The 72,089-nt window shown below is 36.3% G+C and overlaps 4 protein-coding genes and 1 pseudogene across 9 annotated transcripts; 1 reads left to right on the plus strand and 4 right to left on the minus strand.

Annotated features, from left to right (window-relative positions):
- Positions 1 to 13,458: 13,458 nt before the first annotated feature.
- LOC147487841 (histone deacetylase 5-like) lies at positions 13,459 to 14,504 on the minus strand (annotated as a pseudogene).
- A 1,874-nt stretch (positions 14,505 to 16,378) lies between these two features.
- SIZ1 (DNA-binding protein with MIZ/SP-RING zinc finger, PHD-finger and SAP domain-containing protein) lies at positions 16,379 to 49,197 on the plus strand. The gene is made up of 17 exons (XM_086572208.1): positions 16,379 to 16,582; positions 16,671 to 16,718; positions 18,292 to 18,372; positions 22,568 to 22,610; positions 23,074 to 23,152; positions 23,430 to 23,592; positions 23,832 to 23,962; positions 32,614 to 32,682; positions 34,832 to 34,919; positions 35,032 to 35,107; positions 35,658 to 35,731; positions 36,068 to 36,175; positions 39,490 to 39,651; positions 44,098 to 44,202; positions 44,280 to 44,360; positions 44,474 to 45,662; positions 48,723 to 49,197. Exons 2-17 carry the CDS (start codon positions 16,695 to 16,697, stop codon positions 48,866 to 48,868), a joined length of 2,619 nt encoding a protein of 872 aa, XP_086428334.1. The 5' UTR covers positions 16,379 to 16,582; positions 16,671 to 16,694; the 3' UTR covers positions 48,869 to 49,197.
- LOC147487843 (uncharacterized) lies at positions 48,851 to 56,180 on the minus strand. Of its 6 annotated transcripts, none has more exons than XM_086572215.1 (5): positions 53,804 to 54,258; positions 52,357 to 52,706; positions 52,148 to 52,280; positions 52,015 to 52,062; positions 48,851 to 51,481 (listed from the first exon to the last, which is right to left on the minus strand). In XM_086572215.1, exons 2-5 carry the CDS (start codon positions 52,516 to 52,518, stop codon positions 51,402 to 51,404), a joined length of 423 nt encoding a protein of 140 aa, XP_086428341.1. In that variant the 5' UTR covers positions 52,519 to 52,706; positions 53,804 to 54,258; the 3' UTR covers positions 48,851 to 51,401. The 6 variants fall into 6 exon arrangements, with proteins under 6 accessions (XP_086428341.1, XP_086428338.1, XP_086428336.1 ...); XM_086572212.1 differs by lacking the exon at positions 48,851 to 51,481 and adding an exon at positions 56,046 to 56,180 and having other exon boundaries at positions 51,522 to 52,062; positions 53,804 to 53,873; XM_086572210.1 differs by lacking the exon at positions 48,851 to 51,481 and adding an exon at positions 55,889 to 55,970 and having other exon boundaries at positions 51,522 to 52,062; positions 53,804 to 53,873.
- Positions 52,895 to 59,582, minus strand: LOC147487844 (uncharacterized). Its single transcript, XM_086574154.1, has 7 exons — positions 59,235 to 59,582; positions 59,121 to 59,142; positions 58,804 to 58,846; positions 58,208 to 58,259; positions 56,404 to 56,425; positions 53,271 to 53,505; positions 52,895 to 53,177 (listed from the first exon to the last, which is right to left on the minus strand). Exons 1-7 carry the CDS (start codon positions 59,580 to 59,582, stop codon positions 52,895 to 52,897), a joined length of 1,005 nt encoding a protein of 334 aa, XP_086430280.1.
- An 11,928-nt stretch (positions 59,583 to 71,510) lies between these two features.
- On the minus strand, positions 71,511 to 71,930 carry LOC147487845 (uncharacterized). The gene has a single exon (XM_086574155.1). The coding sequence runs from the start codon at positions 71,928 to 71,930 to the stop codon at positions 71,511 to 71,513; it is 420 nt and encodes a 139-aa protein (XP_086430281.1).
- Positions 71,931 to 72,089: the final 159 nt, after the last annotated feature.

The raw sequence follows: 72,089 nt of genomic DNA on the forward strand, positions 1-72,089 counted from the left end.
AACAAAGAAAGGCCATCCAAAACTCAACCAAATAATTAATGGATACACATAGTGTTCAGAGAAAATCGCAAGACGCTACAAGGTACACATAACACTTGTCACACACACAGCTCCATTATTCTATCCATATTCTATTACCGAAGTTATGATCATCATTTCTGAAATTACGTAAGTCTAACTACCCCGTGGAAACTTTCCTCCAGATTTTCTAAACATTAAACCATCTCATTAATTGTATTTGGATATCCGACATGACAAAGACTTCATGTGGATCCCCTATGATGCCGTTTCATAATCACATGGGTCATTAAATACACTTGACTCCAGATTGGTATAGCCTCATAGATTGCCTATAAATCTCTTCTTTTTAAGCCATTCTTATTCATACAATTTTCACTATCCTTCCTCAAAGAATGGCTCAACCAAGAAAAAAATAACGGCAGAGAAAGACTACCTAAAAACTTTTCAAGAAGGCCGGTTTTCTCCTTATTTTGACAATGAAATCATACGCCGAGGATGGACGCCTCTTCTATATCATTCAAGCCTAGTTATTCCCAGAGAATTGGTTTTGATGTTCTACCAATTTAGCGGTTATGAAGATGGAAAATTCTACTTCAATGCCTATGGACAACGATTGAATTGAATAAGGAAATGATCTCCACATACTTCAAATCCCAATAAAACCAGAGTCCCTTTGTTCAAGAGTCATCATTCGATTCCAAGAAAAACTTTATCATGAGCTACCAGATCTCATGGCGACGTCGAACATACACATCACATGGTTCTTCAACGCTCTTTGAAATGTAATCAACGGTTGTGCTCCATCGGGTTAGGACATAATGTGGTAGGTACATCACACCAAACTGAAGTCACAAAGCCTCAACTTCACCTACTTTGATTTTGCAAACTCAAAGAGATGATTTTGTCCGATCCAACACCTCCGAACGTGAATCACCAAGAAAACAAGAAGGTCGCCAGCTTCTACCCACTTTGGTTACGCAGATTATGATGCGTTGGGTTATCCAATAATATCTCCAAGAGACACCCCTTCAAAGAGCATATATAAAGGTACTTCAAACAGACTACTCCGTTGGTTTTGGACCCCGATGCTCGATAGATGAGCGTAACACCTCAAGCTCAAATTCGACAATTTATTTGATGAAAATGCCATGTCAATATTATTAATCCCATGGAAGGCATTAAACTTCTTCATGGGTTTGAGGGAACTACACGCTCGTCGTAATATCATCATCACAACTCTTCAGATTTCCAAGATCGCCAAGCAACGATGATGTTGAACAGAGGAGATCTTGGAAAATCATTCTCAATTCTTGCAAAATCATGCTCTCCTAATGGAAAATCAAAACTGTACTCTCTCGACAAGGGGACATTCAGATGCAACTCGCCAACAAATAGATGACCTAAACAAAGCCCGGGTGCAAAATATGCATCTCCTAGATCAATATCAGAATCCATGATATTACTAAGTCAATAAGTATATAATCATATATGTTATTACGCTTTTTCCGTCATACTATGTATTTTATCTTATCTTTTGTTTTATTTTGTATGAAATGCTTAGTAGGATTGTCATCATTTCCATTGTGACTAATATAATTTTAACATGTGCTGTGAGGGTCTATTTTCTTACATACTCATTTTTCCATCCAGTTGCCATATCTAGTTTATTACTTCATCCACTATGGCATCTTCATCAAACACAAGCATCTTCATCATCCATGGTCCCTCCCAAAATCATTCCCGAAAGCAATCCTTTTCAATCTATGATGGATTCCAATGCCTATGGCCATCTCTTCCATGATTACATCACAAACATTGGGTGGTCTTCCCTAATTCTTCAACCCGACCAAACTTATTCTCCTAGTTTGGCTGCATACTTTTATGCTAATATGGATGACACACCAAAGATTCAACCATGCGCATGGTTTCTACTTAGACGGATTCACAATCCGAAGTTGGTGACACACCTCATATCTTTTCAACAACAACAACTTGCTCTAACTTTGGACCTTCCATATCACTTAACCCGCCGTGATCTTGGCATTACATCTATCATAATTTTACCGTTTCTTTTTCAGTGGCAAGCATTTCGCGACTCTTATGGTGATGGTCTTGAGATCAAACGAGAAGGAGATGGCCATGTGCCATGGCTAACATCACCATTCCATTAGCAAGCATGACCATGAACATGGGGATCGCCATGTTATTTGTACTCTAAACATTATGGGAGATTGGCATTTTTTATCGCCAATGAGGTCGCTTGAGTCGTCAGATTCAATGCACTAGCTCGTGGTCATGCTTTATTTAACATTTTAGGTTGTTGTCTCCTCGCCAAAACGAGCTCTCGACTTTTCGTGATAAGTATATACTTTTACTACCACCGCTTGTTTAATCATGAAGACACATTTCCCACAGCTTTTGCCTACTTTTCATGATCGGGTCAAGGTGGATTCCATGTGCCCAAAGAAACGTAATCATTCGCCATTAAGGTTTTCATCAATGGAAGCATCCCCGCCGATACCGAGGCATGTTCGATGTTACCCAAAGGACTAAAAAAGATGAAGACCAATTTGAGGGAATCCGGAGACAAAGAATGGGCGAAATTTGGCGTGACTATTATCTATTGGCGTGATGCTAAGGAAATGCATTTCCTTAAAGAGGACTTTGCACCTTCACGCCCCTTTGGATGGTAAACTTGAGTTTGCCATTGTACATATATCTAGCTAAACCTTTTGTTTGGTGTGCTATTGTTTTTCATGTTTCAGTATGTCGTGGTTTATTATATCGCGGTGCTATGTTTAGTGTGCTATTGAACATTTTCTTGTTCTTTCTCAATAATATATTATGATCTCCAACCTCTCGGTTCCAAAGAATCTAGCCCTAATTTTGCTCACGGTTCTCGTGTACTTTCTCTCTTTAATTATTGATCCTTCGAGGACTAAGCATCATTCTGTTTTGGGGGTGCTTTAAACCTATAGCAAAAATTAGGCATCTTGTAGCCTATATATAGTTTTTATTTTCATATTAATAATTGTACTTAGTGACAAAGTCTTGTTTCCTTTTCAATGATGAAAATTGTCTAGAAATCTCACATTAGTATCCTAATTAGGATTTGTTTTAAGAATTTTTTAGATAATACGACGCAATAGTTTTATACATCTTTTCATGAATATTCATGTATCGAGTATCATTGATTGTACATAGCAAGAAGTTTTCGAAACAACGGTTAGTTACTTAAACTATAAACCCCTGTGAGAATCTAACCAAAAGCCTTGATATGAGTGATTTGTGTGTGATGACACAGAGGAGTAGTTTTTCCGATTAGAGGAAATTATGCATCTACTTACTTGATCACCACCAACCCTAAAGCGTAGAATTTAGGCCTTCTTTGGATCGACATAGCTAAAAATTCTTACTGTTACAAATATTACCGCTTAGTCACTCCATCGAACCTTTCATCAAACCTTTCACTTTCACCACAAAAAATTCCTTACCCATCTATTAAACCAAATAAAAGAACCTACCTAAGTGATGAGTATGAGAAATAGGATGAAATGTGGAAAGAATAAAGAGAAAGACTTGTCCCAAATATAAGTCGGTTATTTGCTTCAAAAAAGGAAAATAGAATCATGTTCTTAAGCCTTAAAAAAAAAAAAAAAAAAAAAAAAAAAAAAAAAAAAAAAATCCTTAGTATCCAGAGGCTTAAGAACAAGGTTGAAAAACTCGTTAGAAGAAGGGAAAGGAAAAAAGGATTTCTCTAGTATAAATATATGAAGACCCTATTCTCTCATACTCAGAATTTTGATTATCCATTTCCATTTTCTTTGTACATTATCACCTAAGCCCCACAATACCTAATAAAGACTCTAGCTCAATTAGGAGTAGGGTGGTGTGATAATAAGTAGTAGACGTGATTGATCGACATCGCTCCTCCGACCGTCATTGAGATGTAAGGGAAACGTGCCCACCGCATTAACCGGAGTTAACAAAACCCGAGTGGAAAAATTTTGAGTGAATATGTGTTTCAACACATACCGTGGAGAACCCATTTAGGTATGCTCTCCAAGGATCCGTAAACAACCCCGCTAGTATATTTCAATGAAAAGTTCATCGCATGAATAATCATATGTAGATGTTTTAATTATTGAATACATATTAACTTGAGTTTCAAAGAAATAAATCCTCGCTCCCCGCTAAGGAGATGTATGGATATCCGAGATTAATTTAGGAAACAAGTTTCACACCGAAGTCGCCAGAAGTATAAATAAAGTTTGTGAGTATCTTTTTCGAAAACTCTCTCACGAGGTTATAACTCGGCCCACTAGGGAATTCCTAGTGGTTTAAGGCCTTGTTGCATATGGTCAATGCAATGCAATCGACTCGCTAAACGAGAATTAGTTTAGGACTACACATTTTTTGCCACTTATCTATTTTAGTGTCTCTTCTTTGCTTCGAGGACAAGCAAAGTGTCGTTGTTTGGGGGTAGTGTGATAAGCACCCAAAAGTGTATTATGAAACCCCATTGAGACATATAAATTTGGTTCATTATGTGTTTAATAATCATGAAATAAATATGTTTTCATACTTTTGCGTGTATTTGCAAAGAAACATGGAAATATTGGTTAAACCTCGCAATAAAGCACGAGGAACGGCGATATATGAATTCTCCCAAATCCACGTTGAAGCATCAAACTTCCAAAGCTCCTACCTCTCGAACCGGGACTCTAATGCGACAAGAGAGCTGCTCGCATAATCGTATGATGAACTCTACGATAAAGGGAAGTTGTAAAACCGCCAAAATACCGGATCGCCATCGGACTACATATGGACCCACTACGGGGGCCACAAGATTGGATGAGTCATCAATCATGGAGCATGTCAAGACAAAGATAACAAATTATTGGTGCAAAGTTGACACCTTGCATGTAATAAATTAGATTAGGTGTTAATAGTGAAAAAAAAAAGGCAAGGTGTCACTTTGTTTTAATGTGGTAGATAAAAATGAATCAATGTGGTTTGATAATTCACGTGGGAGGAAATGAGATTTCTCTCAAATGGAGAAGAAATTAGACAAATGTGGGGACACTCCAATTACTCCCCTTGACTTATTTTCCTCACATGACATTATTTTAGTTCCTTAGTGAAAAGGAGTTTTTAGTTTTTGATTTTATTGAAAAAAGCTTGTAATAGTTTTAATGGAGGAACACTTGTTCTTCTAAGAAATAATAGAAGTGAGTTGGTTGTGGATTTTCTTCTCTCTCTCTCTCTTTCTCTTTTGAGTTTTTATTAGTTCACAAGTCCTTGTCCCAAGGATCATGAGCTAACTTCCCTTTTGGGGAGTTAATCCAACTCATGTGAGGGAAAAACATTGGTTGTAAGTTTGGTAGGTTTTTAGGATGAACAACTAACACTACATCCTATCCCAAAATGATAGTTGGTGTAGTGTCTAGTTAGGAATCAAACAATGAGCTTAGAGATAAGTCATTGTTTGGTTTCACTTGCTAGCATGTATGAGCTCTTAAGTGAGCCATGCATGCTAGGGATCAAATCTATTTTTCCGTTAGGGACTTGTCTATGAGTTTAGGAATAATCAAAACCTATTTCAAATCAACACTAATGGTAGTTCACATGAGGAGGATTAACTCTCCAATTTCTCTTTCAAATTTCCATTTCGGTATTAAGTGCATGTTTTCATTTTAATGTTTTTATTAATAGGAAGGAAAAATCTAGCATTAATAATTACTCCTTACTCTTTAGTTCCCTTATTGTAAATTCCAATTTGTAGTTGTTCTAAGCTTTAGTTTAGTTCGAATCTTTATTCCAACTCTACGAAACGAAGATCGTGAGTAAGGAACCTTGATTGCTTTTTCACCAATTTAGAGAGTTCAAAACTCTAAGTAGTGTTCTCCAAGCAAATATCACTACATATGCCATTTGAAGATCCTGGCAGGGGTCATCTTGCTGTAGGAGCTCATCATTGTCTTGAGCTGGTTCTCCACGCTTTTTAAAAGAAAGGCTACGTAGTGTAGATGCCAGCTTCTTCGATGCAGATCGTGGTGATGGAGTCGAAGATAATCGAGAACCTGTCAAACAGTTACAAAAGAAAAGTGAAGAGTGAAGGTTGGCTATCAAAGAGTTCAAGTTGGGTCGCTAGAATACCGTTCCCAACATCGGAACCGACAAAAAGACTGTCAACTATTCGATTCAATCAAGTAAAAGAATCGGGCATAGTATGAAACACAAAAGCTTGTGGCAAAATTGATGATCGTCATCCGTGCCACCACCCGATTGGTTGATATCATACATAGCAATGATTAGCACGATCCTAAGTTCAAAAGATATATTTTTTCTATCTTCAATACTTGATGAAGTAAAGCACCATCAGAAAATCCATTAATTAAGTAATCGAGAACCCTTTTGGTAACATCAACCAGTTTTTGCCAAGCTTGATTAAGCGACCAATACTTACCCGCCATGTGCTATTGAAAATGAACCAGTCATCCATAACGTAAACCTGAACAACTCTTCCTCTCTTTGGCTAAAGCTTTAACTCTTCTTATAGTTGCTGCTCTTATTCACTGCAAGGAAGTGCATTTGCATCGGAATTGGGAACAATGCAAGTTTTGGAGCAGACTGATACATTGAGAGTTCTTGGTACTGACCTAGTGGATTGCCTTGTCATGTCGAGAGTGATTGCTTGTTGTGTTGCTTTGCCGATTTTGACACTGATTTGTTTCACGTTTGGGTTGGATTCCAGTGCCCTTCTTGCTGATGGGTTTTATGGTTTTAGTATAAATATTATACTGGAAGCCTTAGGATATAATCAGTGCTAGGATTACGTTGCAGGTGTTTGGGGGAATTATTTATATTGTCAGCTGTGCTTGGGGTGTTAAAACTGTTGGAGGTGCTAAGGGCGTTTGGGAGTTTACTACTTCGGCATATATGTGACACTATAGGATTTGTAATTGTGTAAGAACTGAGTTAGCTTTAGAGTTTTAATTGTATAAGACTTCTTAAATTTATCCTTGGACATTTGAGTTGAATTTCTATGCAAGTAAGATAACGTTATTTAATTTGTGTGTATTCCTATTCCTAGATCCTATATAATAGCTATGTTCATGTTTGTGCTTGCTCGTGTTAAGATTTCACTACAAAATAAGCCTCTCCGATGATATAGGTGCTGCAAGATAATGTCTAGCTAATTATGGGGTGCAAGTATACATTTCTAGCCCTATCGGTTATTTGTGGATAATATATAGGTGTTGCAAGACAACGTTTAGACAGTTTTGGGGCGTTAAGTATTGAGTTCGGCAAATCAGTTGTGAATATCTTTTGCTCCAATTTCAGAAGTTTTAGAGTTCCTAAGATTCATTTCATCTTGAAAATCATCATCAGTTTCACTTTCTATTTAAGAGTGAACCTAACCAACTAACATCATAATAGAAATTACTGAGCCACGTATAGTTCGAACTGAAAAAGGATAACAAATTAAGAAACGCACATCAAATAATTCGTATTAAGCATAACTATTACCAAAGTTTAGTACCACTTCAGAGAGGGAATCCAGTCATAGAGCTAGCAGACCCTCAATAACGTCATTTCATTTTTACAATAAAGCTTATTAATATATAGTAAGAAAGATTTAAAAGATATTAATCACTTGTCTAGAAACCAATTCAATTCCTGACTGCATCGGGAGTTGCGGGTATTGTTTACGAAAGTATGAGACACTAAAGTGACCAAGAAGTGGAGCTCCTTCAGCATCGGTTTATTCTGACGATTAAAGTCGCAAACATCCATTGGCATACCAAGAAGATTAAATTCCCACTTGAGCTGCGTGGTGTTGATATTTCTCTCCGTTCTATAGTTTTTATCAAGTCCATTCCTTTTGTAGAACGCTGCCACATCTTGATGTAATTTCAATGCAAGTTCGAAGTAACCATATTGCTTGATCCCTGAGTATACAACATGACCACCTTTTCTCCGTGGTTCCCAGTCTTGTGAACCTTCATTCTCTAACTCAGAAACATCCTGAGGCCTCATTCTAGGAACACCGGTTCCTCGGACTCGATTACGTGTTTCGTCTTTACTCTCAATGGATTGTCTCCTTTGTCCCACTCTTTATGTGGGGTTAAACCTAGGGTCGTCTATAGGAGGATAGGGGGGCTTTCTCATGACTGGACGGAGTGTCCTTTTGTTCACCCAGGTGAAAATGCAAGAAGAAGAGACCCAAGGAAGTTTCACAACAGTTGTGTTCCTTGACCAGAGTTCCGGAAGGGAGCGCGTAGGAGGGGTGATTTATGTGAATATGCTCATGGAGTTTTTGAGTGTTGGCTTCACCCTACACAGTATAGGACACGCCTCTGCAAGGATGGTACGGGCTGCATGCAAAGAGTGTGTTGGTTTGCGCACACAACTGAAGAGATTCGTCCTCTCTATGTGTCCACAGGCTCCGTTGTTCCTTCTCCCCATTCTGCTGCATCTGCTGCTATGGAAATGGCTGCTGACTTGAGTCTACTGCCAGCTTCCCCATCCTCGGCTTCTGTCATGTCACCTAATCCTTTCACACTGCGATGTCTCTCGTCGGCCCGGTGGCATTTCACAAAACTTCAACAAAGACGGTTTTTACTTGGGGTAAAGTAATGAAGATATAGCTCCCACGGATATAGAATCACATCAGCCCTTCATTACGAAGATCTTGAACAACCTTTGATCGTAACTCGGAGGAATGCTTAACAGGCCGGTAGTTTTTGTCAAGGAAGATTCCTATTGCCTTAGCTTCCGAATGGGCGAAAGAAACAAAGAAACAGAGTGATCCCTGCAGGTGTCTTCAAGTCATTCAAACATGTAAGGAAAAGTTCATATATTGAAGCACCTCTTGATTTGGTAGCTTGAAAACTAAATGTTCAAAGAATATCCTAGCAGCTGAGGATACCGAGATCCTTACCTTCATTACAAATCTATCACCACTCTGGTAGAGTACAAAACAATGTCAGAGAGACAGTTAGCATCAATAATTACGATGCTAACAAAGATGGTATGATGTTTAAAGCATTACTCTTAAGGGTCCAAGAAAACCGGTGACATTTTCGATAATGCCAAAGCTTTCGCCATTACGGGCAATTGCATCCGCTGTGATGCCCATCCTTTCAAAACGACTCATGACGACGATCAACATCTTGAACAAACTATCATTACGATGAAAAGGCCAAATGAGCTCGATTGATATTAAATTACATCGATGCGTAGTCTCTGAACTAATGATCAGTCCGGCATCAGGAATGTTAAAATTAGTCCAAAGCATTAAAATATCTGTCAAGTAGAAACTTACCACCATGTTTGGATGATTTATAAGTTCTGCCAATGCCTATTGGATTGAAGTAGAAGTCGAGTATGTACCTGCTACGAAAAGCTCCTCAAAAAGGATATAGTAATCGACTAATAGCAAATTAGATTCCGAATGTAAGGATGTTCAAGTCGTAATAGTGAAAAACATAACAAAATAGGGTGGCAATTCAACAAAAAACTGCTAAGTTATGAATGATGCTAGTCGTAGTGTTTCTCTTTCATGTCTCATCCATTTGATTCTGTTTTCGTGAAGATGCCAATAAACTTCAAGGTTTAACAGGCTACCTCGGGTCAGATTTCTTTTCTAGTATTGGTCTGCAGAATATAGAAAAACTCCTTATAGCCATGTAATGGTCTCATCTTAAAAAAAAAATTAAGCATATTTGCTTCTAGCCATTGGTCAGGGACTCAAGCGTATGTATGCGACAGCACTACATACAACAGCACTGCAACAGTAGTGTCTTTTATGTAAAAGTTCACCCTGTATGCTCAGAGCACAATTTAAATTCAGAATAGGCTGATTGTGTTCCACATCTGCGTCGCAAACAAGAGAGCCAGTTATGGGAGATTAGTTTATTCGTTAGTAACATTAGCATATAATCTCTAATCAATTACTGCAAAATGAGCATACCTCGTGTTGCAATGGCATGATGATGAATGGTTGGATCAGACCACGCAAGTGGACCAAGGAAACCTTAACACAATTCACCTGGGTCGGCCGGATATATTCTTCAACGGACGTTCCACATTCTCATAATGGATATGTCAAAGATCTTCTGGTCTAGTCCCATGCTTCCAATGAATTTAACCATTGGGATCCAATCCATCTATACCCCCTAGTTCAGAGACACTACATATTGCTGGGATGCCTCCTCCTAAAGTAAGATTTTTCACATCTAAAGAAGTAGGAGTCGACCTTGTAACCTTCTAATATATAAAAGTCGACTCTATGCCTCTACTCTGCTTACTTTCAATTTGAAATGGGCTATTCTCTGCTTAATTTCAATATCTATTCCAGCTAATATACCTGGTTGTGTAACTTGTGTATGTAAAACTACAAACAAAACAAAGGAGTAATCAAAAGAGATGGAATTTATTAATAAACATTATTAGGATGTTAATAACAAAATTCGCTATGTAAACTAAGAACATGAATATTAAGAATCACATTGTTTTCATAACACTGGATCTTCCAATGGTTGTGAATATTTACTCGGGAATTCTTAGGTCGTCAATTTCCATATTTGGACAGCCTATAAGCAAGTATTCGTTTATTCCCTTTAAATAAGCATTATCTTTTTTCAATGCTTTAATTTGCATATGAAGTTCTTCTACTTGAATATTTGCTTCGTAGAGCTCTTCACGTCTAGTCAAGAGTTCGTTGTAGTTCACATCTAGTACTTCAAACTTGTATATCTGTTGTAGATAGCGTATGGCATTTCCTGCAGCAATATTTTCTGAGTCGACTTTCTTGGTTTGATATGTTCCAAATGATAATGTTTGTATGATAGGATAATTTGGATCTTTATGGTATTCTCTTAGTATAGGCACATTGATTGCGACATCCGCTGCGTACTGATAGTTCTCAAATATTTAACTGTAAATTGGTTCTTCATAAATCTTTTCTTTTTTGAGAATTTCTGTAAGTGCACTCTTCAATGAAACATTGTGTTTTGTTTCGTACTCCACAATCTTCTTGTTGTATGTTTGATTCTCCATGACCTGCGTTTTTTAATTATAGTAGTTTAAAAAAAAACATATAGTGTTTGGTATATATATATTTCATAGGATGAAGAGTCCATTTTGTTTTGTAATTTGACTGTAATTAGAAGTCTTTTTAATTACATATGGAAAGTACGACTATTAGATAATGATACTATCCTAAAATATATAGTTATATGAATTTTATACGATTTTATTGCAAGGATTTTCTATGAAGATGATTGTTCACAGGACTGTACTTTTTGAAAATAGCGTTTTTTCCCCCAATAAGCTATCTCAGAAAGAGCTTCCGTTGTCCTGCCTTCAAATTGGTGATTGTGAAGACGCGGAAATTTATCTTGACACTGTAGGATTGATGTATTGCAAAAATAAAAGAGGCTTACTAATAAAAAAAGAAACATTGAGGCATATTGCAATGCTGCAATCACAGTTTACAATTATATTTAGAAGAAATAACCAACAATCTAGATGCAAAACGTTGATTCCATTACATTTAATTAATTGCGGAAGTTAAGTTCATACTAAAACAGTTGAAGATTTTCAGAGGAACTCTCTCTACTTCACTTCACTATTAACACTTGTGACTCATCTACCGAAACAAAAAATGTATAAACGAACTAAGATACATTCTCTGGCATCTTGCCTGGCCAATTCATTACAGCACCCCTTCATTTTCCTTTGCAATTTTTCTGTCCAAGCTGCGTCGCTAATCAACATTATATGACAATGCTAGCAAATGCCCTCATCTAAGGGCATTCACAAAAGCCAAAAGGGAATCTACATCTCTGTTCTCTGATGGGTACTTGATGGCTTGGGAGGAATGTTTAGGGAAGAAGAATAAATATGCACGACGACAAAAACTTATCTCTAAAGAAGTTCATGATCTTCCCATTGCTCTGTTGTAATATACCGAGGGTAAGCCTTCTTGGCCTCTTCAAGCTTAGCCAAGACTTGTGATGCATCAGTGCATCCGAACATGGGGAGCTTCCACATAGTCCAGTATCGGCCATCATAGTACCTTGGTGTGTCTCATGTCTGAGAAACTTCACTGTCCAGCAAAAATTGATTATGTGTTGGACCATCACAAACATCTAATTGGAAGATGAAATTAAAATGAAGAAAGAAAGCACAAAAACAATGAGAACCAATACCGGTGGAGAAAGCTGAGGAAGCTTATTTGGTTGGGTATGCATCCACCCCAACGGCTCAAGATCATTTAAGAACTCATGCTCAGGAAGAGCAGATGGAAGATGGACTTGCTGGCGAGTTCCCCACTGCGGCGGCATAGCAATGCAGCGGATTTCCTTGACTTGAGGGTTCCTCACTAACATATAGCAAGTTAATAGGAAGTTACCTCAAACAGGTGCAATGAGCTGATGTTTGATCATTTGCCTTGTAATGTGGCGTTGCGCAAAACAAAATTGAAAGAACTGAAAATAAGAAGGAAAAGAATCAACAAAACATATATATTGCTACTATCACCAAAAAAAGGGCAACAAAAGAAAGCAAGAACAACTAATAATGTGTCACTTGGATGACTTGGTAAACAATCTTGGAAAATAACCAAAGAACAAAAAAACAAAGACAATGTTGTGGGTGGATGGGCGAGTTCACGAACATATAAATGCATAACCCTTTAGACACAGCAAAAAACAGACAATTGAAGACCATACTACGGGAACAAAAAATGGACTTTCATACAGTGTTTATCTTCAAGAGTACAAAGTTTATACTCATCATAAATATAAACATTGAGAAGAAAACAAATACCAGATGTATTCATGAAATGTAGTAACAACCTTTATATTGAACAACAGTAACAAATTTTTATACCATCTAAATCTCTGCAAATGTAAAATTACATAAGGAGAAGAAAACTTTAATAGGAAATTATACATATTCATATTGGCGCGCTGGAAGCAAACATATGATGGGGATGGAATTTGATTGATAGGTAAAATTTTATGTATTTGCTCAGATTTGATTTTCTCAATATAAAGTTCACAATTCTAGTTCTCTGAGGGTAGGGAATGGAGACGAATATAAAATCACAATGTTCATGGCAGGAGATGGAAGCTATCAGACAAAAAAGAAGAGTTTCCTTTTCGATATGTGGATGCTTCAAAAAAAATATGTATAATACCTAATGAAAAATATTGCTTACTTCTATCTTTCCTCTTCCCATGGTAGCAACGGCGTGAGAAGCAGCGACATCTTTAGCTGGCGATAGAAGCGGTGCGGCAATCCTCTTCGCCTCATCACTGGTTCCATTGGGTCCATCATACGGTCTCCTTTGTGGCGGTTCACGTCGATCTTGCTCGAGCCATTATTTTCAGAGAGATTTTGAGAGATGGTTTGGAAATACCAAAATCTAAGATGAAAAGAGCATCAACAACATAAAAAATGCGTGTCAACATTACCTGCATACAGTATCTTGCATCGAAACCATAAAAAACACAATAACATTAACCTGCATCAAACCCTCCGGAAATAAGAATCATGTCAGGTTTGAATGACCTTGCAACAGGAATAAGTATGTGTTCCCAAACTGCAAGGTAGTTTGCATCACCAACCCTCCCATGTTCCCAAGGAACATTAATATTGTACCCTGCACCCAAGCCTTGTCCAACCATGGTATGCGAACCATCATCTCCACTTGGATAAAAAGTTCCAAAATGGAACCTACATGAGCAGGCATATACCCATAATAGTCAGCTCCCTCAAACAACACATGAAAGTACATAACCACCTTATATATGAAATGAAGAAACACTTTATGAATCCCCAAAAACCACATTATATATGAAATGAAGGATAGCATTTGCAAAAGAGTTTTACCGAGTCATACTTATATACCTATGAACAGAGAAGTACAACACCCGAGGATCCCTTCCAAAACATCTTTTGGGTCCCATTCCCGTGATGCACATCCCAATCGACAATCAATATCCTAACTCTAGCTGGAAAAAAATAGATACATAACATTACAAAACTATATAGTATACTTAAACGAATAAAATATGGCGTACCCTTTGGTTTAAAAGATAACTGGCAGCAATAACAACATTGTTAGATAAACAAAACCCCATTGCTTCATCCGGCTCCGCATGGCGTCCAGGAGGTCTAACAATAGCAACCGCATAACTCAATTCTCCTGTGGCAACTTCTCGGAAGCCTGTCAAAATATACATTCAATCTTATTCTAAACGTGGCAAAATTATAGTACATTATTATTATAAAACATATAATAATAGAAACATTATTACCTAAACAACTGAGCCTACAGCTACATAAGCCGCTTCAGATGAACCCTCGTTTAAATAAATGGAATTCAAGTAGGCTGCAATTTTGTTCCTTGTAGAATTACTATGTACTAATTCTATATGTTTGTCTTCCACTTCTTTTCCACTCATAACGTACAACACACCTGTCATAAAACAACAATAAGGTGTGTGAACTGGGGGCCTACTTATTATTAGGAATTTAAGGAAACCAAACAAACCTTTGTGTGACTCCGGTGATTCGAAGTTTTGCCAAATGGGTATATGGTTGAATAATAAGAAGCTCAAAAGATTAAATAGAAAACATACTCCATAACTATGTAGACGTAATCGCTATTTTCAAATGCATTATAAAATTGAACAACATTCTCATGGCCCGTTAGAGCTCTCAATATCCTGGCCTTTCGCTTAACATCTTCGACCGCAATAGGAACTATCATCTGCCACCAAATATTATCAGTGATACCAAAATCTAAGATGAAGAGAGCATCAACAACATAAATAACTCATTGACTTGTACAATTACAAAGCCGACCAAATATACAGTGATAGAAATGAGCATAGAAAGGAAAAAGCATTACGAACCATTTTGACAATGGCTTTACTTATTTCTTACCAAAAATCATGAGTTATGAGCCTTGTGATGCTCCTATCCCCAGCCATGCCCCATGAAACCCCATCAACAGCACGGGTTCTAGCAAAAACTTTGGTGATCGAGTGATTAATGAACATGAAAACAAAACAACATAAGTTGAAGTTGCTTATCTAGAATTTCTCAAATAAAAAACATAACATCTTTTGGCATTACAATCCAAAACCACAAACCAAGAATTATTCAAGTTGAAGCCTTCATACCGATTCCAGTGATACCGTCTCTGGTACATGTCCACTGGTTTTAAAGAGCTTGAAAAGATCATTAACTGGCCATGGATGTCACCATAAAACGAATCGCATCTTGTGGGCCGGGTTGCACATTTGACTCTTCAATGAGAATCTCTTTCACTTGAGAAATTAGGGTTTCCACAGTACAAAGAAGCCATAAATGAAAATAAATATGTGGTGGGGGGCACTTACATGGTAATTTTTCTTCCATTGATATCCAATAAAACCCATTTTCATTATGAGTTTAGATTCTTGGCTGCAACTGTGCATATCTATAAGCACCACCGCTATACCTCTATTACACTCTTCACTGCAAAAAAATAATATATTAACAGATAAAGTTTGAAGCTTTATTTTAAGGAGAAGAAAGATTATTACCATCGGGTGAAAGCACTTTCATCTTTGGCACGTTTGAGAGAGTTATTGGTACTGTTGGTGTTGGTTTCAGCTTCAACCCTCTTTCTTGTTCTTGGAGGATTCGTCGATCTTGCTCGAGCCATTATTTTTGAGAGATTTTTTGAGAGATGGTTTGGAATTTGGAAGTGAGAAAGGGTGGCGGTTTGTTTAATAAGTTGGGTGAAATGTTTTGGATTTTGAGTAGCCCAAACAAATGCAAAGACCCGGCTAGGGAGAAAGCGATTGCTAGTTCCATTAATGAGCTCTTCTTTGAATATTTCATGGTAATGGCGGTGAATAAGAAGTGGTAGGTTTTTTTTTTTTTTTTAAATGCGGTGAAGAGTTTTGTTTTATTATTTTGTTTGGGTTACGAATAATTGAAATGTGCAAAAAAAATTATATTTACTTTTTTTTTAAGAAAAATCGATGATGTGTCGGTCTCGAGGAAAAAAGGGACGACATTAGTCATTTGGGAGCATTCTCAACTACTCAGTATTAATGGTCTTTGATGTGCAAAAAAGGGCATATATTTACTTTTTTAAGAAAAATCTGATATGTCAGTCTCAGAAAAAAAAAAAGGAACTGACGACCTGACGTGGGTCACTGGGAGCATTCTCAACTACTCAGTATTAATGGTCTTTGATATAATCCCAATGCATGTTGCCACATATTAATTGGATTTGGCGGGTGAATTAATCGAAATTAATAAAAAGACGTACGTCCGGACAACACAGAGAGGCGGGCGCCTTTTTGGGCCCTGAGCCCCTGACTGAAATAATCAGTGCAGTGAGTTACGACTGGGTCAACGCAAAGAGAAAATTGTCGAGTGATAAAAAAAAAAAAAGTAAAAAAGCAACTCGTCTTCGAATCGAACCAAACTCCAAACCAAAACCCGCTTCTCAGTCCAATTATCCTTTTTATACTTCTATTTGGTACGTAAAACTAATTTCGAATTTGCTGATTGATTAAAAGCTGTAAACTGAGGTAATTAATTATACAATTATTTGGATTGATAAATAGATCGGTTGGGCGAAAAGTTGTTAGATGGATTTGGTGTCAGCTTGCAAGGTAATATATCATTAACCTTATTAGCTGGTATCGATTGGTTTACAAAAAATTATAGATTTTTTATTACAACTGCACATTTTGGCATGACTCATGTCTGTCTTTTAGAACCATATTCAAGTATGCATTAGTTTAAACTAGATTACCGCTGTGAATTTGAGGGAGATGATCAGAGGAGTTTTTTTTTTTTTTTGCCTCCCCTGTAGCCCAAGAAGACCTCCCTCCGGTTGGTCTGATTAGTAGAACTTTTCAGTGGTCTACTATAATACAGCTAACGGTGTGGACCGAGAGGAAGTTGATGATAATTACCCAGAATCAGGAAATATAAAATTGGGGTGGCAAAGATAAAATAGATATGAATGTTCAGTTGAGAAGACAAGGATTTGAGTCAGTTTTGGTTGAAATTTGAGTGGGGTAGAAGGAAGAAATTTGAGGTTAAAAGTGAATAGAGGAGGAATTTGAAGAAAAACTGAAGACAGACATGTACTGTATATCTGTATACATGACAAAATCTATTTTTTTGTTACCCGACCCAAGAAGACCTCCTACAGTTGGTCTGATTAGTTAAGATTAAGACTATTGGGTAGTATGAATATAATCGAATTTTAGAAAAAATGAAAGGAGAAAGAAAAGGAAAGCAAATAGAAAAAAATGTATTTAGTAAAAGAAATCTAAAACTTAAGTTGTATAGAGAAAGAGGAAGATGAAACTCAATTCATCAACCCCATATGTTGAGACATGTAGTGAATGTATATGGCATATTGGTGTTATTGCTAAACACCATATTCATTGTAGAATTTAAGGGTCGTAACTTTTCATTCTCATATCTAAAGTCGGACAGGAGAGTTAAGAGAGGAAGGCATAGGATAAGGCTGACAAAATGGTAGAATATAAGCCATAGAGAAATGGGGACATCTTTTTGGGTCTTTTGCTACAACTAATGAAATATGGACTATGAAGATTACATTTGGTGTTCTCCTATGTGATATGCACTTCTGATGTGATTGTATAGTGATAAAATGAAGTACTAGATGTACATGTTATTGGAAGCCTTGTGAATAGATTGACATTTCATTGATAGTAGTGAATTACCATTAGTAATTTAGTAAGAATATAAACTGAGCACAGTAAGAATGTTTTATTCATTATTTTACTGTAATGTTCTTGTTGTACCAGTCTCCTAGTTTATCAAGATTCGCTGTATCGTTGTGTTTGTGTCTGTGCTTCCCAAGTATTAACTAATGAAATGCTCATAAGCTATGTTGAATTTTGATAGAGTTATTTTATATGAAATCAAGATGTGTAAACAATGGAACTTCCTACTTTTAAAAAGATTCACTGGAAGGAAAAGAAAAAGAAAAAGAAAAAGAAAAACAAAGGTTGCTGCATTAAGGATCAATCGTTATGTTTTGTTTTATTTATATTTTTCGGTTTGTATAATGAATGATTGTATTATGGTACAATGTTATTTCCGTTAGTATAATGATGATAGTCTAAAATTCTATACAATAATTTGTTTAGCTGGAGTACCAATTCTTGCTATCCTTCTAATATGATATCAATGCTAATGCCACAGGATAAGTTGGCGTATTTCCGGATAAAAGAGCTTAAGGATGTTCTCAATCAGTTAGGTCTTCCAAAGCAAGGAAAGAAGCAGGTATTATAATCATCTCATAACCGTGTCCAATGCCACAAGGAGCTTTATCTAATTCATGATGCTACTGATTGCCTCAACTTTTGATTATTGGAAATAAATTCTCAAAGAGATCTCCTCTTGGAAATAGTTTCTGGCTAATTTCAAACGACTTTATGGTATCAATTTTTTGTGAGATCTTTTTGAAAGTTGTTTTTGGGCGAATTTCTAAATCTTTAGGGTACATTTGGTTCACATAATTCTCTTTCAACAAGAAATTGCATTCCTGGAATCTGCTTGACCTAAATTTGATTTCCGAAAATTTGTTTTCCAACTGTTTGTTTTGTTTTATAAACCCTCTTATGCGAAGCACACACCGTATCAAATTCTAATTGGTTTGATAAAACCACTTGATCACCTTTCAACAATTTGAAATCCAGTAAAACTCTTTCGAAATCACATTAATGGTGGAAGAGAGACCTTGTGCTCGAGATTAGAGATTTGGATAATGTTTAGGGAGAATGAAGAATTAGTTTAGACAAGGCGAGAAGACAAGAAACGGAAGAAAAGAAAACAACTTCCTTTCTATTTTTTAGGAAGTTGTTTTTGTTGTAAAACCTTCGTCTGAAATTGAATTCCCAAAGACCATATCGCCCACTGTGCAAGATAACAAAGTAAAGAAAACTAAAGCAATAAGAAAACAATCACACAGAACACAAAGATTTTAAATGGTTAAGCAATATGCCTAGTCCACTGGTGATAGATCTTGATTAGCAATAGATGGTGAAGAAGAAACTATTACAATCTCTCAAACTACTCTCTGTATATGTTTACGCCTATGTCTTGGTTACATATATATAGACACAGAAACTTGAGAAACTTCTAATATAAAACAAACTCAGTTTCTAAAACGAATTATGAGTCCGTGAGCAGCAAGCTTTCCTATTCAGAACTTGATACTGTGCACCTACGAACCATACAACAACAATCTCCACCTTGGCGAGTAACTCGGTCATGGCTGTTCTTGGTCATGACTATTCTTGTTGGTACTATTCTCGGTTACTGTTCATCCCCAAAAAAAAGAGAAAAAAATGCCACCTAGAAAGACTAAGAAAAGGGGACAAATGGAGTGGAGGTTTATGGAAGCTTAATGAAGGTTTGTTTAAAAGTAGAGAGCTCATGTTCCAAAACTCCATGTTGATTGAAGAAATCTTGTGTTGTCTCCAGATGGCAAAAAGTTACTTCTATCAACGATTAAAAGCGGGCATGTTGAGGTTACTTTTTGTGGTGCGTCTCCAGATTTTGATGAGACAGATGACTTCTTTGATGCTACTACTCCTCCTGTTTATGATGATTATCTAGAGGAGGATGATATTTATGTTAAGTTCAATTATCTGTCTCTAGTTGATGAATTTCTGTTGAATGATAGTATGGTTTTTGGCATTAGTTCTCCCATTTATGATTGAGTATCCCGAGGGCCATAATGTTTTTGTTGATCTAGATTCTCAGCCTATTTTTGATACATATGTGGTGGATCAAATTGATGAGATTGATTTGAGTTTTTCTCCTATTTTTGACAAACTCAATGAGGTGACTTTATCTGGTGAATCAAAAGGTGAAGGAATTCTTGCAAATGTAGTACTTGATGTTGTGCCCCAAGAAACGAAGCATATGTGGATCCGATTTGGGATTGTTTTCTTCTTAGTGTTGCTCTACTAGGTTACAAGTTATATTTGCAACTTTTGTTTCTTGCTGATTTCTATCATCAGAATTATTGGTTACTTGTTTATTTTATGGAAGTTGCCACAAGATAAGTTATCGATGCAAGATACATGGTCAACTTGAAAGTCGGAGAGATGTTTCATCAGTCACTAATTTCCTGGGCGGTTTCTTTGTTGATCTATAATCTCGAGTAGAGGTGACTTTGGATCGGATCCGATCCGATCAAGGGCTTTCAAAAAAAATTCCAATTTTTTTTGGATGGCAATATCCGTTCCAATTCCGATCCATTTTTTTCAGATGTGCAATTTCTTTTTTGAATTTGGAAATTTTGGAAGATTGGAAAAATTCGGAAACAGCTTAGACCTTTCAACACGTTCATTCAACAAGCCTTTTTCAATATCTGATTGAGAGCTTTTGAAAAAAATTCCAATTTTTTTCGGATGGCAATATCCTTTCCAGTTCCGATCCAAATTTTTTCGGATGTGCAATTTCTTTTCTGAATTTGGAAATTTTGGAAGATCTGAAAATATTCGAAAACAACGTAGACCTTTCAACACGTTCTTTCAACAAACCTTTTTCAATATGTTAATGCATGAATTAAGTAAATAGAGATGAGAGAGTGAGAAAGACATACAAAAATGACGGTCTATATTTCTTACAGATGTGTGAGGGAGACAAGGTTCTACTTGGTTAGGTTTGTAACCTATTTAGTAACTATATGTGAAAATGATGGGTAATATATGTTAAAAATTTGGAAAATAATTGGAAATCGGATCGGATCGGCTTTTGAAAACACATCCAATTCCTATCAAATTAGGGTTTACGAATATTACCCCCCCTCCCCCCTAGATGAGCCAATTAGGATTCCCCCCCCCTAAATGGGAAATTAGGGTCTCTCCCAAGTTGATTTTTTTTTGTGTACTTAGGGGGGAGACCCTAATTTTCCCATCTAGTAAGGGGGAAATCCTAATTGGCTCATCTAGTGGGGGGTAATACTAGTTAACCACAAATTATTTTTCAGAAAATTTGGAAATCGAAACGCAAATATCCTTGCCAAATTTGGAAAAATATTGGATCAGATTTCGAAAAAATCGGATTATCTGAAAAATTGGCACTCATCGAGGACGAGATTTTCAAAGACGTAAATCATGTGGTGGACTTGTCCAAGTTCAAGCTCAAGTCTTTATTTATACTATTGGTTGCTTTGTTGTCAAACAAACATTAGTTTATAAATAAGGGTTTGTAATAGATTAGGAGGTTGTTTTTGGATCAATGAAAAAGTGTTAAAAATGAAAAAGTGTTAAAGTCGAGGCTTTTAGGGTTTTATCCATGTTTCCCCTAATTGTAATTTAGGGTTCTATCCTGTGTTGCATGGGTACGGGACGGAGTGTCTGGTTTGGACACGGGTACGACGATTTGGACACGGCGAGATCTGAGAATTAGGTACTGTTTTGCTTGTGTCCGGGTGTCCGTGTCCGTATCCGTGTCCGCATGACATAGGTACGCGATACAGAGGAAAGTAGGGCATACCCATGCAACAGAGGTTCCATCTATTCTAATTATGGAAGGGAATCGGGTCGAATTCGGATCAAGAAACATCCGTTTTCATATTTGCAGGTACCCGGGTTCGGGTTCATAGAAATAATAAATTATCCAATTAATTTGATTTAAATACAAATTTCTAGTTATACCCACTGGTTCGGGTTCGGATTAGGTAGAAATATTTTTAAAAATTCGGGTGCGAAAGGAATAAGAGACTTTTTGAGGGAGTTGAGGCGATTATGGAGGTAAGTGATGTCCAAGGGACTTCTCTTCTTCTGGATAAAAGTTGATGATGACATGCAAAATATTCCTGCATTTTGTGTGTAGATGGGAGTCTCATGTTTTGAGTGGATCTTTGTAATCGTTTAGAGCTTTCTTTTTCAATTATTTCTCAGAGGAGACATCTTGTATTGGTTTGGATACCTCATCCTAACCTAAATATATTATTTTTTATTTCATATATATAATATATCTATTTACTGATAAAAAAAAAAAAAAAAAAAAAAAAGTCGGGTTTGGATTAGGATACTATGAAAAAATCTAGATGGGCAAACCCGACCCGTTCCTGGCCCTAATTCTAATGTTGTTGGATCAATGAATCAAAGCTTTTGCGGATTAGATCATATCAATAACCAACTGACTTTACTTCCCTAAGTTATATAGCTAAGAGAGGAGCTGTCATTGCACTGCATGGTTGAGTTGTATTGTTTTATAAGTATGACAAATTCTAGGTATTATGATTTTTTTTGAGAACATTTTAGTGTATTGTCTATTTATAGTTTAGTTATATTTGAGCTTGTGGAATGATCTCTCCATAGGCCTATCAGCTCCTTAAGCTTCATTATTTTGACAAATGTCATATGTATGCATTTATGTGCACACTTTTGTTGCAAATTACTGTTGTTGTTTTCGTGTTAGAAGTTTCTGATACCACTTGTTCTGGTTTTATCTACAGGACCTTGTGGACAGAATTTTAGCCATTGTTTCCAGTGACCAAGGTAATTGGATATGATTTTTATCTTTCCACTTTGTTGGGCGACCAAACTCAATTTGTTATTTACTGTTTAGTTATGTTCTAGAGAAATTGCATATTCTTTAAATTAAGAAAAATATCATACTTTTTTTGTGTTTCTAGTAAAAATTATATTTCATTCACATTGTGAAATTACAAAATATAATGAGTAGATTCCTCTTAGCAATTGACTAAGAGTCATTTCTATTATACACCAATTAACAATTATACAAAGTTAGGTATATATACCATACCATAGCATCATATCTACCTGGTTTTTGCTTTCATAGAAATACGTCCGTTTCTCAACAGTCAAAGTTTGAACTCACGTATGTGTCACTGTGTTGACAGGATAGTGGGATAGCGCATTTCCTGTGTTGCTTTGATTTTTCTGTTATTTGTTTTTTGTTAACTAGGAAATACTTTAATGTGTTCAATTGTTTTTGCAGCTTTGAAAATCCAGGGTTGGGCAAAGAGAAATTCTGTTGGGAAGGAAGCTGTTGCAAAAATAATTGATGATACTTATAGGTAGGTAACTCCTTGTTTTTGAATCTTAAATAAGCTGTAGAAAAGCAAAACCCAATAGTTACCCATTATTTATGCACTTTCATAAGTGCATTTGTGAACTAGGCCTGCTTGGTTTTTATTTTTTTCTCTTAATTTACTTTGCTCTTTAAGCTCTAATTTAGTCCTCCCTGGACTGTGTTTATACATCTATGTTAATTTTAGTATTTTTTTATATCCCCCCCTCCTCCATTATGTGCTTGTTCTCGAAAGTTAAACTTAGTGGCCATTCCTTCGCCAGAAAAATGCAGATACCCGGGGCGACTGAGTTAGCATCAACCGCTCAAAGAGGTTCAAATATCAATACTCTGAAGCTTAAAGAGGAAGTTGAAGATTCTTTTCAATTGGATATGAGGGTTCGTTGTCCATGTGGAAATTCATTGCCTAGTGAATCGATGATTCAGGTATCACTTATACTTTTTTTTCCCCCTCATGTGTCAGACGCATTCTGCATACATATTGAAATATCTGTAGCATAACATCCGTGACATATTGACGTCGCATTCTTCAATTACGTGCTGATTCCAGCTTATTCACTTTAGGTCTGTTGTAGTATTCTGGCATTAGATTTTGCTCTGGTTTCTTTATTGTCTTTCTTTTTGACATGTTTTCGTTGTAATTGAAATTAATTTTATATTTGCAGTGTGAGGATCCACGATGTCGTGTCTGGCAACATATGAATTGCGTTTTAATTTTGGAGAAATCCGTGGATGGCGCCCCCCCAGTTCCACCCCAATTTTATTGTGAAATTTGTCGTATTACTCGTGCTGATCCGTATGTCCCTACATTTATATTTTATATTTTTCTATTTATTCTGTTCTTATATGTATTTTTTGCTTTTCACACAACTTGTAAAAAGATGTGTTACTATGCTAGCGTTGATTTTCCTGTCTGTTTACGCTTGTTTGTTTACCTTTTTAAGTGTTTTGGTTTAGATTGTATTGTTTGGATGCCTTGATTTATTGTTTAAAGCTCTTTAGGCTGAGTCCAATGGCCCCATATCCTCATAAAAGTGGAGTGGGAAGTGGTGGTTTTTTCTCCTCATCCGGATTTCACTCTCTATATTCCCACTCCACTTTTATGAGGATATATAGAGAGTGATTTTGAGGAATGCATAGTGCATTCTACGCGAGATCAATTGGAGTGGTTTGGAAAAATACAAATGGAAGTGGCGTAGAAAAACAACATGTCATTTTGCGCCATTTGAAGTGGAGTACTATTGTTTGTGTCCCCACTAAATTTGAAAGGTATCAAACTACTCTAGTTGGAGTGGTGTAGTATGTTTCACACCATTGGTTGAACAATTACTACTTTGTATCCTCATAACACTATTTTTTAGAGGAATATGGATAGGGAGTTCTCAACCATTGGACTCAGCCTGAGAAAATAAGTCGTAGCCACATCCGGGATAGCTGGAGGTATTATCTCTTCAAAAGGTAAGGAGTTGGTGGAAGTGGAGGATGTGAGAGCAGGGAGACACTCTGTTTCTCTTAAATGCCGAATGAAGGGAAAGGAGGAATGGGTTTTGGTGACAAATGTGTGGTTCGGTTGACTGTGCACTAAATATTTTTTGTGTGAAATGAGCTAGGAAGATCTATGAGGTGCTTTGGAAATCTTCCGTGTATGCTCTACAAAGGTCAGTATCCAACCATTTCCCAATTTTGCTAGATTGTGAAATGGTCGAGCGAGGCCCAAGACCATTAAAGTTTGAACTCATGTGATTGAGGATGTGTCACTTTTACCCAAGGTAAATAGTGGGAGGGTTTTGAAGTGGAGGGAAAAGCAGGCTGTGTTTTGGAAAAAACTAATCACCTTAAATCTTGGAGTGGAATAAGGAATGTTTTGGATACTTGGAGGGTTAAAATCAAGACGGTGTTAGAGTTTTTTGCTTTACGTGATAGAAAAGAGGAAGAAGGATTAACGAAAGAGGAGTTAAAAAAAAAGGTGGGAAGGAGAGACTATAGGTGTTGCTTAGTATGGAAGAGATCAAATGGAGACAAAAATTCAGGGAGGTTGAAGTAAAGGAGGGGAAATGAAAGTATTTTCATGGGACGGTTAATGCTAACCGGGCTGATTCGATGAATAAAATGTATGTCAACGGGGTCTTGGTGGAAGAAAATGAAGCAATTGCATCATGTGGTGGGTTACCATGAGAAGTTTTATGAAGAACCACACAAGTGGTTGCCAAGATTGAAGGGACATAATACCTATGGAGGAGAAAGAGATCCTGGAAGACAGTATTAATGACGAAGAGGTGAAAGAAGCCATTCCCAAGCTAATTGGGGACAAAGCGCCAGGGCCCGACGGTTATCCATTGGCATTCTTAAAAAGCTGTGCCATATTTAAAGGAAAAACAATCTATGTCAGGCACGTCAGACACACACAAGCACATTGCATGTGATATACTTCAGTTTTTTATACTTCCCCTCGCCAGACTCTTCATATCACTCTTCGTATCCGTGTTTGATAGGGATACATGTGTCCGTGTCAATGTAACTTATTCAGAAAGTGTTTGAAATTTTCTTGAGACAGTACGATGGTGGTAAATAATTTTTTACGAAGGGATTCGCGGATTGGGCTGATAACGTTGTGTTGTCAACCAACTAGCTTATTGGGAGCTATACATAAAATCATTGCCAAGGTACTTGCTATGAGAATGAAGAAAGTGATGGGCGGGATGTTTTTCACAATACCAAAATGCTTTTGTTAAGTGGAGACAAATTTTTGATGGCAGTCTTATAGCAAATGAGATAATAGAATTCAAGATGAAGGAAAGTAGTGGAAGTCTGGTGGTAAAAGTGGAAATGATGAACGTGTATTCTTGATTGTAGTGTTATAAGTTATAACAAATGAGATAATAGATTCTAAGATGAAGGAAGGCGGTGTAGGTGTGGTAAAAGTGGAAATGATGAAAGTGTGATCATGTATTCTGAAGCTTCCTTGATTATGTTAATGGACTGAATGGACTTTGGTTCTAAATGGAGGAGGTGGATTAGGGCATGTGTTGCGAATGCCCGCTATTCTATACTTGTAAATGAGGCTCCTAAAGTGTTGGAAAACATGGAGAAAAAGTTCATATTATTATGGTGGACATCAAAGTGCTTTATACGATTTGTCAAGGGGCGTCACGGAACTTAGACATCAAGATTTCATGTGTAATTGGGGTTCTCTTGTCTTGTAAGTCATTCTTGTAATTGAGTTATCTAGTGGGGATTGTAATTTTCCATCATTAGCTCTTGCTAAGGTTAAGCTACTATGTAACACTTTTGGAGTGAATATGTTTTTTTTATTGATAAAAAAAAAAAAAAAATCTATGAACTTTGGTCGTAGTTTTATCCTTCTTTTCTTCCTTATTTACATAAAAACGTTTTGGAGTCCCAACTGTCATAGGCCCTTGATATAAGTTTCGTAACCAAAGCTTCTTTCTTAGGCTCTCACATAATCCCAAATTTGAACCCAAATTCTGGTGTTGTTGAAGAAACTATGTCCACCAAATCAAAGAAAAACCTCGAAGTCTAATAGCAAACCCGATCTTCTGACATGTGATGATAAGCAAGAACAATCTCAGTAGCGGCAATCCACTCAAGCGACACCTCGGGTTCCAGTTTACCAGTGAATATCAATCTTAGGTTTGAATTCACGCTCTTTTTGTGGAGGAAGATGGATATGATTAGGAGAGGTAGATCTACAAGGTTCATTCCTATTTACCAACAAATATCGTAGTTGGCAAAGTGTAAGCATGTACAAAGAGAAGTTGTCAATTCCATAGTTGTCAAATCGTATATCGTATCATATATTGTTTTCCATTTTTTGCATATCGTATCGTGTATCGTAAGATACGGTATTTTTAAAATTAATTATAAAAAATATGTATATATGAGTTATTTGAATATATATATGCAATAAATTCATACTTTGCAGGAAAGGGTATTAAGGATTGAAGAGTGAAGACTCATGGTTATAGTTTTATATGTGTTTGTGTATGTGTATGTAAGTTTTGTACAAAAATAGTCTTATCACACACTACTACTAGTGTATAGTACAAAATGTTATCATTTTCAACCACTAGGCCTAAATTAGTATTAGACATAAAGGGATAGGCTATATGTTAGATGAGTAAGCTAGCTGTTGCTTTTGCATTACAGTTGTTGTTTATCATATCCAGATGCCTTTCGAAGGAAAGGAGAAGGAAAAACTAAATAAATCTTAAAAACTCATTTCGGATATTTTTTTTAAAATATTTCATGTGTTTGAAGCTACGGAATGTATCGTGTATTGGAATGTATCGTGTATTGTATCGTATCGTACGATACGCTCCCTGTATCGTGCGATACATAAAACTTTCGATATGCTAGTGTGATCCGTATCGATTTGCTTTCGATAATCCGTATCGTATGTATCGTATCGTGTATCGTACGATATTGATAACTATGGTCAATTCTACTTTCAATTTCTTAAACTTTTCATCCAAAGCATTGAACTTCTCATCATAACCAGAAATCTTTTCATTTGTATCTTGCACAATTTTCTCTAAAACCTTGAATATCACGTTAAGCTCTTTTATAGTAGTAGCCTTGTGCTTAAGAGAGATTGCGGGTGGACTGTTCTGACAGGATGGAGTGGGCTAAACTAATACGGTATGGAGAGATGGTAAAAGAAGTAGTGTACAAAGTACAAACTGATATGGGTTACTGAACTGTTATATAAAAGGCTAATGGACTGGGTTTAGGAAAGTGGTTCAATCTAAATTATAAAACAAAATGAGTTGGGCTTCTTCCCAAAAAGAAATGGACCCTAATTTTAATAGACTTGCTGGACTAGTTACTCAACAGATGTGTGTGGGCTAAATGACTAGTGATGAAACTTACTCGGGGAAGCAGGAAGTAAGATGAACACCAATGCTTTAAAGAAAAGTCTAAACTTGAATTTAAAGAAAACACTAAACAAACAAAATTAAATAACACTCAAATGAAATAAATCAACCCTAGAATCATCAATAGGGGATAAATGGGAATTCATCCCATGCGATTCAACCCTCAAACACTCAAGTTTGTAACTTACATAAACACACTAACTGAAATCTATGGCTTAAGGCCCTATTTATAAAATCCTATGGTTTCCAAATCCAAGAAACTAACACTAATTGGCAACTAACCATAGTCCTATGCCAATAAAGAATACTTAAAAGAACTTCCTAAAATTAATAAGACTTCTACAAACAATTAAACCAATCTAAAACCAGGAATTACTAAAAATAGTAAATACGAATTACAATAAGTAGCATGTCCGTGAACTGCTATAAATAGCATATGCTATGCTATTTATATCATTCTCCTCTCCTTTCAGAAAATTTGTCCCGAATTTTGAAGCTCCATACTTCTGCTGATCAACTCAACAAGAAATTATGCATGTACAACTTGTGCTCAGATGGATTCTTCCACGAACTTTGCCTTTATATAAGCTTTCCGGAACATCACAAATATACAACTTGATGACTTGGATAGAGTCAGAATAACCAATATATCTATCTTTCCATCTCTCAAAGTGATGCACAAACTTTTCCCAAATCGGATTAGTATAAACATGTTTAAGTGCTAGAAGCATTGGTGCTAGAACTTTGTCTCCTACAAATTCACAATATGGATCAACATAAGATTCTTCCGTAATAGGTGAAATAGGCGGCGTAATAATTTCATAATCATCACCGAACATAGAGGAAGAAATTGTCAAGTTCAAAGCCATAGACACATCGAAATTTGCTCCTTGTCACTTCATTCTTCTCAGCAAAAATATCCAGAAAATCACATAACAAATATGATTCACCAGACTCGTCAAAAATTGAAAAGAAATCCGCATAAGTAAAACTACCCGTATCTCCGAATTTGGTGCGGATAACGCAATTCTCTTTGGTAAAAATATTCAAGAAACCGCTAGGAAGATGCTCTGTACTATAGTCACCATCTTCGCCTAACGAACTATGAGAGCAACCCTCGTCTAAATCATAAGTATCACACTCTTAAGAATAATTATCGTTATGAAAATATTCGTCAACAAAATCCACATGATCCAAAAAATCAGTGAGCGTGGGTGGTTGAGTATCGTCACCAGTGGCTGGTGCGTAAGCCGGTTTGGCCTGGTTGTACCATATGGAGTCAGCAGTATCTATTTCATGGTGGTATAGAGTGGTCGACCAAGTTGTGAGAGGTGTGGGCTGGATGTAGCTTACTGGTGGACTGGTCATGCTTAATTGGGACTGTTGATGGCTTGTTATGGGCTGATGGTGGACTGCCAGTGCTGTTTGGGATTTGATAGGCTTGTGGTGGACCTGTCAAGTATTGCGGGTGACCTAGAATGGCCTGGACAGTCTGGTTGAGCTTGATACTGACCTGTTAAGGACTGAACAGGATCTGACCTGGGCTAAATCTGGCCTGTGAGGTGCTGAGAATAGCCTGGAATTGCTTGTTAAGGGCCTGTTTGACCATGGTAGTGCTGCTCATGGATGTACATGGCCTGGAACGGTGCTGAAAGTGTCTGAAATTGGCCTGGATGAGCTTGATAATGGCCTCTTGCTTCTGAAATCTGCGGACTTTCATGGTATGACACCGGGGATGGTGCTACATCAGGCGTATATGGAGGAGGACGTACTGGTTGGGACATCATGTCCATAGCCGGTTGGGTATGACAATGGTTGATCACCTTAATATACCGAATTCTCATAAACATATGAAGAAGAAAAATTGAAACTTTGAGGATAGGAAACTTGTGAAAATTGTGGCATCGATACCTGTTGATTTCTCACAAAGGAAGCCATATCCTTGACTTCGCTAGAAAGATTCTTTATCTTGAACACCAACTCGTCGACATTGTTTTGCAACTGATCCATATTCTACTACTTGTAGTAAACCCTAAGAAAATGACCTCGCTCTTGATACCAATTTTGATGAAACATTCTCGCGGAAGCAGGAAGTAAGATGAACATCAATGATTTAATAAAAAGACTAAACTTGAATTTAAAGAAAACACTAAACAAACAAAATGAAATAACACTCAATTGAAATAAATTAACCCTAGAATCATCAACAGGGGATAAATGGGAATTCAACCCTCAAACACTCAAGTTTGTAACTCACATAAACACACTAACTGAAATCTATGGCTTAAGGCCCTATTTATAATACCCTATGGTTTCCAAATCCAATTAGGAAACTAACACTAATTGACTACTAACAATAGTCCTTTGCCAATAAGGAATACTTAAAAGAACCTCCTAAAACTAATAAGACTTCAAAAAGCAATTAAACCAATCTAAAACCAGGAATTACTAAAAATAGTAATCACGAATTACTATAAATAGCATGTCCGTAGCTATTTACATCAACTAGCTTTTGGGCTTGAGTGATGTTGTATGGAACTGGGCCTGGCTAACTAGAATTGTTGAACCTGATTTAAGAAGTGGGATGATAGTGAACTCGGATTTGAGCAGAACCTAATGTAACTGAGAAAAAGGTGGACGCACTTACTAAATCTAGTGGGCTGAAAGTTAGAATGGGCTATAAGTGTGATTGGGTTGGCTGAAACTGAACAAGGATGATGAATGATTTTTAGAAAGAAAATAAAAGCACGAACATAAACTAGTAGGGAAAGACAAAACTGCTACCCGTAGTGGTTATTGCTGCCTTAGAGTCCTGGTGTGGTGTGACAAAATTGGTTGTATGGCTGAGGGAGAGCAGCAGTGGTAGACACAGACCATAGCCGTTGGGAGATGGAGGCGATGTTGACGGAGTGGCAGTGGAAAGTTAAAAGCGTTATAATTTCTCTCTTCTTCAATGATAGGAACAATCAGCCAAGACTTTCAAGGGTGTAGAAACCTTTGCAACCTGGCTCTAATTACCAATTCGATGCAATCACAATCAAGAAAAACTTCTTTAGCGAAAGGCCTTCACGATTATTTATAGTGTTGGAAGGCTGAGAATTATCTAAAACCAACTCCTAATTTTGTAACTGGAAATTACCTAAAAAGAAAGTATGTAAATTAATATAATGAACCCTAAATTGCATCAGAATGTGACAAGTGGTGTTCGTTATAAGACAAAAACAAAAATTTGAAGGTGAAATATTCATGAGTCAAATGCTAAGCAGCATGTAAAGGTGGTCCTTCAAGGCAACACTTACTGCAAACTCTTCCGTTTAGGAAAATTGGTGTAAAATCTTCCCTTTGAGGTGGCTTTCTTTTGTTCTGTGGATCAACTCAAACAATTTCAAATTATTGATAAATTCTGATAGGATGCTCAATATGCTATACTCAAAGGATAAACCAGAATTATTAGTTATTTTATTGTTATTCCTTCCATGGCCTACGTTTTGGAGACCTTTCACGGAATTATAGAAGCATTGAGTGGAATGTTTACCCAATCACCACGAAGCTTAGGTGGTTAGTTTAGCACATTTTCAAAGCGACCATCTTTCCTCTGCGAATGAAACGGAACTGGTAGTCTTTTTTTGTAGAAAGGGAGACCTGCCCCCTGGGATGGACCCAGGGAAGGCAATTCAACGTACATAATCTCTATTTATCAGGAAACTGACTTGGAGGGGAAAATTTTAGCCTTTTTCGTTTTTTTTTTGTCAAGGAGCTATAAATCACAAATTTTGACGAATTAACTTTTCAAGAGTGGGGAAAATTAAATCACAAATTTTGACGAATATATAATAAACTTTTCAAGAGTGGGGAAAACTGAATTTTCTAGTACAAACCATTCACGTCTTAAAGTAAGCAAATGGAATAAAAAAACACTCTGGTCTATGTCTGCCCTTCTTGATACACCTGTACTATATGTATTCTTGATCACCCTCACCAATTTTTGGACCCGTTCCTGCTTGAAACGGATATTTTGAGACATCAAGGAAGTTCTCATTCATGAGGCTTTAGGGGCTCCTTATGTTCGTCCCTTGGAGATTTTTTTTTTTAATGGGGTGCTTTTGTAAATTAATCGTGATGGCGTGATTTTCGGATCTATTTTTATGTTAGTTGCGTGCTAAGAGAGCAAGAGGTGGGATGACAAAGGAAAGGGTGGCAGCTTAGTTAGGCTATAGGCCTATTGTAGTATCCATGTAGATGCCTAACCCCCTCCCTTCGGAAACTTTCTAATATGCTCTTCCATAATGAAATGTTGTTTATAGGCTAAAAATAATCTTGCTAAAATTGCTTATGAGCAACACACTTTTACCACATGCTTGCTCTTGCTATGTGTTTTTGGTGAGAAATTATTTATTTGTTTGCTGATATTTATTTTCAACCAGGAGTACTTCTTTCTACTTTTAATTGGGAAAATGCTAAAATTTTAGTTTCATATCTTCTTGATGTTGTTGCTTTAATTATTTAGTCTAATGTACTCCATGTATGTGCTACTGTCCTTTGGAATGAACAGTTTTTGGGTAACTCTGGGACATCCGTTACTTCCTGTGAAGTTGACAGCTTCAAATGTTCCAACAGATGGGTGAGTGGTCTACTTTCCGATGTTTATCTTATATACTTGTCATTTGACACTAGATGTCTTAATTGTTCAACTCAAACCCCTCTCATTTCTAATAAATGATGAACAGAAAATTGTACTGTGAAAAAAAAAAACAATGTGATTGTTGGAAGTCACATATGTTTTGACCCTGTCTGTGTGGGGACTTAATATTGTATATTCAGTGTATCTCTGACTTTTTCTGATGTGAGTATGGTGGTGCACGTGTCCAAGTTCAAGCCCAAGTCTTTATATATATATTTTTGGGTTAACTCTCCCCATCTAGTTGGGGGAAATCCTAATTGGCTCATCTAATAGGGGGGTAATACTAGTTAACCCTATATTTTTTATTGTTATTGTGTTTATTAGACTGTTGGTTTGCTTTCTTGTCAAGCAAATACTAGCTTATAATTAAGGGCTTGTTATAGACTGGAAGGTGGTTGATTTTTATTTTGATGAAAAAGAGTTAAAGGTGAAGCTTTAGGGATTGTTCTCATTTTCCCTAATTGTAATTTTGGGTTATATCTATTCAATTGATGTTTGATTGTTTAATCTAAGCTTTCACCTATCAGATCACATCATTTTGAAACATAAATAGGCTGTGATATGTTAATTAGAATTTCCAGAGTTGAGTATAAGAGAGGTGCTTGTTCGGTTGTTTTTCCAAGTAGTCTTCGCCGTCATGATAAAATCTTCCACTTCAACTATATGTTCATCAATCAGCCCACAAGATGTAACATGTTCTCGACTCTTGAGTTTGCCCCCCTTTCAAATAAAACAAGTAGGCCCACAAACTATAACACACCATTTGCACCATGCCAAAAAGCGACAATGGCGTTTCATGGCAATCAACTTAGTTTTAAGCAACAAATAGGATGGAATGGCAGTATTCTGTAGTATCAAAATAAATTGTGCCATGGTGATCACCATAACAAACTAGGCAGATGCTTGAAATACCAGTAATAAAGAGAGCTGGCGTGGCGATCTGAATACCAAGAGAGAGAGAGATTGAGCTGTAGTGGCGGTGTCGAGGCCTGTAGAGTTAGGTTGGTGGGCTATTAGCTCTCTCTCTCTCTCTCTTTTAATCTGAAAGTTAGCAAGTTGCTATATGGTAGCTAATTACAATCACCACTAGACAATTCAATTACAAGAATTAACTTACAGAACTAGAGTATCCGAATTACACATGAAATCTTGATATCGAAGTTCTTTGATGTCCCTGAAGAGATTAACACCCATTGATCAATCTTATTGAAGCTCCTTGAAGTCCACCATGATATTATGATCCTCTTTCTCCTTGTTTTCGAACATTCTCTGATTGTGCTCATTCCATGCCCCTCATACTATTTCCTTTGAAAGGTGCTTCACAATCCATATAGTTTTGGTGCAAGGTCCCCAATGACTATATCCTCACCAAGAGCCACCCTTGCACTCCCCGGAAAATTCCAAGGTCTATTGAATGAAGAGAACAACAATTCCCACACTCTTTTTGCTACTGGTCTAAAAGGATGTGGATCTTGTTGGCGTCCTCATAAAAAACAATACCGCCAATAGAAAGAGAATAGAGAGCAAAGTACGTAGGTAGTAGTGGTGCTGATTTAAGATAAGTGGCTGCTGCAGTGCTAGTTAAAAACAATGACATGAATTTGCTGTAGGGAGAGCAATAACAAATTAACAACGTTTTAACAAACACTCTTTGAGTCCCGAGGTGTGAGTCAGAAGTGAAAAATTGCTTGAAAGGGTATACTATAATCAAGAACAGTATGAAATATCATGTCTAATGAGCAAAATTACTTAAATAAGTATAAACGTTATTGGGCTATAAGTCTTCCTTGAGATTGAAACTTTCCAGGTGCATAGGCCTGATTAAAGTAAAGCTAACTAAAGGAACAATTAAAATATTGAGGGTTCAAGGCCTTAGATACTCCAGAGTTGTATTGTGTTTACACTTTGCTTTTATTTTTCACCATACTTAAATGGTAATCAAGATCATCATAAGCAATCCTTCTTGTCGTTCGTAAAGGCACAAGAAGAATGCGAATTTTTTGGCTGTTATGTTTTTGGTGTAGTATACTTCACTTTTTTCTTTTTTCTCTTTACGTAAGCATATATGATTTTTTTCAATATATTACAGGACAAATCCTGTGATGAGTGTAGACAAAACATTTCAGCTGACTAGGGCAGACAGAGATTTATTACAAAAAGCTGAATATGATGTTCAGGTTGGTTGCCATCCATTTGATGTATCATTACCGTTCAGTTGAAGTCGCCTTTGTCTTCCTCATTACTGGAGTTCTGCTTATGATTTATGTATACCCTTACATTTTGATACAGGCGTGGTGTATTCTTCTGAATGATAAAGTCACCTTCAGGATGCAGTGGCCACAATATGCTGATTTTCAGGTTAACGGTACGTGGTATCGATTTAATGTACTTGTATGCTAAAGCCTGTGATTAAAAAAATGCATCGAAGTGCACACCTTGAGGCGTGCCTCAGCGCCTTAGGCTATAACCTCAATAGCAATGTAACCGAAGAAGCTTAAATCTCCTCACACCCACCTTCATTTTATGTTCAAAGGACAAAACAAGCTTACTCATATGGAAAATTGTTCAATTTCAAAAATAAGAACAAATTTAGTTGATTTTGCTGTTGAGGCATAAAACGTATCAGTAAGCCTTTGAGGTGCACTTGAGCCACTAGGAGGCCAACCACCTAGAGGCTCTTATGCCTTTTTTAGACCCTGGCTATAGCTATTGTTCGTCAGTCAAGTCAGTCGCGATGTTAAACTATTCAAATTTCCTTGGATTTTCAGCACATAGTGTCCTTTTTGCAGTTTTCATTCATTTTCTGAAGTTCTTCTACATGCTGTCCACAATGTAGAAAGAAGATTATCTCATATCTATTGTTTTGGCTTTGTCTTTTCTTCCCATGCTTTGCGTATTGTTATTGGTACTCTCAGGTGTGCCGATTCGGACTACCAATAGACCTGGGACTCAGTTGTTAGGAGCTAATGGACGCGATGATGGTCCAGCAGTGAGTTTTTTTTCACCTCTTGCGCAAAAGTTTTTCTTTTCTTTTTATTTCTTTATATTATTATGCTTGCCTTGCATGTTCAATTTCGTCTACCCTCCAATGCCCCTTCTTTTTATGTTTCCTTTTTTCTTTCGTGATGTGCACAATGAATGTATTTCGTGTAAGAGTTCATGTTGCTATTTTCTTGTTTGTGACCACTCTTCCTTCTGGTTAAAATTATTTTGAGTAATGATGGGGAGCAAGGTCTGAAGTAATTCATTTTTTTAAAGTAATTTGTATAGGTCATTAGGATCTTTCATGCTGTAATTTCATTCTATTTCAATGTCCTTTTTTCAGATCACAACATGCACCAGAGAGGGGATTAACAAGATAATCTTATCGGGATGTGATGCTCGCATTTTTTGTTTAGGGGTTCGAATTGCAAGGCGACGTACAGTTAAACAGGTAGTTACTTTGTAAAGATAGTCATGTAGTTTCTGGATTTGTCCTCGGTGCTTGTTGTGATTGTCGTCAGTATTTGACTTTTTGTTGCTAAGGTCTTGGTAAACGTTTGATGTTTTGTTACCATGCGTAGTTCCGATCCTAATACATTTTGATCTCTCATTGATAAAAGGTTCTGTGTTTTGGAGTTGTGGCGGTTTTCGATAATAAACGGACCCAACTCCTATCACCAAAAAAAAGAAAAAAGTAAGGAACTAAAGAGAAAAAGAGAGCATAGAAATAACCTTATTTTTTTCTTACACTTTGCCAATTGAGCAACCCTGTCAAGCTTTTTAAGTTTTTCTTTTGTTATGACATTTATACAAAGTGAATTTTACTGATCATTTTCAAATGTTAATTGTTCATATGTGTTTAGTCCTGCTTGGGATGTTTAAAGCTTTGCAATTAAGTATATAAGTTCCTGAGCCTCTCCACTCGGCACCAATTGGTTTTGAGTTGGATGCAATGTAGTTTATCAATGGTATTAGTGTAGGCTATTGCTATTGGCCCAAAGGGCCCGTTTACTCCACGTCACCCAGATATGTTGTCCAATGTCCACGTGTTAGGCTCAACAACTAACGCTATACGTGAGGGGGCGTGGTGAGATGTGTTTAGACCCACATGGCATGTTTTAAGACTTGCAGTTAAGTGTATAAATTCTTGGGCCCCTCCACTAATCACTAATTGGTTTTGAGTTGGATGCCTTGAAGTATATCATTAATATTTTACATACCAGTGAGGAGTCATAACTCACAAGTTTGCAATTGCGCGGAGGATTATCAAAAAGTAAGAGTAGTAGTCAAGTATGAAGGATGAACTAAGTCAACTAACTGCCACAAATCTAAAGGAAGTATGTCAATCAGCCTTCTTAGAGTCAGTTGGAAATCCATCATCTCAAATAGCCAAATCATCATAATTCACTTTGAGCATTCATTGGCAAGCTCAAAGAAAAATCTAGTTCTGTAATACTCTTTTTGCATTATTTTAATCTTAACGTGAATTGAAGGCGGAAGCAAATCTTTTGAACAGACCATTGATGAATTAAGGCTAATTCTAACCCTAATTTGATTGAGAAGGGGATTTTAGTTTAAACCTAAAATCAACACACTTTTAATTTGAAAATCACAAGTTCACAACTATATTCTCGATAAATCAACTCCCATATTTTGTGAGACCAAAGATCTTATTTATACAATTTAATGCTTGTAGTCTAAGGAAACCAAAATAGAAAGCAACAAAAAATTAAACCGATTCCTACTACAACAACAATTAGTAATTCGATTAAGTTACTAAATACTCAATATTACTAATTCCATCATTTTCCTCTCTATTGAAAAAATTTAGTCTCGAATTTTGATGGAACTCACCCTCCATCAACAAATCTTCACACATCACCCTCCCATTGTCAAACAGAACTCGCCCTTGAGTTACTAATATCCCATAAAACGTTGAATTTGAAAGCACTTGTAGGAAGAATTGGTCTCACACGTGTCATAATATGTAACAAAGTTCTCCCACATAGGATCCAAACATGTAGGAACAATATTCTCTTGGGCACCTAGAAAAGGTTTTGAGAGTGGCATTGCAAAAATCTCAGACTTGTCAACAATTATCGCATCCACTCAGATAGAACCTGAGTATTTTTCATTAATTACCTCCCAAAATATACATATTCATACTCCAAATTAACGTGTTTGCAAGAAACTTCACTCTGAAAATTGAGAAGAATTCAATAAAATCATTAGTTTCGGAGCTTTGAAATTTTGTATGGGAAGTCTTGTATTTTTCTTCATCAAACATGTGAACAAAAATACTAAATTCTTTTCCTTGAAACTTTTTTCTTCATCTTTAACTTTAGTAAGATTTCTCCCTAAATGTCCAAGTTGACTTGTGGATATTTGAAAGGTTATCCATAATTTTCTCAACGAAAATTGGTTGTGGTAGTGGTGACACTTGTGATGCTAGTGGAGGTTGTGGGGTGGGGTACAAATTAGCGTATGCATACTATATTGTGGAACGACATACGGTGATATGGTAACAATAAGGATTGGTATCGGGATTTGGTTAATATGGTGGATAAGACAACATAAGGATCAATACGTGCCATAGAAAAAAGTTCTCTTTTGAATTTTCTGTTTTTTTGGTTTTTTTACCTACTTGGTCGGCTCGGCTTGAATCTGGCTTGGTTCAGCTTATGGCGGCTTGGTCTCATGGCTCACTAACTCGGTGCTGACTCATACTTGTCGTGGCTTGAGCCTGGACCACTGAACAGCGCTTGCAAAGTACTGAACTAATACTTTTGAAAAGATATCTCCACAAAGCGATGTGTTCTCCTCACAAACATAAATTTGAACTCAGATATAAAATGATGTGGATATGAACTGAGGCAGAACGTAACAGTGGATAGGAGAGAAAATATTCCTATGTGGAACGCCAATCAACGGCACCGGTGGTGTTTTAACAGAATGAGGACTTTCTTCTCTGTTTCTCTTCGTCTCTTTTCTTCTCCAAGCTCAAACCTTCTACGCAAATCTCAACTTTTTCCTAAGGATTTTTTATTCTCTTATACCAATTTGATTTGAATTGAAGGCGAAAGCAACTCCAATGAACACACCATTGATGAACCAGTCTATTTGGTGGTGTAAGAACAAAATCTACAATTCTTCATTAAAAAGTGAGGTAGCTACATCTCATCCAACTTGTTCCCCAAAGTTATTTGACAGGCATTATTGTACATCACTCATCAAGTTGCTTTGGGAGATCTCTATAGTTGGAAGAAGTCTTTTTAATTCCAGCTTTTGTTCATTATTGGAAGAAGTCTTTGTACTTCCAGATTTCATCCTTAGTCTATAACTACTATCCTTAATACTTTTAACACATAGGTTGTTTTATATTTATTTGCTATTGTACCTATTATATTTGTTCAAAGTCTTTCGCATGGTTATCTCCTAGATTTGATTCCTGTTTCTTTAAGTCTACTTGCCATGCGTAATTGTTTAATCCCATCATTGCTTCCTTTTGCTTTGGTCTCCTGTCTATGAGGAGAGGACTTGGGACACACTAAAATTCAAAGTAATGGAGGACCAACTAATAGAAATCACGTAAAGTATAATTGCTAGACCAAAATAGGCTAATTGACATTCCAAAAATTAAAATGATGCTGGTGTACCTTTTATATTGCTCTGTTTTTTTGCATCGTTATCCCTTAAGATTTATCCTTTTTTGTTTTTTTTAAGTCTACTTATGTGTAGTTACTTGATCATATTATTATTTCTTAGGTTCTCAACTTGATTCCAAAGGAAGCAGATGGTGAGCTTTTTGAAGATGCTGTTGCACGTGTTTGCCGTTGTATTGGGGGTGGAAATGCTACAGATAATGCGGGTAGTGACAGTGACCTGGAAGTCGTAGCGGATACTGTTACTGTCAATTTGCGGTGCCCGGTAAGTCGTAGCTTGTTTGTTCCTTAACTGTCTTTGTGGTTGTGCCAATGAATCTGCTAATTAGCCACTTCAGCATTGGTGAGTTGTCTGGATTGCAAGTCAGTCGGATTTTGTGGTAATTTGAGTTGTAGTATCATAACTGGTAAAAAGTATATCCATATATCAGGTAGTGTTTTATGGGTACTTAATGTAAAATAGCGAAGCGTTAGCTCACAAACAATCTAAATAATCGATCTCAAACCGAGAATCGATAATAGAGAACTACGAAGAGAATAATATTAAAACCCAAAAGCTGTCTTTCACAAACCCTAATACGACTTTATATAGATGACCAAAACACATTCAAAATAAAGACTAATCACAAGGATCACAAACTACCGAAAGAAAATAACACGTAACCAAAACAACATATAGGCTGCAAAGGAACCATAGGCGGGGCCGCCCATCAAGCCACATGCGCATCTTCTAGTCCTGCATCAGTACTTATTTTCTGGCGCTGAGTCCTGTGTGGACAAAGTTACGGATATTGGATTTCAAACAGATTGTCCATAAAATAGTAAAACTCATGTTTGCGATGTCTAATGGGTGGTGTTAAAGGACAAACGTTTGGTGTGTTTGTGTTTGTGTTTATTTATTTATTTTTTTAATAACCAAGTAAAACAACAATTTATTAAATAGGGTGTAGTGTGATAGAGAAAATCATACAACACCTAAATCCAAAAGAATACATCAGTAATAGCCAATACAAGGTTTTCCAACCTAAACATTACATCATCATAAAAAGTGCCCCTCATAGTCTCATACAAGGATCAACAAAAACCCAATTCCAGACAATGACCTTGATGCTGCAGATGACAATGATAGCGAAAATGCTTGAAAAGAAGAGGACAAACGGTCATTTTAAACAAAATATGACGAAGGATGATCAGTAATTTTCTTTTACCTTTGCAAAGAGCAATCAGAACTGCTTGAACAAGTTGTGAAGGAGGTGGATCTTCTAATGTCGAGGTATTTGATGGAGCTTTTGCGTTTTGCGATAGAGTACCAGTAGTGGAACATTGATACCGACGGCGAACATACGCCTTAGTAGGTGGTGGTGAATCTGGAACTGGTTTCCGAATTACCATATCACCTTAGTATGTGTTGCCCCTTTGTTCAATAGTAAGTTGTGTCCTCGAAAGAGGTAACATCAGCTGAAACAAAATGTTTGTGCAACGTAGGATAACTCCGACACCTTTTTGTGTACGAGAATATTTCAAAAAAATACATTTATGAGCCCAAGCATAAAGTTACTATGTCCTGTACCCAATTTGTGAACATAGCAACCACATCCAAATATGTTGGGAGGGTCAGGGAAATGGCTCCGTGTCAGAAAACATTATTTGAAAGGGTGATTTTCCTTCCAAGACATGATTACACCCCCCTCTTCACGCACACACACAAAAAAATAGGAACATGCATTTGCAACATAAGAGCTCTAGCAGGAGCGACTATGGGGACATATTCCTTTCCGCACTACGATTCTGTTGAGGGGGTATCAACACATGATGTTTGATGAATAATTCCACGAGATTGTAGAAAATGTTGAAATTGGCTAGATTTATTGTTAATTGAGTCCTATATTAGTTCTATTAGGGAGTATTAGAATTAGCTTTAATTGCTATTTTCAGATTATTTAGTATAGGGTTAATTTGAGGTTATTTTTTATTTTGAATTTGGAAGTTTTTTTTTTTTTTTTTTTTTTTTTTTTTTAAAGTGGAAATTTTATTGATAATGATAACGAGTTTTACAAATAATTAGGACAAGCGTGCAACAAGCTACACCGCAAGTCTTTTTTTTTTTTTTTGCTCAATTAAGTTGAAATCTCATTAAAAGTGAAAAGAAAGTAGGCCGAGAAAGCCTACTATTACAAAGAAACAAAATAAAACTAAAAACATAGCCACAGGAGGCTAACCCGACCCGAGAACTACAAATTATTCCACTTCTAAATGCAAAAGCCTATCCCATCTCACCACAAAATACTCAAGAGTCAATAATTCAAGTCGCCAATAATGTAGAGTTAAGACAAGTAATACCTGGGTCGACAAGAGTAGCAATGCAGGAGGACGGGATTTTCGAAATCTGCAGCTTGTTTAGCATATCGTCATACTCTGATTTGGATACTATCACCTGCTCAGAGTTTGTAGAAACATAACTGGATTTATCCTTCTCCGTAAAAGCTAGTTAGCCCATGCTGGTTTCCCATGGAGTTCCCAACAGTAATTGACAGTGTGATTCGTTCGACCTCAATGAGAACACTTTTTAATTCCTTGGCCTCTACCATGGCCTCCTCCACTATCCTGAACACCATGACCCCCACGGCCACTAGGAAATCCTTCACCTTGGTTATTAGGAGTGAAAAGAGCAGATTGATCCCCTCTGCTAGAAGAGGGATCATGGAATACAGATTGTTGCATGCATGAGAAGGCTTGGCTTTTGACAAAACCAACTGATTCAAAGGCTCTAGATTTCCATACTTGGGACCAAGAAGATGCTCAGGCAATGACATGGCTCTGGAATAGCATGGAACCCAAAATTGTCAACAGCATTACCTACTTGGATTCTGATTTTTTTTTTGGAGAGCTTGCAGGAGATGATGTATTGTGGTGATAAGAACATCTCACGTATTTATGTCTTGTTTGGAATCGCATTGCAGCAAGGAGATAAACTAGTTGCTGAATATTATTCAGAATTGATAGGTCTATGGGAAGAGTTGAACGTCTATGAGTCTCTTACGAAAGGTTTTGAAAAGTTAGGTCAACAACCTGAAGAATTTCGGGTTACCAAATTTCTGTTTCGACTCAAAGCAGAACTTGCCTCTGTTAGTGCGCAAATTTTATCTGGCAAAGATCTACCTTCAGCAGGAGAGATGAATCAGAGATGCTCTGATACCATATCGTAGAAAGGGAAAGGAGAATAAGGAGAGGGAAAGAAGAGAAGAGAGCATCACGGTAGTTATTACTTGGTCTTATATAATATAAACCTGCAAGACGCAAACTAATATTACTAAGACATTGTATTGACCCATAGATTCGCCCTATCCATGGGTATGGGATTTTTCTTAGAATTCCTCGACACAAGTGGTCATGACAATGTATTTAGGATTTGAGACGGCTCCCTACTCAATATGGAGCTGAAAACCTATAGAGCATCACAGTCCAACCACCTTAGGAGGGAGCTGTCCGCGGGTCTGATACTATATTTTAACGACCCACCACATACTACTTTGCCACCCAAAGGCCCAAGCCCAAAGCTTGTCCTCATCCACGGGAGTGGGAGTTTTCTTAAAACTCCCCGACAATTAAGTGATAGATCATTTTAATGTTTTTAGGGTTCTACCCCCGTTGTGGGGCAACCCTCATACGGTATCACTATTCACTACACTATTTTGATAATCGAGTACCTCTGCAGTATTTGTTGGGTGTCGCATCGCCAATGTTTGGGTTCATATAATGATTTCTATGGTAACGGTTAACCCGGTCTAACTAAATAACTAGACTGGTAAATGGATTTGTGGGAGTTGGGACCAGCTTTTATAATCACAGGTGCTAACACAGACGTCTCCCAGTATCCAAGAGCTCTCAGGATATCCTGTTGGAACTTTGTAGCCATGTAACAATAGGCGCATCAGTCAATTTCACTTCACGTATTTTATACTTTTTCTTGTTTGTCATCATCAATTTTGTTCCATCGAGTTGGTGCTTCTGTAATATCATGTGTGTCATCATGTTTGATATGATTGGAATGTGTCGACCTTATTAATTGCTCAGAGCTGATACTTGACTTTATTTTCAACTAGTTGTGGACTTGTGGTTTTGGTTCAATGCTTTTGATTGGATATGAACTTTTTAATGGAGTGATTGATACTGTATCTCTTTGGTATTTCAAGATGTGCTTTTTGCTGAAAAAAAGAACGATGGCATAGGACATTCTTTCTTATTGTTTTAACTAGATTGTTGATCAATTATAATAATAAAAAAAAAAACAAAAAAAAACTAGATTGTTAATTATTTTACTCTGTACAAGGCTAGCAGCAACTACTCACTCCTGACCCGAAAGTAAGCTACGTCCGACTTTTACTAGTAGAGAGACTGGCCTGTCTAAATAGAATGGAGTTGTGGGTTTGGGTTTGGATTGGGTGGGTTAAGTAAGGTTACCTTTCTTCTCTTCCGGTTGGGTCTGTGTCCAAGATCTTATGCTACTTCCCAGTGGGACCAAAATTTTGTTTTGGTCCTCCGGGTGTTTGCAATTTTGTTTTGTCTAAAATGCTAATAGCTATGTTCTTATATAGTTATATTTGCCGCTCCATTGCTCATTTTGAATGCCAAATACAGTATAAATTTGAGCTTGAAATGTGCACATGTTTATTGCACTAACAGTTATGAGGTTCATCCCTACAATTGGCAGATGAGCGGGTCCAGAATGAAGATTGTTGGGAGGTTTAAACCTTGTGCTCACATGGGCTGTTTTGATCTTGATACATTTGTGGAGCTGAACCAACGCTCTAGGAAGGTAGCAATTTGACATTTTACACAGTTTTCAATATATTTTTTACCCAGATCATATAACAAACCTTTTTATGCTTGTAGTGGCAATGTCCAATTTGCCTGAAGAACTATTCTTTGGAGAATCTAATCATCGATCCTTATTTTAATCGAATCACAACTATGGTAGCTCCTATGCCGAACTACGACATTCCCTTGCTTTTGACATTTTATATTGGGTCCTTTTTATATTTTGTTATTGGGAATAAAACTTTTATACTGGTTTTGTAATTGGATAGTTGCGGGGATGTGGAGAAGAAGTAACTGAGATAGATGTGAAGCCTGATGGTTCGTGGCGTGTGAAGAATGGCGATGAACATTCGGATGATCTTTTGCAGTGGCACTTCCCAGACAGTTCACTTTGTGTTATCCCGGACAGAGACATAAAACCCGATTTGGAAACTTTAAAGCAGATCAAACAAGGAGGTTCTGAGGGTCATACTAGTCTGAAATTGAAAATTAAGAAGAATCATAATGAGATTTGGCAAGTTAGCAAACCTGAAAATATGCATTCTCTATCTTCAGAAAATCATTTTGAGCAGAAATTTGTAAATCAAAGCCATAAGATCATGCCAATGACCAATAGCACTACAGGAAGTTGCAGAGAAGGTGAAGATCCTAGTGTAAATCAAGATGGTGCTGGGCAATATTGTTTCTCTGCTAACAATGGCATTGAGCTTGATTCTGTTTCCATGAATTTTGAATCAGCTTATGGAGCTACAAATAGAAAGCACTCGGCCCCTAGTACAAATGCAGATATAATCATTCTCACCGACTCAGAGGATGACAATGGGAATCTTGTTTCTCCTGAAGCTATTTATGCAACTGGTCAAGCGGATGCCATTGACATTCACTTCTCGGTTCCCACACCTGGACTTCCAAACTCCTACCCAGAAGATCCAGGTGTAAGTACCAGTGGTGGTATATGTCTTTTTCCTTGCAATGACAACGAGATTGGGATGCCTCCTTGGCCATCAATGACATCTGGAACACAAGGTGGCACAGGGTTCCAACTATTTGGTGCAGAAGCTGATGTCTCAGATGCTATAGTAGATGTGCAGCATACTTCTAACCCATGTCCTGCTTCCTTGAATGGCTATGCATTGGGTACAGACACTACTGAATGTGGAAGGCTAGTTCCATATCCAGTATGTCCAACAAGTACTACTGTAAATGACGGATTGGTTGAAACTCCCTTGGCATTTGGGGGGGATGATCCTTCTCTTCAAATTTTCCTTCCTGCTCGTCCTACTGGTTCATCTGTGCAAGCTGATTTAAGAGTACACGCTGACATGTCAAATGGTTTACGTACTGAGGACTGGATATCTCTTAGGCTTGGTGGTGGTGGCTCTGACCATGGGGACTCAACTGGCAGAAGACAACAATATGCATCTAAGGAGGGTAGGATGGAGACCCTAGCTGACACAGGTTTGTTTTCTTCCTCTAAAGTGACATTATATAATCAGTAATTTGGAGTGGAAAAATGTTTTTTTTTAACAAAATCATAATGTAGTGGTAGAGACATAGGAAGTATGTCTTTCATGGCCCGAATTTCTACAAAATTGAATAACACTGTGTACCCAATTTCTCGATTTTCGAGGTGTGAAAGCACACCCGATTTTCGAAGAACAGTCAGCATAGTTTAATTTGAAACCACTAATATCGTTGCATTTAAAACCATTCATCTTATTATAAAAGGTTTCAAATATGATAAAGTTACAAACTTCGTTGAAGAACTCTTCATATTATATAATTACAAAAAAATACAGCTTTCTTTGCCTTCAATGAAAATCAACAACACCTCGAGAGAAAAAACAAACTCATTCTTTATTGAAATCCTAACCAAACAAATCAACCTCTTTCAACGTCAATAATGTCCAGACTTATCTACTACGTTCATTAAGAATACACTGATAAGCAAACATGCAAATTGGGTCAGCATTATGAAATAGAGCTGGTGTATAAAATAATACAGGTGTGAGTAGTCGTAAACTCAAGCCAAATTACTACATATGTATACATAATCAATAAGGCAGTTAGTTTCTCATCCGAGGTGTTTTAACTTCCGACTAATAACATTGCTAATAACATGTTCATACATACAATAAATAAGGCAATTAGTTCTTCTACTGATATGCCTTAGCGTCCAATTCATTATTAATAAGGCATTTAGTTTCTCTACAGTTGTGCTCAGTTTCTAATTAAATCAAGCTTATCTAGTCTTATACGAAAAAATCTTCAATGAACTTCAATGGTTCTTCCACTCGGAACTTTTTTTTTTTGTTTTCAGTTTTGTTTTTGTAGAAATTACATCATACAGAGGGGCCATTTGGCAACCATTATGATAATGCATTATATGACAAATAATCTATTATGGTGATCACAATTGTTTTTGGGTATAAACAAACTTGTTTGGTAGACAATTTTAGAAACCATTATTTCATTCTCAAAATGAGATAATCAATTAAATCAAAAAAAAAAAAAAAAAAAAAAAAACGATAAACAAAAATTGTGGAGCTTTCCTCTTCAAATTAGTTGCCTTATTTTCATTTTTTCTTTTTTAGTAATTTTCTTTCTATATTTGTTCCAGTCATTAAATCAAAAATTGTTTTGTACTTGATTGTTAGGTATCATTTCTGTCATAAAGGTTTAAGTCAAAATCATTTATGTGAAAATTGATTTTAAGAATAAAATTAGTTCTTACAATAATGGTTGCCAAATGGCCCAGAATAAAATGTCTATCGTTGTTCTGAAACTGCTGTACAACATAGCATTTTAGAATTGTTATATAACATAAAAATATATATATACAATTATTCACATCAAAATACTTTCTTATTCATTATAAACACAATTTAAACACCAAGTACATATCTTAATAAAGAGATTTTAAAATTTCCACATATATCACAAGCTAATAAAATCAATAAAATAAAGTCACCCATACAAAACCAACCACTTAATTTATATCTTGTATTCAATTCAAAATCTAACATGTTCATGTCTTTTTTTTTCCGATAATCTGACATGTTCATGTCATCGGTTAACAAAACAACCAACAAAATGTTTATTTGAGAACTTCAATGTAAAAATAATGGTTACTCACTATGCAGCCCTCTTTTTTTGTTCTCTTTTATGTTTTAGAAACCTTATTTAAGGACTATGCAATATTAGTTAAGTTTATGCAAATAAAAGTAAAATGACATTGGTACCTACCATGTGGAGAAAAGATTTGCTTTTAGGCGCTTAGGAGCGAAAAATCTCCTAAACACCCATCCACCATATTTTAATTATTGATTAATTATAGTTAATTAAAATCTAACTAAATACTTATTTTATTCTCTCTTTAAATCATTCTATTTTTTTCACAAATCTTTCCTTTCTCCGTGTTTCTATTAAAAAAAATAATAAATTATTATTTTCTATTAAAAATTAAGAAATTTGCAAATAAATTTTTAATTTTGTGTTGTAGACTTTTCAAGGGGTTCTCCTTCATAACCCTTCATTCAATTACAGCACAAATTTCTCAATTTTATTTGCTATTATCATCAGTATTTTGGGTTGTAATAAAGTTGTAATTTGTAATTGCATTTACGTTTTTTTTCAATGATTATGATAAAATTTAAGAGTTTCGTTTTCATAAATGTGAGTAGTTTTCATTTTATTATACAAGGTTTTTTATTATATTTATTTTTTGGTTTTACCAACACAAATTTTTCATTGTAGATAATTTTTTTTATGGAAACAGAAAGAAAGGAAAGATTTGTCGATAAAAAAATGGAATGATTTGAAGAGAGAATAAAACAAATATTTAGTTAGACTTTAATTAAATATAGTTAATCAATAATTAAAAGATGGTGGATGGGTGCTTATGAGACTTTTCGCTCCTAAGCGTCTAGGAGGCGAATTTTTTCTCTACAATAATATGTAGCATTCCGTTCTAATAAAGTTTCTACCATGTTTTCCTTAAACAACCAAAAACTTCTCCTCTCCTTCTCGTAAATATAGTTATCTCCATGTAAATAAAATCTCTATCGGTACCTTTCCTTTACAACATGAAATATTCCCTATATGTTAAAATTTATTTCCCTCATGTAAAGATCTTTCCATTTTAATAAAATTCTTTCCCATAGTTTTCCCTTTGCAAACAAAACTATTCCTTCTCTCCGAAAATCTTTCCTCACTAATCAAATTTCTACTCAAATATTTTGAAACTCAAAACATTTTTCTTTAAACCATTAAAATGTTAACCTCTTTTAAAAAAAAAAAGGTCAAACATACATATTTGGTTTGGATTTTAAAACTCAACTTAAAACATAATCAACAATATATTAAAAATAAAAAATTATAAAATAAATAATTTTGTACACTAAATTTAAACAGGAGTATTACAATGTGACTTGTGTATTTTGTTTGTTTGCGCTATTGCCTACATCAACAATATTTGGGAGGGTGGTGACTCATGTTCTATGCATCTACCCATTGCAGCTTCTTTGATTCTTAGCATGAGTGATGACAGGTCTGGAAGGGCAATCACAGACAAACAAAGGTTTGGTGGCCCTTTCTCTCACCCTCGCCAACCACGGTCTGTACGTCCAAGATTGTACTTATCTATTGATTCAGACTCGGATTAGGTAGAATGCTTGTGGTCGTCACTACTAATTTGGATCCCACCCACGAGTACAATGGAATGATAGCAGCGAACAAATTCTTTTGCATATGCACTATCAACCAATTTTGCGGTATGAAAACTCTTTAGAAAACTTGAGTTGCTCTATCCATAGGGCTCAACTTGCTCCTGCTCCCATACGTTTGCATTGACATTTAATGCAGCTCATATACAAATTCTTTTGTACAATATCACTCTTAAGGTCACCAGTTAAGATTTGTAAGTTCGTTGTTGTCTTTGAATATGTAAAAGTGTTCAATACAGAATGGATAAATGAAATTTTTTCGTAACAAATTTGTAAGTAGCGCATTCCAATTGTTGGAAAAATGTAATCATATCCCCCCCTCGGTTTTTTGCATCATACATCGGACTTCTTTGTAGTATGGAGGTACCTTGGTGAATGAATGGTGGGAATGGCGGTTTTGTGTTTTTCGGTAATTCCGTGTCTTGAATATGTCATCTCAGGGAACTTTTGTAGTGAGCTGAACTTACCAAAAGTTTTAGTGAGTTGCTTGGATCTCATTTTTTCTAAGTATTTTCTGAAAGAGTATTTATTCGAAAAAAGAAGTTTTGAATAAACATATTTGGTTGAGATTTGTCTTAAAAGTTATTTTTATCAGAAAATGTTTTTCTTAAAAAATGACGAACCAAACGTGTTTCTTTCAAGTCCAAATTTTAAACAAGCTTAAAATTTTTATTAAATTGTTTACTCAATATTGGTAGTTTGGTACATTCTGCTAATTAAACATGTTCATAATCTTGTTTGATTAAAATTTGTGTTTGCAAAAGATAACCAATCATAATAAATTAAACTCGCTTGGATAATACAATACAAAAGAAATATCATAACTATAAATCACAAGTACTTCGTGACACCCAAGTTAAAAACAACCGCATCATAAAAATGATCAGTAGTATGGTTAGTCTCTTGCACTCCATAAGTCGCATGCAATTAAATCCCTTAGTAGTGAAGCTTGGTCGTGATACAACCACCTACACTTGGTCATTTCCTTCACTTGGGATGTTTCCATCCGCCATCTTTTCATACCTTGTGAAAATCCAATCATATTTCCTTTCCATATGAATGTAATTGTGTAACACATGCTGCAAATACGATATCATGTTGCGTCTTAAATGGGTAGGCTGGTACATATTTAACTATAAAAAATTGAGATGTAAGAACTCCAAAACAACGAGTAATGACATTTTCTAAGGGTGTGTTTGTTAACTGGCAAATCTCTAGTGGGAAAATATAAGATTTGCCAGTATTTTCCCACTATAGATTTGCCAGGCAAATCTCTAATGGGAAAATTTCAATTTGCCAATGTTTGTTTGCAAAAATTTATAGTGGGAAAATATAAGATTTGTCAGCTTTGTCAGTGTTTGTTTACATGGTTTTTTTCCAATGGCAAATGATATTTCAACTTTTTGGAGATAGTTTTTTTTTTTTTGTTTTCAAACTCAATGAAGTATAACAAAAAATAAAATTAAATACAAATTAAATAAAATTAAGGACAATACAACTCATCTTTAAATACAAATTAAATACATGTTTTAAATTTGACCAAGGTGTTAGGATCATTCATGTAGTTTTACTAGTAGCAGATATGGTAATATCATTGGAATGGACCTTCTATAGTCTTGTCTAAATTTACTTCATTAGTTAAGATTACATTCATGCTGATGAGTAAATATTTTATTCTCCACGCTAGATTGTATTTTTTTTATACTTTTTTTTTACATTCCTTAAATGTACCGCTTTGTTGTGCAAATTTCTAGTCGTGCTGTAGTATTTTCCTCCTTATCATATCTGATACTCGTCCTTTACTCTTTTGCAATGATTCGATGACGAACATAGTGCTACCTGGACTCCAAGAGCACGAGTATGAGCTGGAAATGAAGCAAAAGAGTATAGTTTTTTGAGTTGAAAAAGAAAGCAGTTGCAATGGAGCTAAAGGAAGTACAATTGATCGAGGAGGAGGAGAAAATTCGCAAGATACAACAGGCTTTAGAAAAAGTTTGTAGAGATATTAGGAGAAAGAGTGAGACCTCCAATTAGAATGGAGAATTTTGAAGGTGAGAGAAGTCACCCAAAATACAAGATCTTATGAATGTGTTCTTGTCATGGGAAATAGCATGTCTATTATTTTACACACAACAGCACCAGCAGGACACACTAAATCAGCACACACACACACACTACACAGCAGCACCGACAACATCACACACTAAATCAGCACCAGCACAGCAACAACAACATCGCAGCACAGCAACAGCAGTAGCATCGCAGCACAACAGCAGTAGCAACACACCACCACAACTCCACCACACACGCACTACACAGCAGCACCAGCAACATCACACACACTAAATCAGCACCAGCACAGCAGCAGCAACATCGCAGCACAGCAGTAGCAGTAGCATCGCAGCACAACATCACACCCCCACAACTCCACCACACACACCACTACACAGCAGCACCAGCAACATCACACACACTAAATCAGCACTAGCACAGCAGCAGCAGTAGCATCGCAGCACAACAGCAGTAGCATCACACCACCACAACTCCACCACACTACACGCACACAGAGACTCAACAATCACACAATAAAATATCCAAAAGTAACAACAATGCCACTTAACAATAATATATCGGTCCACCACTTAACAATAATGTGACAAAAGCATATAGTTCAAACATAGAAATAAACCAAAAAACAATGTGGCATTGTTCTAGCCTCCTAAATAACCATGAAGCCTTGATATCCTCTTTAAGGCCCAAGAAGACCTTAATAAGCCTATCATTCTCAACCAACAAGTCAAGCGACCTTAAGAAAAGCTCAGGATACATATAAGGAAGAGATTGCAAATCATCCTTCAACAAATCTATTTGGTCTACTTCTTTTTCTCGTGGTTCTGGTTTGAGGGCCTCAGTAATTTTCGCCACCGCTTCAGTTAACACCTTAAACGAAGGGGGTTCGGGTATATCCTCAAAGAATCGAGACTTCCTAGTCTTCTTAGCAGTAGGTGTAGTGCTTCTAGGACCACTCTCAGTTTGAGAAGTATCCCCACCAGCATCTGAGGGAGTACCAAAAGCTGAGGACTCACCAGCATCAGAATCGTCACCCCCATCTCCTTGGGTTTGCCTAGAATCATCTAAACAAGAAATTGAAACAAAAAGTTAATTTCAAAACTAGTTAGACACACAAAATTCAACTCTATTTACATCCAATCAACTTACCACCATCTACCATGTCATTATCGAACCCATTATTGCCCCCTTCTCCAGTTGCATAATCAGTCCCAAAAATGAGACAACATTTGTCATAGTAAGAAAACGATTTTTGCCTAAGAGTTTTTGCCAACGGATGAGCCTAAATCCCACAATATACCAATTAATATGACATCCAAAACCAAATTCTAATAAAAAAAATGATATTATTTTATTACCTTTACATAACTCTCCCATGCATTCTCATTTGCATCAATTCTCTTGGTCTCTTTGTTGAAAGACAAACCAAACCCACTAGCCTCAACTGCATGTTTCGCAACTTGCCAAGTAAGTCTCATTGTTTTCAACCTCGACCTGACATTGTCTGAAACACAATTCATTCCAAGTCGCGTATTGATCTCATCAGCAGTACGCTTCAAGCTCTCTTTCCTCTACCCATTATCTGCCCTCTTGCCCCCAGTAGCTAACTCCTCTAACAACACCTCTACCAAGATAGCTTCCATGTTGGGATACCATCTAATTTGGGGCGATCTTGTTTTCACAACTTCTTTCTGTTTTCCAACCATACCTAGTTTGAAGCAATGACCAATAAAGAACATAACATAGTAACATATCAAGGTAACAAATAAGAAAGATTGCATATGAATAAAACATTATAAGTAGTTGAAACATAATAGTGTCTATTACAAAAACACTCTAATAAAATCATAAGTCTACTACAAAAACATCACTCATATAATCATAATATCTATTACATCACTCGTTATTTTCCCACATTGCAATTGATAACTCATCCCTAAAATTAGTCCACCCAATACTTGGTTGCGTATCAATATTTATATTTGGAGCATTTAGAGATTTGTCAGCCTCTTCCTCATCATAAGTGAGCTCCTCGTCACTCGATGTATTATCAGGATCTTTTTCTCGCAAGAAGTTGTGCAATGCACAACATGCAAGGATAACCTTTGTGTGTGTTTTGACATAGTGGAAAACTGCATGCCTTAGATAGGCAAATCGCTTCTTCAAGAGACCGATTGTCCTTTCAACAACAATACACAAAGATAAATGGCGAAAGTTATATTGTTCTTTATGATTTTGAGGTTAAACTTCACCTATCTCTCTAAGATGGTACCGTACACCACGGTAAGGCGTGAGGAACCCTGACACTAAAGCAAATCCAGCATCCGCAAGATAGTACTTGCCATTTGGAACAGTAAGCTTATGCCCTGGACGAGCCATAACACTCCTCAACAACCGTCCATCGTGTGCTGATCCCTCCCACCCTGCTAGTACGTATGTGAACCTCATGTCAAATGTGCAAGATACTAACACATTTTGGGTCACGACAACTGTCACAGCCCGAATTTCTAAACAATTAAAAAAATGAATATTTGAAATATAAATATCTCAAACATCACTATATTCAATTGTCTAAAAACCCAGGCTATGACGGGGTGGATACAACACATGTCAAAACCTAAAACCCACATCATAAAGAATCTTAACAACAAAAATCTCCAAAATTTCTCAACCATCACTTTATTAAAGACTATATTCCGTTCAAAAACATCATATAAAACTCTAAGAATAAAAGGTCCTCAACATCGTATTCTCATGTCATATGAATAGGAACTAAGCTATTACATACTTCCAAAAAGAACAGACCTAAAAATAAACTCCCGGACTGCTCCAGACAAGAATCCAAATCACACGCCGCAATTCCACTGCCTTCCACCTATGTTCCCAAGAACACACCCACGTTGCCAAAACAAAACAAACATGGGTCAGCAAAATGGAATTTGCTGGTATGAGTAGACTAACCACATATAAACATTATCATACTTTAATTATCCAAACAATCACTTTATATCTTCCCATAACTTAATTATTCTCAGCTTGGAAGACATGTAGTTCCGTCATCTCACCCGGCATAGTTCTTCCCAAGCAAAACTTCTATTATCTTAACTGATTCTAATATCTCGTTTTAATATCTAAATACCGGAATTAAAACTTACCGATATCCGCCGCTGTATAAGGGTAGGACCGCGTCCCTGCACAAAATGTTATTTAGTCCTACCCTCCTGCAAAAGAAAGTTAGAACTTCTAACATTTGTCGATATCCTATAGGTATTCAAAAGTAAACCCAAGCACACTCAAGACAATCAAATTAATTTATCTTATTAATTAATCAATTACTTTTCTTATACACATATTTCACAACCTATGTACCTTAGGTCATTCCCGCCACATTCAAGGAATACCCAACCTTACATTCTCAGTACACTCAAGGAATACAACTAACGCAAGGCTTAATACCTTAGTTCCTCTCTAGGGTAGTCTAAACAATCTGGTCATTCATGGCACATTCAATGAATACCCGGGTCATTCATGGCACATTCAATGAATACCCATAGATAACGCTAACGGGCCATTTATGGCACATTCAATAAATGCCCACCTATCATATGACATCAACAGTCATAAAACCCAATTCCAAAACTTGAGGCATGGAGAGTTCTAAAAGAGTGCGGTACATTTTGTTTACGCATTATTGAAATTTATTTTATATATCATTTCAGAGAACGAATGAGTATCTTGATTAAATTAATTTTGGTTTACGCGTTATTAGTTTTATGGATGTCTAAGTGTCATAGCATTGCGTATCATAAATACTGCAAAATCACATAGTAGTTAATACCCAAACACACGTATATATAGAGGTCTTAGCTTAAAGTCAAGTATGCTAATAGCCCTAGACCTATCTTAATAACCCAAATCATAATCCGAGTTAAAAGGTCAAATTGGGTCAACTGATCAAAGTCAACCATAGTCAAAAGTCAACTCTGGTCAAAGTCAACTCTGGTCAAAGTCAAAGTCACCCGCCAAGGGTCAACAGCAGTCAACCAATCCAAACTTATCTAACCCCAAAAGCCCACAGCCTAAAGCCCAAAGTCTAACTTAAACATTTCGGCCCAGCTAACCATAAGGTTTTGGCCCAACCAAAACCAACTAAGGAATTAGGCCCAAAGCCCAAACTCGAAATATACTGTTCATCATCTTCTCACCAGTTCTCCTCCAACAGCCACCAAAACCGACCACCACAATTCCAATCGCCACCCCTCCAAACATACCCGAAAATGGAGAGGGTAAAAACCCCCACAACATTAACAAACGCGAAAACCCCAACTCCTTACATCAATACTCATCCTCAAATCTAGATCTAGAATATCGCGACCGCCATTGATGGAGCTTCGAGCTTCAACCGCCCTCATACCAACCTCAAACACACCCCCTCACAACCAAACATCCACCCAATCATCCACAATCAAAAACAAAAACCCAACAATAACAGTTACATACTATTACTGGCGATTTCTTGGCTGCCATTAACGGTTATTCAAGCTCCACTGCCCCCACTCGACAGCCCCACACCCACAACCAAACAAACCATCAAACTCCCAACCCACAATACCAAATATCAGTTCAAAACATACAAAAACCCAACACCACCACAGTATCACAGTATTACCATTCTAATCATTTACAGGCCAGAGGAGGAGGTTTGGGGCTCACGCCTCCATTAATAACCACCTACGAGTCTTTGGATAGTCCTGAAATCTAACAAGTTTTAACCACTAACCATGAGAATAATTTTTGAAGAGACGAGCAGAACATGAAAAACGCACAGAACATGGTTTGAAGTGACTGTGTCTATATACGAGAAAAAAATAAGAAAAATAAACTGCTCACAATAACAGTGTATATCGACAGCCGACAGAATATATCGACATCGAACAGAACGATCTGGAAGAACGAGCAAAACTTATATAGCCGGACAGGTAAATTAAGTAATATAAACAGACAAAAATTTTAGTTTTAGTAGTGGTGAGAGATAAACTCTACTCACCTGCAACGCTCTCCGATTATCAGCCAGCTACAAGAAAAACTTCCTTTTCTTCTTTCAGAAAAATCTCCGTTTTTCTGTCTAAAACTCTCGCTGGGTTTTTCCCCAGAAACTCTCGTGAGAAAACTCTATTCTGTTTTCTTTTTGTTAAAAACAAAACCCCCGAAATAGGGAAAAAGGTTTATCCCATAAACCCACGTCTCCTATTTCCACTAACACTTATCCTATTTTATTTAATCTATTATCTATTAATATTATTATTAGGAAAATAAACGAATTAAAACACGGGGTGTTATAACAACTTTCCTATTACGATACCTAGCCTGTTGCGCTAGTGGTAAATTGATTGGAAAGTGTGTACCATCAACCGCACCCACAACATCCTAATACAAAAAACTTCATAAATATTTATTGAACTATTAAACATTGAAATCAGAATGATCCTATCCATTTTCTAAAAAGTTAACTGACCTTGAAATAACAACGCCAATGATGTGTGTTGGTACACTCGCGAGGAGAGTTATCAGTGGTAGCATTTGTTACTAACTCTCTGAATAAACAAAGGATTGCATCCAACACAAGATGGAAATAACGGTGAACTGTTTCTCCTGAACGAAAGAATTGAAATGTTTCATTCCGATTACGCATGTCATGCCCAACTGTGTTGAGAAATATGGCAACTTGCTCTTCCAATGTAACATGTCTGCTTTCACGTAGACCATGACCATGCAAACGAGTGCACAAGCGACGAAACATTGATCGTCTCATCCTTAATTGCTCGTGGCAGAATCTGTCAGTGCTTATATACATCCTACCCAATACAGTTCTCCGCACTTGATCCCAATTCCTACGAGGACCTCTAATAAGAGCGGGGGGAGCCCTACGCCTAGGCCTATACCTCCCCATATACATTCTCCTATACCACCATGTCATCATCATATATGCACTTATAACTATAAGTAGAAATGCCACTAACCTACGCTGACGTTCGGTAATCATTCTACAATATCTCAAAAAGAAAAAAAAAATTAATGAAGTATACAAATTCATGTACTCAATTAACGAAACAAATAAATTGATACAAACACCCAATACAGTTCTCCGCACTTGATCCCAATTCCTACGAGGACCTCTAATAAGAGCGGGGGGAGCCCTACGCCTAGGCCTATACCTCCCCATATACATTCTCCTATACCACCATGTCATCATCATATATGCACTTATAACTATAAGTAGAAATGCCACTAACCTACGCTGACGTTCGGTAATCATTCTACAATATCTCAAAAAGAAAAAAAAAAAATTAATGAAGTATACAAATTCATGTACTCAATTAACGAAACAAATAAATTGATACAAACATACATGCATGAACAACAATCCATACATCTAATGTATTCAACCAACAAAGCAATAACAATAAACCATTCTAAAAATAATTACAACCCATAAATCAAAACTAAACCAAGATTAATTAATTGCACAATGAGATTCTAATTAATAGCAATAGGAAACAACAATGAAAGCATATAAATATTCTAGCTTTCCAGAACCATAACCTTGTTTTTTTTAAACTTTCTTAGTAGTAAAGTTTTGAGTTTTGACTAGTAGATACGTACATGTACATGAAACGTGAGTATTTTGGTCTTCTTTATTTTGGTGTCTGTTAATGCGAATAAATAGAAGTGATGAAATGCCAAATTAAATGTCAATGGATGGTACTTAGTAGTTACTGATTAAGAAGATGGGAGATGCTCTTTTGGGCCTCAACATGAGAACAATGTTATCTATCCCAACACATTCTTCACAACCTTTGCACTTAAATGGTGTCAGACTGTGGGTTGCTATATGCTTTTTGGATTAAGGACGGTGTGATGAAAGCAGTGGACACTGGACATAGCAAAGATGCCATGTAAACTTCTTTATTGTTGATATTGGTGCCATGAGCCCACGACTAGTTCATTATTCTTGGGATGGGATATATTATATGATTCCCTTCAAAATGACAATTTATTTCTTTTTCTTTTTTCTCCATCGTAAAATTAAAAGGAATCGAGGTCGACTTATTCTCAATCTCTCAAACATTAGTAGGGCTTTAAAATCAAAACCAAAATGAAAACAAACTAAATTAAAACCCAAAAAACAAAATTAAAACCAAAACTTACCTGATGGTGCTCGGCGAGAGCTGGAGGTGGAGCTAGAAAACGAATATTAAATCTGAGAAAGATATAAACAAAAAAGAAACAGTGAAAAAATGTGAGACAGAGAGATTGAAAGAAAGAGAGACCGAGAGTTTGAGAGAGAAAGAGAGATTGAGAGAAAGAGAGAAGAGAAAAAAAAATATAAGAGATGAGAGCGAGAGAGAATACCTGAAAAGAGAGCAAGTTGATGAGAGGCGGCAGTGAGAGAGAGAAGAGAGATCGAGATGGAGAGTTGTTTCTATTTTTCTACCATAGTGGGAAAATACCGAGTGACTAATTCAACTTTGGGGGGAGGTGTTTTCTATTTTCCCACTTCTAGTGGGATAATTTGATTTGCGGACTAATTCCAAATAGTGTTTGCCAGTGCCCTTAAATACACCCAAACACTGGCAAATGGTACTTCTAGTGGGAAAATACAATTAGCCACCCTACAGTTAACAAACATACCCTAAGATATGAATGTTTATGGTTAATACAACTCTTCTTTAGTTCTTGGCAGATTTTTGCTCCCTCTGTAATCTTGCAAATGATATTGAACTCCTCAATAAGGAGCCAAAAACCTTTTTGTATTTGCATGCCCAGCATCAACAACATAATACTTGCCTAGTTCAGGAACAAAATTAGAAGTAAATAATAATTTGATAACGTGGAATGCATATGAAATAAATTATAAATCAATATAAACATATATACCTTCAGGTAGGTAAGGAAATCTAGTGCAGATTTTAGCAGATGTGCATTAGTTGTCGAGCCTTCCCAACCAGCATATACATAGCAAATTTGCATGTCAAAAGTACAAGCCACCAAAATATTTTATGTGATATCGTTTTTACTATCGAAAGCTAACTTGCTGATTTAGTAGAAGGTTAGCAAGTACCATCCAAAGCCCCAATGCAATCCTATAATTTTTCAAATAGTTAACCATATCAGGATACATAATATCAAATGAAAAACACATGACTTCAAACTAAAAATGATGTTCATAAGTTACCTTGAAAAATGGGAAAAACCTTTCATTGTTTTGAATCTTAGGAGGCGTACTAGCTGTAGGAGGGTGAATGAACTCTTCTGATAAGGATAAAATTGCATTTAGAACATTGTGAAAATGGCAACTAATTGTTTTACCAGAATGTTGAAATCGTTCTTGACAATTCGATTTGAAGCACAATGTCTCATGGTATACAAAAACATTCCTACTTGTTCCTTGTACACTAATAGTACAGGTATCTTGTACCAACCCTCTATCTTTGAGAATCTCACAAAACTTCACAAAAATAGGTTTATCCAAATGGAATATTTTGCGACATCGATCATTATGTCCCTCTAAAGCCTCATTCATATAAGCTCCACTACTAAGTATAGAATTGTTTAGGGTAAATCTGCCTAAACTAAAAAGTAGATTGATATGAGGGACGAATGATATGGGATTGGTGAGACTGGACTCTTGAGAGATGCCTATATGCCCTTGTTGTATGAGATCAAGTCTTGAGTTGTTCAAAGTATAAATGTCCAATAGATGTGGGTCGGATTTAATTATCAATGGATCTGAGCCATATGATTTATTAGAGCTAAGCCAATCAGGCTTGATTGTAGCTGATCCATGCCCATTACAGCTAGGGCTTGTGGACCTGAACTTGGTAATGGGCCTGCACTCGTTAGGGGCTTACGAAGGAGGGTCCCAAACATCGCCCCCTCTGAGTCACGAGGTAATGACGCGTGGTAAAGAAGAGGATGTAGTGGAAGTGTGGTTTGAAACACGCGAATGGAAGTGGAGAGATTTTAGGCATAATCTTTTTGAAAAGGTGTGACTTTTCAAACAAAGTTGTAGAACCACTAGATACATTTATTCAATTAAATGTTTTGCATTCATTCTATTGCAAGCTCACATGTAGATGCATTCAATCAATCAAGTGTTTTGCAATCATTCTAATGCAAGCTCACACGTAGATGCATTCAATCAATCAAGTGTTTTGCATTCATTCTAATGTAAGATCACATGTAGATTGTATTCAATCAATCAAGTGTTTTGCATATCCAAGACCAACCATATAACAATTTATATCAATAAATAACATTAAAACCTTATAAAGAAACCTTTGGAACCTTATTCAGATGACTGCTTGATTAGTGGTTCCAAATATCTACATCACTCTCAGTACTGTCAAAATCTCGTTATCTTGTACTTCTCACATAGAAATAAAAGCAATGTGATTAGAGAGAAGAAAATGGTTAGGAGACTTGATCTAGTCTGACCACTAGTCCCATTGACTAAAACGCTTCTAACACATCTAAGTTTGATAGTTTAGAAAGATGAATGTGCATACCAGAAAAAGGAAATACCTAAATCATGAAAAGATCACAACGTTTTCTCAAACACATAATTACATAATACCCAAATACATAAATTAAAAAGCAAACTAAATTAATTCAACCTGACCAACAAATGAAGATATTACAAGGAAAACGGAAACTTACAAAATAGATGAATTGAAAGTCTTTGTAGAATTTGGATCCGTGTGAATTTGTAAAAAAATTGCATAGCTCCTAAAAAATTTCGAACATGCAAAAGGCGAGATAATAAAAGAGGTTTGAAGTTACAAGGAGGAGGAGTAGAAATGGGGTTATGATTTCTTAAATTCTAAAATGAAAGAGACAAAGGGAGAGAAAACTCACCGAATCTATTGTTGTGCAAGTGACCCCTCACAAATGGAGCAGAACCAAAACTTTGAACACTGTTGAGAGAGAGAGAGAGAGAGACCTGCTGGTGGAGAGGGATGTCAGCTCAGCTTGTATTCTCGGGTTGAAAATGGTGATGTAGAAATGAGGCGAGCATGAAGGAAGATAAAAGGTCGATAAAAATTGGAACTGATTTAGGAGAGAGGTTTAATTAACACTCAATGCACAACCTAGCACGTGCATCCTTTAAAACGCCTATATAGATGCAGTCACAAAGCTTTTCAATATATACTGATAAAAAATTCAAGTAATTGTCTGATTTTTACTAATGGTTTTTATCAATACATTAGGCCTAACACTAAACAACTGCCACAAGGTTCTTAACGCCAATATGCCTTCACAAATGAAAAAAACTCTGCATCACAAATATGATGTTATCTACTGCAAGCTCACATGTAGATGCATTCAATCAATCAACTGTTTTGGATTAATTCTAATGCAAGCTCGCATGTAGATTACATTCAATGAATCAAGCATTTTACATTCATTCTAATACAAGCCCACATGAAGATGCATTCAATCAAGCAAGTGCTTTGTATTCAATCTCATGCAAGCTTAGTTGTAGACGCATTAAATCAATCAAGTGATTTGCATTGATTCTAATGCAAACTAACATGTAGATGCATTCAATAAATCAAGTGCTTTGCATTGATTCTAATGCAACCTCACATGTAGAGTTCATTCAATCAATCAAGTGTTTTGCATTCATTCTAATGCAAAGCTCATATGTAGATGCATTTAATCAATCAAGTGTTTTGTATTCATTCTAACGCAAACTCATTTGTAGATGTGTTCATTCAATCAATCAAGTGGTTTGCATTTATTCTAATACAAACTCACATGTTGATCCTGACGTACACCATAATAGGTTTTTTATGACAGGGGCTTTTTTCTTTTTGTGACGCCAAATAGGCGTCAGAAAATTTGTGAGGCTATTATAGAGTCACTGTATGGATTTTGCAGCGACACACGTGTTGGGCATGTGCGACAGAATGAGGCGTCAACATTAAACTGTGTCCAAAGACTTCAATTTCTTCTCGACCTCAACTTAATAACACCAAATGAGAAACCCTTCTTCTCCACCTTTCTCGATCTATTCGAATTCCACCTGCTTTTCGTTCATCTCAATTTCTTTATCTTAGACAAAAGGTACCCTCTTTCCAATGTTTATTTTAACTTTCTCAATTTCTCAATTTCTTTAACTTTCGACGAGTTTTGTTTTTCTCGATTTTGGTTTTGTAATTATTGAATTTGTTTTCTAGGGTTTATAAAATTCCTTGCTGATTGAGTTTTTCACTTAACTGAACCAAGTTCTAACTTGCTCAATTTTCGTAGAAATCTCATTAACTGAAAATGTGTGAATCTGTCTTGCTAGTTGAAGCAGTCGTCCTTTTTAAGTTCTTTCCTTGTTGGTTTGGAAAAATTTATTGTAGTTGTACCAATTTGAAACCTAGCACCCTCTATTAGTTGTCTTGTTCTTAACTTGTTAATTTGCTTAACTGAAATAATGTGTCGGTTGGGTGATGTATGTGGTCTAGAAGCATGCAACAACAAACACAGTAGTACCTTAGCTTATCTGTCTATTTTGGGTTTTCTGTTTATCTATGTAGTGTTTGACTAAAGGTCACAGTAATGGTGTATAGTTTAATTTTGTTTTCACAGCCATTGTTTTTCTGTCCCTCTTTGCAGTAGCCATTTAAATTGTCTCCCCTTGTATTTGATTCATTGTAGCAGCATAAACATAGACGAAAGATGGCTTATATTGTGTACAATAAGTCTGCAAGTAAACTGGTTAGGGGTTTTTATTGCAACTGTTTAAGTTGTTTGGATTAGTGTCAACTTTGATTTGTTGGTCTGAATTGGAGCATATTGTTTAGGTCATTCTAGAGCTGGGAAAACTATGGAAAGAGGTTGGTTTCAGATTAAAGGATCGAGTTGCTACTTTGTCACTAGATGAAACTAAGCTTAATGAAATGAAAGCAAGAAGTCAACATGACATGAAGAAGACTCTAAATTGGTGGGATCACATTTGGTTTGGTATTGGAGTTGTTATTGGTTCTGAAATCTTTGCCTTTATTGGTTAGGAAGCAAAGGGTGTCCTTGGCCCTGCAGTGAATCTGTCCGGCCTATGGAATTTCTGGTCTCTCTGCCATGCTCTATGTGTTATGTTACACCGAATTTGCAGTTTAAATCCCTGCTGTAGGTACATTTCTAATAGAAACACAATTTATACATGCCATATTTTCTAAAGTTTCAGTTGATTATAAATTCAGTGTTTGCTTTCTTGCTTGTTGAGTTGGTAATGACTAATCTTATATCCATATATCTTGTACTATTTCCTTATCAATTAGCGTGTGTCCTTACGTAAACATTGTCAGTTGCATGAACTCATTTATTTCACTTATTTCACCTTTAAACAAATATTTGAGCTGAGTTACACTAAAGAGTGTACTTAAACCAATTGACTGGCATTCAAAACAGGGCTGAAATTGTCAGGCTCTCCAAGCTAACCATCTAAGTTACTACCAAGAAAAAAAGATGATTGAAATACTATCTTATAGAGTGAGTGGAAGTCCTAAACTATTGATGGACAAGTGTTTCTTTAATTGAAATGATTACGGATATCACTTGCACAATTACACTTCAACAAGTAAAAGATGGTGTAAGGAAAACCTTGTGGCTTGTGGCATAGTTACCCCTTTTTTTAGGCTAGCCAATAATGTGCTACATATATTGACCCTAGCTTCTTTTTTTACTCACATCTTTAGAATTAATGTTATCTTCTTTTTTTTGCGGCTGTTGAGTATACCATAGTTATCAGACCCATCTCGGATAATGACCCGACAAAGGAACTGGGTCACTGGGTCACCGGTTCGACCAGTGGGTCAATACTTAAGTTGAAAATATTATATAATTCACTTAGTACATACATTTTCACAACTTCATTAGTGGCCCAGGTGGTCTTAGAACCATTTCATTTTCCAATAAACCAAGGTTCGAGTCTATTATATTTCTTATATAGTTAATAACTAGCAAGAAAAGCTGTTGTGGTGTAATGGTAGAGATCCTAGCTTGTTTAATAGTCACCCAAGGTTCGAGTCTTAGTACCAACAAATTAAAATTTTATAATTTCTAAAGTTAGTTATGGACCGGCGGCTCGGACTAAACCATCCGGGTTAAAGCGGTTTACAAGAAAACCGGACTAGTTAACTGGGTTTGGCCTGGGTCAACTGCTTAAATGATCTACTATGTGACCCAACCCAGTTTGGTGAACGGGTTGGGTCACATAGTAGGGCCAGGCTGGGTCTGATAACACTGGAGTATACTATACACCTTATTATCAATATGTATTGTAAATAGACTTGGTTACACTCATACTATGTACTACTTTGATTGGCTTTTAACCTTACTAGATTACTGCTATGCAGTGGGGGTGTGAGCGGAGGGTGGAGAAGATGGAACTGAGAGAGGGAGAAAGAGAGGAAGACCAAGGAGAGAGAGGGATAAAAGCAGGGAGGAGAGACTCATTTTTTAAGTGGGGTTGTTAAATGTTGCTGAAATGAGTTGTTTATCAAGACTCATTATCCGTTGTTAATTTTTTTTTCTTAAAAGAGATGTATATCCGACTCATTAGTCATGGGAAACTTATTTTACTTTTTTTTTTTTTTTTTTTGACACATGTCCGCTACCGGAAAAATCCCTCATTAAGTGGGTTTTGCCAAAACCCAACCTCTATGCAGTTAAAAACTTGCATGTGTATGGCTGTGTATGGTCCTCGCATTTAAGGCATCCTTAGGCTCACGTCTAGAAGTGGCTAGTGTCGTCTGATCCCATTAACCCCCACTTGTGCCTTTAACTCCGGGCTTTCTTACCCATAAAAAGACATTGCTATATATCAGATCAGTTGGTATAGGTGCTATATATAACACAGTACAAGTTTATGTTTTCTAATCTTATTCTGCTGATTTTGTGTTTCCTTTTTGTACTGATATGTTACCTTAAAAATTTTTTTGTGTCTATTCACATTAACTCCTTTAACTAAACCAGGGGAAAATGTCATATGTGTCTAGGGAGTAGGGGTTTGAAGTTGCTGCTAGACATCATCTACATGTTGGCACTTAGCATGCCCAAAAGGTATAATCCAACTCTCCACCATTCACTCATGGCAACTAGTTGCACTAGAATGCTAGCCTCAATAATACCTAGATGTTTACTTCAATATGTTTTATTTATGTGCAGGTTATTGAGTGAATAAATAAGTGTGACATAGACATTAGAAGAGAACTATGTAGCAGTATTTTGGTTAGTTGATTCCAAATCTTAATTTAGAATGTCTGTTGCTGCTGGTGTTGGGTGTGTGCGTGTTGCTGCTACTGCTGCTACTTGGTGTTGTTGCTGCCGTTGGTGGCTACTGCCGCTTCTTCTTTGGGTGTTGTTCTTTTGCCGGTGCCTGCTTCTTTGGGGTGTTCTTTGAAGGTGCTTGTTGTTGCCATTTCTTTGTTGCCATGGACCTTCATGTGGACCATAGCTGAGCCTCGACCTATCTTGGTTTTTGCTCACTACTCACTATGTTATGTGTGAGACTTCATGATCGTGAGTCGCGTGTTTAACTTGAATTATCTTGTTGAAGGTTTTTGGGCATTTGCCTGACTTGGAGGTCTAATTGTGTCTATTCACATTAACTCCTTTAACTAAACCAGGGGGAAAATGTCATATGTGTCTAGGGAGTAGGGGTTTGAAGTTGCTGCTAGACATCATCTACATGTTGGCACTTAGCATGCCCAAAAGGTATAATCCAACTCTCCACCATTCGCTCATGGCAACTAGTTGCACTTGAATGCTAGCCTCAATAATACCTAGATGTTTACTTCAATATGTTTTATTTCTGTGCAGGTTATTGAGTGAATAAATAAGTGTGACGTAGACATTAGAAGAGCACTATTTAGCAGTATTTTGGTTAGTTGATTCCAAATCTTAATTTAGAATGTCTGTTGCTGCTGGTGTTGGGTGTGTGCGTGTTGCTGCCGTTGGTGGCTACTTGCTTCTTCTTCTTGGGTGTTATTCTTTTCTTTCTTTGGGTGTTCTTTGTGTGCTTTCTTTATTCTTTCTTTGTTGTTGCCATGGACCTTCATGTGGACCATAGCTGAGCCTTGTCCTATCTTGGTTTTTGCTCACTACTCACTATGTTATGTGTGAGACTTCATGATCGTGAGTCGCGTGTTTTAACTTGAATTATCTTGTTGAAGGTTTTTGGGCATTTGCCTGACCTGGAGGTCTAACTGGTGAGAGGGTGCCCTTGGTGTTTAGTTCTTCTGTGAGGGACTAAGTATCAATGTCTTTGGTACTTAAGTCACGCCTTACTATTTTTGGAAACCATTTCCGCAAAGTACGCCATGTGGATCTGAAGCACGATTTTGCTTTTATTGCAAGTGTTTTTGCTCTCTCGTAGTTGTGTTCCAAGCATATGTAAGCAGAACATTTTTTTTTTATTGGTCTGAAATGAACAAAGTGTAAGGTTATAAATTTTGTGGAGATGCTGTAAGCTGAACATTTCGCAGCTATAAGCTTCTTGTCATGTTTCTCTTTGTTCTTACCTTTTATGTATAAGAATTTAGTGATCCGCGCGATGCTGATGATGCAAAATATAACTTAAATGGTCGGTGGTTGCATAGTGGTGGATTTCGCCAACAGGGTTAACCTTCTTAACTAAAGACTTCATCTTTTGCAAGTGAGTAGTAATGGACTAGTGGATGGTATTATTTATTTTAATGTCCAAATTTTAACCATTGTGTTGTTTTCGGTTAGTTATTTTTCTTAGAGGTAATGAATGAAATATTTTGTTAAGGGAAATCCTTAAGCTCGCATGGGTTGTTGCACAACCATTTATTGTTGAGCAAATGCCACTATATAAACTAGAGGCAAATAAATTTGAAGTTATGTTTTGAGATGTACTCCCTTAGAAAAAATTTTGAAGGCTAATTTTACTAATGGCCCTTCATTTCCCAACACAAGTCCCTATGGAAATATGTACAATGTCCCTGGAATAATGCCCTTCACACCTGCTATGGTTCCAAACTTCCAGTCACACCTTTCCAGGTTCCTTCAATTCTTATATGCTAACCTTGTCAGTAACATGGTAAGTTGTCCTATATTTTGCCTAACCGCACAAGTTATAATTGTTAGAGATATTCAGTTCTTTCATATCTTTAGGATCTGAACTTGTATTCATGTGTTGAAATATTCTTGATTTCTTAGTGGATTTATGAGGACGGGTGGACTTATTTCTCTAATGGGCATAAGAGCTGAACGCCATGTAAGCCAAGTAGCGTTTATGGTTCTTCAGAAAAGTGAACGGAGACACATACTCTTTACTGAGCATCAAAAGAGGTAAATCTTTGTTATATATGTTCCTATGTTGCATGTCTTTTTACATTAAGTTGGAGTATCTTCATTGGTGTCTGATTCCAAGACTACTTATTGTTAGTTATATATTCTACTTACATATGAAAATTGAAGACACAAAAAGAAAAAAGTATGTCTTGTGTTTCGGAAAGGTCCCTTGCAGAAGAATATTTGAGCTTCTTTGTTTCGGCCTTACTTTAGGGATTTGAAATTTCTCCCTTTTCTTATTGTCTCTCTTAGTTCTTGATTAATCTCGTGTTATGGAAGGGTTGGGTGGAATAGAAGGGACATGTTTTATGTTTAGTAGGCCTTGACTGTCTTTACAGTAAAATATATCAGAATTAAACTATCTCTCGTTACATTTTAAAGTAGAATTCTATCTAAACTCTTTTGTTAAATGAAACAGATAATGCATTTGGCATTTGTTTGTTGATGATCTTGAAAGATGGAAGTGGTCGATATTGACACTTGGACACTTTCTAATAAGAACACTTTCTTTCTAGCTAGTTGTAAGCATAATGTAATGCACTTTTTGTATTGTACTTTTCGTTTGGAAAATGCAAGTACTTAGTGTTTACAAGTGACTTGATAATTTTGAGTGATGGAATGAATATTTTATTCTTGAATGGGATTGATGGTGTGCTTGTGTATTTTATAGAGTGCATTGTTTTTTAAATGAGTTGTATCTTGGCTAGTTCATATAGAAAATAGTAATTATTTTCTTTTAAAAAATAAATGATATTTAGTGACACCAAAATGCCGTCACAAAATGACGCCAAAATGGGATCACAAAATTTTTTGACGCAAATTGTGTTGCCAAAACGGCATCACAAAAATGATTTGTGACCCACCCCTCGCAAATAGGTGTCACAAAAATACTGTTATGGTGTAGTTATAAGGAGTAGAAATGAGGTTACGATGTCTTAAATTCTAAAATGAAAAAGACAAAGGGAGAGAAAAGAGAGGTTTAATTAACACTCGATGCACGACCTAGCACGTGCATCCTTTAAAACGTCTAGATAGATGCCGTCACAAAGCTTTTCAATATATACCGAAAAAAAATTCAAGTAATTGTCTAATTTTTACTAATAGTTTTTATCAGTATGTTAGGGACGCTAAACAAGCACCACAAGGTTCTTGACGCCAATATGTCTTCACAAATGAAAAAAACTCAGCATCACAAATATGATGTTATTATCTACTGCAAGCTCACATATAGATGCATTTAATCAATCAACTGTTTTGGATTAATTCTAATGCAAGCTCGCAAGTAGATTACATTCAATCAATCAAGTTTTTTGCATCCATTTTAATGCAAGCTCACATGAAGATGAATTCAATCAAGCAAGTGTTTTGTATTTAATCTCATGCAAGCTCACTTGTAGACGCATTAAATCAATCAAGTGCTTTGCATTAATTCTAATTCAAGCTAACATGTAGATGCATTCAATAAATCAAGTGCTTTGCATTGATTCTAATGCAATCTCACATGTAGAGTTCATTCAATCAATCAAGTATTTTGCATTCATTCTAATGCAAGCTCATATGTAGATGCATTCAATCAATCAAGTGTTTTGTATTCATTCTAAGACAAGCTTATTTTTAGATGTGTTCATTTAATCAGTCAAGTGGTTTGCATTCATTCTAATGCAAACTCACATGTAGATGCATTCAATCAATCAAGTGTTTTGCATTCATTATAATGTAAGCTTAGATGTAGATGCATTCAATCAATAAAGTGTTTTGCATTCATCCTAATGCAAGTTCACATATATATGCGTTCATTCAATCAATCAAGTGGTCTGCATTCATTATAATATAATGCAAGCTCACATGTAGATGCATTTAATCAATCAAGTGTTTTGCATTCAGCTTACATGTAGACACCTTCAATCAATCAAGTGTTTTGAATTCATTTTAATGCAAGCTCACATGTAGATTGCAATCAATCAGTTAAGTGTTTTGCATTAGTTTTAATGCAAGCTCACATTTGGATGCATTCAGTCAATCATGTGTTTTGCATTCATTCTAATGCAAGGTCATATGTACATGCATTGAAACAATTAAGTGTTTTGCATTCATTCAAACACAAGATTACATACGGATACATTCACTTAATCAAGTTTTTTGCATTCATTCTAATGCAAGATCACTTGTAGATGCGTTTATTCAATCAATTAAGTATTTTGCATTAACTATTATGCAAGCTCGAATGTAGATACATTCAATCAAACAAGTAGATTGCATTCATTCTAATGCAAGCTCACTTGTAGATGCGTTTATTCAATCAACCAAGTGTTTTTCATTCATTTTAATGCAAGCTCACTTGTAGATGCATTCAGTCAATCAAGTGTTTTGCATTCAATGTAATGCAAGATCACATGTAGATTCATTTAATCAATTAACTGTTTTGCATTGATTCTAATGCAAGATCACATGTAGATGCATTCAATCAATCCAGTGTTTTGCATTCATTCTAATGCAAGCTCATATGTAGATGCATTCAATCAATTAAGTATTTTGCATTTATTCTAATGCATGCTCACATGTAGACGTCTTCAATCAAGCAAGTGTTTTGAATTCATTCTAATGTATGCTCATATCTAGATTGTATTCAATCAGTCAAGTGTTTTACATTAGTTTTAATGCAAGCTCATATGTGGATGCATTTAGTCAATCATGTATTTTGCATTCATTCCAATACAGGCTCACATGTGGATGCATTCATTCAATCATGTGTTTTGCATTCATTCTAATGCAAGCTCACATGTAGATGCATTCAAACAATCAAGTGTTTCACATACATTCAAACATAAGGTCACATATAGATGCATTCAATCAATCAAGTATTCTGCATTCATTCTAATGCAAGGTCACTAATAGATGCATTCAATCAATTAGTTGTTTTACATTAATTCTAATGCAATTTTTTTTTCTCACTTTTAGATGCATTCAATCAATCAAGTGTTTTGCATTAGTTCTAGTGCAAGCTCACATGTAGTTGCATTCAGTCAATCAAGTGTTTTTCCTTCGTTTTAATGCAATCTCACTTGTAAATGCATTCAATCAATCAAGTGTTTTGCATTCTTTTTAATACAAGCACACAGGTAGATTGCATTTAATCAATCAAGGGTTTTGCATTCATTTTATTGCAAGCTCACATATAGATGAATTCAACCAATCCAATGTTTTGTATTCATTCTATTATAAGGTCAATTGTAGATGTTTTCATTTAATCAAGTGCTTTGCATTCATTCTAATGCGAGAACACTTGTAGATGCTGTCTGATAAGCACCAAAAACTGTAGTTTAAACCTCTTAATAGTATTCTATTTACGCCAATTATGTTTATAATAATTTGAGTATATCACTATTTATTTGCTTTTGTGTATTTCAGGTCTTGGAGTTGAATATACATGTAAAGGCATCACTTTTACATGGAAAAAGAGTTAAGTTGATTGCTTAAGAAGTTCTTTGGTTAAAGTCCATGTTTCAAGGAGAAAAAGCCTTATAAAGCCTAGTCAAAGTTGGAAAGTCAAAGGCAACTATGGCAGAAAAAAGACAGAAAGTCAATAGGCCGCGCCATATCTTTGGACTCTGAGCTCGGAATTGGGCGTATTTTATATCATAATTAATGACCAGCTCAGACGAAATTTTCTAATAGTCTAGATATGGACCCAATCAGAGTAGTAAAAATGAATGAAAATGGAAGTGTAGTAAATTCCAGCAGTTTAGACCCTTCTGGATTTCATTCTTTGGGTTTTGGACTTTATTTAGTGGCCCAAAACTCAACTCCCAAATCCATGCACGAAAATTGTAACGTAAACCCCTAGTTTACAAAAAGGATTAAGGTAAACCCTAGGTATCATCTTCTTCCCCAATTAGTTTAGATCTAGGGTTTGTAGCCTCCATAAAACCTCCATTAATAAAGCTTTCATTTTTTTTTATCATCCTTGAGTACTATGTCTTCATATTATTGTTATTTTAATGATAATCGGATGACACAAGTCTAATTCTCCCATTGGAGAGAGTTCAAATGAAGCCAAAAGTGAGGATTTGATGTATTTAATTAGTGTAGATTTATGTTCCCCAAATAAGCTAGGGTTAGGCAGAACCCCACCTATATTAGATCAATTTTTCCTTACATAGAATTTTCCACTTGCATCCTCATTTACAATGTTATGTAAATCAAAATCTAAAGGATTAGCAAAATGTAAAATATTCAGCTCATGATTATGGACTAGTCCAGCAAGGTAATCAGCTACCCTATTCACTTCCCTAAAGACATGTGAAAAGGTTATGTACCTAAAATTAACCTTTTTCCTTTCAATTGCAGCCACCACATCTCTATAATACCTGGGAGGTTTCTCTATCTTGTCGATTGCATTAATAGCTCTCATGGAATCTGGTTCCACTTCAACCTCCGTAAAGCCCTCGAGTAAACGTCTCTCCAAGCAAGCATCTATCACCTTTAGTTCTTGGAATATCACTGATCTATGTCCTCCACCCCCTGTAAAAGCTGCAACAACTAAACCATCTTTGTCTCTCATCTCCCCCCCCCCCCTATGGCTTGGCCCATTTTTGTTCAAGGCCCCATCAATGTTCACTTTGATTCTATTGCCCATAGGAGGGGCCCAGGAGCAATTAGACATATGAAAAGTGTAGATTTATGTTGCTTGTGCTTTAAGTTTGATTCTTACATATTTCTA

Source organism: Coptis chinensis, chromosome 7 (assembly GCF_015680905.1).
Source record: "Coptis chinensis isolate HL-2020 chromosome 7, ASM1568090v1, whole genome shotgun sequence".
In the NCBI taxonomy this organism is placed as follows: Eukaryota; Viridiplantae; Streptophyta; class Magnoliopsida; order Ranunculales; family Ranunculaceae; genus Coptis; species Coptis chinensis.

Coding starts and splice junctions, on each gene's coding strand:
- SIZ1 (XM_086572208.1), top strand. CDS start 16,695: ATGGATTTGGTGTCAGCTTGCAAG. Junction 23,963..32,613: donor CGTATTACTCGTGCTGATCC/GTATGTCCCTAC, acceptor TGGAATGAACAG/TTTTTGGGTAACTCTGGGAC. Junction 34,920..35,031: donor AAGCTGAATATGATGTTCAG/GTTGGTTGCCAT, acceptor ATTTTGATACAG/GCGTGGTGTATTCTTCTGAA.
- LOC147487843 (XM_086572212.1), bottom strand. CDS start 52,518: ATGAATTGTGTTTCAGACAATGTCAGGTCGAGGTTGAAAACAATGAGA. Junction 52,281..52,356: donor CATGGGAGAGTTATGTAAAG/GTAATAAAATAA, acceptor TGTGGGATTTAG/GCTCATCCGTTGGCAAAAAC. Junction 52,063..52,147: donor TAATGACATGGTAGATGGTG/GTAAGTTGATTG, acceptor TTTCTTGTTTAG/ATGATTCTAGGCAAACCCAA.
- LOC147487844 (XM_086574154.1), bottom strand. CDS start 59,582: ATGAATGAGGCTTTAGAGGGACATAATGATCGATGTCGCAAAATATTC. Junction 53,506..56,403: donor TGTTGTGGGTGCGGTTGATG/GTACACACTTTC, acceptor TTAATTGTTTAG/AAATTCGGGCTGTGACAGTT. Junction 53,178..53,270: donor ACGCCTTACCGTGGTGTACG/GTACCATCTTAG, acceptor TGTTGTTGAAAG/GACAATCGGTCTCTTGAAGA.
- LOC147487845 (XM_086574155.1), bottom strand. CDS start 71,930: ATGAGAGACAAAGATGGTTTAGTTGTTGCAGCTTTTACAGGGGGTGGA.